This window comes from Neomonachus schauinslandi, chromosome 6 (assembly GCF_002201575.2).
Source record: "Neomonachus schauinslandi chromosome 6, ASM220157v2, whole genome shotgun sequence".
In the NCBI taxonomy this organism is placed as follows: Eukaryota; Metazoa; Chordata; class Mammalia; order Carnivora; family Phocidae; genus Neomonachus; species Neomonachus schauinslandi.
In genome coordinates, this window is record NC_058408.1 from 141979569 (window position 1) to 142051657 (window position 72089).

The 72089-nt window shown below is 39.1% G+C and overlaps 1 protein-coding gene across 2 annotated transcripts; it reads right to left on the reverse strand.

The window, feature by feature from the left end:
• Window positions 1-12213: 12213 nt before the first annotated feature.
• On the reverse strand, window positions 12214-45044 carry FAM204A (family with sequence similarity 204 member A). 2 transcript variants are annotated; one of them, XM_021699828.1, is made up of 8 exons: window positions 45004-45044; window positions 39801-40042; window positions 39188-39275; window positions 39020-39050; window positions 38764-38863; window positions 27627-27716; window positions 12914-13020; window positions 12214-12566 (listed from the first exon to the last, which is right to left on the reverse strand). In XM_021699828.1, the coding sequence occupies exons 2-8, from the start codon at window positions 40032-40034 to the stop codon at window positions 12515-12517; spliced, it is 702 nt and encodes a 233-aa protein (XP_021555503.1). In that variant the 5' UTR covers window positions 40035-40042; window positions 45004-45044; the 3' UTR covers window positions 12214-12514. The 2 variants fall into 2 exon arrangements, with proteins under 2 accessions (XP_021555503.1, XP_021555502.1); XM_021699827.1 differs by lacking the exon at window positions 45004-45044 and adding an exon at window positions 44478-44992.
• Window positions 45045-72089: the final 27045 nt, after the last annotated feature.

Here is a 72089-nt window from a genome sequence, read left to right on the forward strand (position 1 = left end):
CAAAGAAGAGACAAAAGAATAAGAATTTGTTAACTAGTTAGTAGGTCCTTTTGCTCACGAATTCAGTCAACAAATATTTATCGAGCCCTGTACCTATCAGTGTGAAAGGTCCTAGGGATACAGTCTGAAAAGGGCACAGTCCCTTAAATCATGGTGTTGAGGTCTAGGGGACTGAATAACATTAACTGAACATATTATATGCTAAGAATTTTATGAACATTAATATAATTTTCACAATCATATAAATTTCAAATTATTACATTATCATACTAAACTTCAGATTATATATGAACTGAGAGCCTTTTGACTCTAAGTTCAGTTCTTTATCCACCTCACCTATAGGAACTCAGCTTTGGGGAACTCTTTGGACAGAATCCAAAGGCTTGAGTAGTTTCAACTAAAACAGCTTCTACCTGCATTCTAGTACAGGATTGGGTCTTATTTCCCTAAAGATCCAGGGAAAGAATAGAAAATGCTCTGACCATATTCTACCCACAAAATTAATACAGTAATACCAGCTAACGGTAACTGTTTACTGCATGCCAGGTCTTCTGCTAAATTCTCTGCATGCATGATCTTAATGTTCACAACTTCACAAAGTAAGCATCATTAATACCACTTTACAAATAAGATATTGAGACTTAGACAGTTCCCGTAGCTAGTCAGAGTCCAGAGCCTAGATTCAAACCCAAGCTTCACTGTCTTTCGTGTCAACGTTACATAAATATTTAACCTCTTTGGGTCACTGGGAAACTCTCTGAAGGCTGGATCCACCGGGTATGTTTCTGTTTCTTCCAGAAAATTGGCACACCACAGGGAGTAATAACAGTGATACCAACACACACCTACATAAACACTTATATGGTATTATCATGAACTGAGAACAAGCTGAGACTTCACCCTACTTCGAGTTAGCAAGTGAGCCTGCCACTGTTCCGTGGCTGCTGGTGGAAGACATTAGATGCAGAGACAAAGGGACAGTTTCTATCTCAGGAGCAGCAAGCCATTGTCCTGGCATTGTTTGTGCCAATTCCTACAGTGTGATACGAAGAGGGCCAGATGCCACCTACTCGCTGCATGGCTCACATTAAAGGAGAGGAACTCTGAGCTTAGGGAACTGAATCTTTTATAATGGGAGTTAAGCATGGCTGCCTGAGCTCCAGAGGGAGATGTCTGCTTTATTATACTGACAGTAAACATGGCTGCTCTTTGCCCCAGAGGGAGGCACTGTCTCAATCTTCCAAGGCTGTTTATATACAAACATCCTTGCAAAGATAGTTTGGAACAAAGGGTAGTTACTGCTTGCTTGCAAGATGTGCAGAAATACAAGAGACCCCAGAGAACTGACTCCCCACAAGGACATTATTTGCTGTGTGTCAGGATCTCAGTACCCCACAGCCCTATCAGATGGGTACTATTATGATCTCTCACTTTGCAGGAGAACCCAAGATGCAGAGAGGTTAAGTAACCCACTTGAGGCTACATGATTCATAGTGGCAGAGCTGGAATTTGAATCTGGGTTTCTCCAAGAGTCCAGTGTGTAACCACTTCACTATTTGAACATTTGCAGGTCTCAGCAACACCTCCCTGGACTCTCTCTTTTTCTCCATAACTTTTCACCATTACAGAGCCCAGCAGCTCTCAAACGTGAGTGTGGAAGAGTCACCTGGAGTGTTTGTTACAACAGTTTTTGACTTGGGTCTGGCCTGGAACTTGAGAACTTGCGATTTCTACATTTCCCAGGTGTTCCTGGTCAAGCACCCCACTCTGGGGACCACTGTGATACCATGTAATTAACTTATTTTCTGTCTTCCCCACAGGAATAGGATATCCATGAAGTTCGGGATTTGTCTTTTTTTCTCCCCTAGCGCCATATCCTCCTCAGAGCTTACAATAGTGCCGGGCACATCCCAGGCCCTCAACACATATTTATTTAAAGAATCAGGAAAGAAAATGGGGGAAAACCCATTTCTTCCAGACGGTTACGTGTCCTTAACTTTGGAGAATGCTCTAGTGCCCTGAGCGGTCCTTACTGCCACGAGGCTAGAGGTAAAGCATCGAGGACATTGAATCCCAATAGAAGGCAGCTTGTTCCTGATGGAGCCGCCCAATTTACACAGCTTCTGACCTCAAGAATTGTTGGAGCCACTTCTGGTAATTTGTGGATTTCATAAAAATGCCTTCCAAGGTGCAGAGAAACATCTGAGGACTTTAATTAAGCCCTCCACCATGGGGAATGGAACTTTTATGTACAGGGACTTTGGATTTTCTTTTTCTTTATTTTTGAGCACTGTTGGCAAGGATGCAAGTACCAAGCAAGGATTCCAATTGAGTTCTTTGACACGGAGCCTTTTTTGCCAGTACGTTTTTTGTTTTTTGTTTTTTTTTAATGAAAGTGATTTACTGAGTAGAGCCGGCCAGTTGGGGGTTATGACCATTTATATTAATGGAATTTTAGACTCAGAATTTATACTACATGGTACACCTCCCTCCCTGTGGTTTGTGATAAGACGTGCAAGTTTCAATGGCTTGTTGTTCTTTCCCATTCCAGCTTCCTCCTAGAGCAAGGAGGTGCTACTCCAAGACAATGATTCTTCAATGTTAGTATGCATTAATCACAGCTTATTAAAATGCAGAACCCCAGGTCCCACCCCCTGTAATTTACATGTTTAACAAGTGATCCTTCTGCTTGCAGGTGGTGCCTGCTCACACTTTGAGAAGCACTGGAATGGGGAGAAAGAGCAAAGGCCTGGCCTGGGTCTAATCCTGATCATTTATGCTAAATGTATGGCTTTCAAGTTCTCTCTTAAAGGTCCCGGCAGCTCCGTTTCCTCATCTATAAAAATGGGTGTAATGTGCTTCCAGGAGCATTGTATGGAAAGAGTAATGAGAACATGTTAGCTTCTCAACCTGCTAGACTTTTCTGTGATATATGAAGAATTAAGGCGTTTCTTTAAGGCAGGAGCATAGACAACACTGAATTCTCAGAGTTTTAAAAAATATTCAGTAGAACATTTCCTTGGAACAAAAGTTCCAAGGTTTCTGTTCTCAATCAGTCATGAGGATTTAATAAGAACATCTAGACAGGATTTCAAATGGTTTAGCAGGAAGGATCAGGTATGCATGTATTTACCCATCCATCCATGCATCCATCCATGCATGCATCCATCCATCCATCCTTTCATCCACACAAAATGTTGGCCTGAAATTCTGTGCCCAGCTAGCTGCTGGGCATGAGGATCACCTGAGAGGTTTAAAACAAAAGTTCCAAACCACATAGTAATTCAGTAGGTCTGGGTTGGACTTGGAAACCTACATAATACAAGGGTTCCAAGGATGTGATTTCCATGCCTTGGAGGAAGAGGTCAAGGAAACCTTGGAAATATGAGAATTTAAGGTGAGCCTCAAATAAAGGATGGGTTAGGCTAGATGGGGATGGGAGGAGTTCAGCACAAACACAGAGTTGGGAACGCACACAGGCTCTTCCCAAAGTTCCCAGAGCAAGAGAGCTGTTAGTCTAAAATGTTACCATTCCATAGCTATTATACAGTTAGATCTGTATTTCCCAGGGTGTTGCAACTAAATGTGTGGATTATTAATAAATGGTTAGGTGACAAAAAAAAAAACCCACATATTTTTAAACAAAAACTAGTAAGCACTGTGCTATCAGCAGAAGTTTACTGACTTCTCAGAGCCCTTAATGTGCTGATGAAGTACACTGAGACAACAGCATGCAATATTTCCCATATTTGACCACACAAATCTGTTTTCCTTTATGGGACAAGATTCCATGGACCTTATTTCAGAAGTTACTCCTCTCTCTGTTTATATCTGTATTTATGTACCTATCTATAGATATCTATTTATCTATATATTTAAGCACATATCCTGTAGTAGTAGGTTTAATTTTTACTCCTTTTCCACTGTCTGAACAGCATCTGCTGTATGCACGGTTGTAGGTTGATCATGAGTTTTCTAAATCTTTAAACAGCTCGCTAGTTTTCATACTATCTCAGAGATGGTTATTAAAATTAAAGGGTTTAGTTCATTCTTGGAATCAACGCTCCCAACACTTAGGATTTCAAATCCAGCAGGCTTCCATGTAGCACAATCAGTCACATCAATTCACATTTACTCATGACATCAGGCGAGGTGTGGATTATTTACATCCTCCAGGCTTCCCGTCCACCACCCCACATCGCTTGGAGACCTGGACCCAAGCCACGACCGGGATTGTCTGTGCATGTACCCGGCACACGTAGTCACACTCCCATTATCTCCCCATTACTGCATCAGTGTACCCATCCCCAGCTGCTATTTAGGCTGCTAACAGGTCCCCCTTTCTGGAGGATTGCTCACCATGAGGGAGGCCACCTTGCCAGGGAAGTCATGGCCCTCCACCCCAAGGGCAGCCCACAGCCCCTGACTGACCCAGTGAGGGCAGGAGAGGCTGGCTCTTTTGCTGCAAGGGGTGGGGGGAGGGGTTTCACAGATCTAAGGCTCAACTGGCTCTTCCCCTTCCACATCAGCTTCCCTCCCTCCCTTACAGGTTCTTCCAGAAGCACACACCTTTAAAAATAACTTCCACAAGACACATGAGACATCCCTTCTAGGAAACTGGAACAAAGTCACTGTCTATTGTGATCACGCCTTGATCTTGGCCAAGATCCCCACAGCCCTCTGATGCTGTCTCGAAGGGCTGCCTCCCCCCGTTATCTTGCCTGGTGGCTCAGCAGCATCCACAGGTACCTCGACACAGTGGGATTCCACAATCTACATCACTAAAGATGACTTACTACAAAATGTTGGGCTTGGCATGACTAAATGGGACTAAATTGCTAAATATGACCTACATTACCGGCTCTCCAACTACCCTCTTCACTCCACATCACCATCCAGAGGCACCCAACCCTCCCCGCGCCCCTCCCACCCCATGCAGTCACCGCATCTTGTCAGGTCTGCTGCCTGAACACCTCCGGGGTTCCTGCTCTCAATGCCCACAGCCCTGGTTTAGGTTCTCTTCATCTCTTCCCCGGGCTACTGAAACCACCTAACCGGCCAGTTTTGTTTTGCCTTCCAACCCACCATTCTTCTACGTGAGTTTGCACATTTCTTGCTTAATATGGGTCAATGTCCCCTCACTCCCTACACTCAGTCCAACCTTCCTAGCCTGTCTCACAAACTGTGCAAGTGGGTTCCAGCCACCCTCTCCAGCGTCGTCGCTCAGCTGCTCGACCTCCAAACTCCATCCTACCCTGCTGCTGCTGAACCCCACGCTCTGTCCCCACCGTGCCATGCTGCTCCTCCTGCCTGGGATCCTCATGCTTCAACTGTGTGTCCCGGCTGAAGTCCCAATTACCCGTTTTGACTTCTACTAAACATCGCCTCTGCCATGAAGCCTCGATTGACTTTCCATGGGTGGCAACTACATTCTCATTTGAGCCCTCACTGAGCATATAATTCTATTTCAGCACCTATACATCACACTAGATCCTTGGGACCTCTACCATGCACATTACCTGGTAACTGAGTGGCTATCTTGGTCAGCTCTGTCAACACAGCCAAGTAAGAATGCCTACATCTGGGCACCTGGGTGGCTCAGTTGGTTAAGCGACTGCCTTCGGCTCAGGTCATGATCCTGGAGTCCCAGGATCGAGTCCCGCATTGGGCTCCCTGCTCGGCAGGGAGTCTGCTTCTCCCTCTGCCCCTCCCCCCTCTCATGTGCTCTCTCTCATTCTCTCTCTGAAATAAATAAAATCTTTAAAAAAAAAATGCCTACATCAAATCACAAATAGCGGTCAGCGCTATTCAACATCATGCCTCAGCAGAACTTAGCTATGCCTCCAAGTCAAGGTCTGATGTGACTGAGGCAAGGTGGCAAACACTGCTAGGTATTTGCTAAAATCTCTCTCCTCTTCTTCTTGGGAAACAGCCAGTCTACACTTCATAGCCTCCGTTGTGGTTAAGTGTGGTGAACTAATGAAGTTCCTGCCAGTGCAAAATGACAAGTAATGGGTTCCACTTCCAGGCCAGGCCCCAAACTTCCCATGAGTGCCCTCCCATGCTCTTTTCCCTTCCAGTTCACTGAGATGGTGACACCAGGGTTACTAGGGAAAGAAGGTGAGAGAGTTGCCGTCGGCTTGGGTCTCTGAGTGGCCACACTGACAGAACTTCCTTTGTCCCATGACCAAGAAGTAAACTTCTATAGTGTTGAGGCATCATATTTTGGGGGCCTATTTGTTGCAGTAGTTAACGTCACCCTTACATGGACAGACACTATGATACAGCCATTCTAACACAGAGGACATGTTGATATAGTCTAAGAAATTACCAAGTGTTGTGCAAAAACAGCTGCATTCATTCCTGAATCCGACCCCATCAACGACCCTCACCTCTGTAGCAAGTCTGGGAAATAAAGTCAGGGTGTCAACCCCACACTGTGAGGTGCGCACGCGTGGATCAGTCACTAAGCTAGTGAGAGACTGTAGCTAGTTGCCCAGCTAGGAAACTCCAGCCTGGGGGAACAAAGGCCTACCCACCCATGTGACTCATTTTTGTAAGTTACTTTATTACATGTAAATGATTCCTTCGTATTTGGCAAAGAAAAAGTCACTTATTTTCTAATATCCCACCTAAAAATCAAGTTGTCCAAAACATGGGTTACCTACATTTCCCATCAGACAGTGCTGACTCATCTGTGGAACCACAAGAGTTAGTGTGCTATCTGACATATAGTAGGTGCTCAGTAAATGTTTCTCAGATGTTATGCAGGGAGGAATTCACAGCAATCCAAGGCTTCATTGTTTGACTATTCCTTGTGACATTCTTAATTACTTCTTCTAGTATCACCACATTACAAATGAAAACTTTTTATTCTGGGCAGTCATAATTATACACTATCCATCAAACAATAAAATGTTTATAGAAGAGGCACATTCAGCCTGAAGATGAAGTGATATATTAACTTCTTGATCAAATGCCAGAACTTAGAGATGAATATGAAACAGACATCAATAATTACAGCTTGTACTATAGCTGTTGGTTTCTAAACCTTTAAGTTCAATGAACAAGTAATAACTGGACAGACACACCCTTCAGAAATTAGAGGTGGGAAAAGATGACCTCATTCCATACCTGTCACATGGCAGGCCCCCAGCAGCAATTCAGCAAGAGACGTTCCATGGGCCCCAGAGGAGGTAAGGGCCGGGGCTTCTAGAACAATGCCAGGGAATAGGCACAATCGGAAACCTGGCAGAGGAGCACCCAGGAGCTAAGGCTTCTCTTGGGCACTACCCTCTTCTCTCCTTCCATTCCCTTTTATTCTGTGCCTCCTTAAGAAACTTGTTCTGGACATAAAAAGCAGGTACCCAAATTCAATGTTTTAAAAATGCCATCTCACAGGGCACCTGGGTGGTTCAGTCGGTTCGGCTCAGGTCATATTCCCGGGGTCCTGGGATCGAGCCCCGCATCGGGCTCCTTGCTCAGCGGGGGACGGGGGGGGCGCTGCTTCTCCCTCTCCCTCTGCTGCTCCCCCTGCTTGTTCCCTTTCTCTCTAATAAATAAATAAATAATTTTTTAAAAATGCCATCTCACTAGGAATATCTTTATACCTTCTCTACTTAAATCTAAACTTTGTTACTAATACTAATAAAAAAAGAAGTATCCCTTAGCTAATTCTTGATTTCACAAGCCCATCTAAAAACACAGCATACTGCACGGCATTTAATGGAGAGGGCCCTGCCCGCCGGCCCTGCCACCTCAGAAAAGCTTGTACTTGTGTTCTGGGGATCGAGATCACAAAAGCCAGTGCTACAGGAAGCTATTCTGATGGCACCCCTGTATCTGAAGAAATCTAGCAAAGTGAATCTGGAATGCTCACGAGTAGAAGGAGATACTGCTGAAGAAACAACACACTTCATTTTAACATTAGAGCACAATGGTTTGGAGGCTCCTTTCTCAGTCTCTTCATGGCCATCTTGATCGGCTACATACCACCATGTTCTTGACTGCAGTCACAAATCACTTCCCCACTAAGTCTCGGGGCTGATGACAGCTCCAACATTGAGAGAGAGTGTGTGTGTATGTTTCAAGGTGAGCAGTGTGGAAGAGGGATAAAATTATGAAGACTAAAGAAGGCAGTTCTGCTCATTTTATCAAAATCTATAGAGAGCATCCCAACCTCAAAATGGAAAATGGGTCTTATTGTCTCAGTAGGCTACAGAGGTCATGCACAGATACACGCTGATAAAATAATCTTTTGATAGTTCACTGAAATTTACTCTAACATATATTCCACTTCCTAGCAGAAAGTCTCTCACTAATTTAAATCTGAAAACCTAGAAAGATGCTGATTACTTCATAATAAAAATTAATTCCTTGAAATGCATTGCCTTGGGTTTCTAAATGCCTTAGACTTTCAAAGTACTTTTAGATCCATTACCATGTTAAAAGGCACTGATGCCACGAATACCAATCTACATTTGGTTTTGGAAAAAGATTTCCGTGTACATATTTTGTCCAAATATTACTATTTGTTTCATGAAAGTCAGGACTAAGACTTTAGTAGAGTGTAAATTTAAAGCCAATGAATAAACAGTTGGCTCGAAAAAATACTAAATTGACATGCAAAGCATTTGTTGCTCTGCCAGACACTAAAAATAAAAGCGACTTCTGCCAACATGGAAAAACTTGAATTGTTTCAGTTGGTTCTGAATTTGACTACTGGGTTTCACACTAAGTTAATTTTCCAAAATGCGGTCTGACATAACATTACCTTGCTTCCCCAAAACCTTATCTCATAAAAAAAACACACGCAATTGGCATCTTATTTAAATATCGACCTCATACAATATTTTTTTTATAGTGTAGCAGGACAAAACATTTCTAAAAAAGAGGTATCTTTACCTAGCAAATAGAAATTTGGACATTTTGGAAATTAAACTTGATAGTTTAACAATTAAATTCAAGGTGCCTGGGTGGCTCAGTCGGTTAAGCGGCTGCCTTCGGCTCAGGTCATGGTCCCAGGGTCCTGGGATCGAGCCCCACGTCGGGCTCCCTGCTCAGCAGAAAGCCTGCTTCTCCCTCTCCCTCTGCCTGCCTCTCTGCCTATTTGTGCTCTCTCTCTCTGTCAAATAAATAAAATCTTAAAAAAAAAAAAGAATTAAATTCAAACTTGGCTTAAACAATAAGCGAGGCTATTAAAATACTGAAAAGAGAACATTTTAGACCAAAGGTAGCAAGGAAATCAGTAGATTTTAAATGTGAGGTTCCAGGCTGTTACTCAAAGTTCAGATAACATTTTATTCCCATCCTTGGCCTGCCCCTCCCTTAGCTGTCTCTCTAAAAAAATAAATGTGCTTAAAATATGGAGTTTGAGATTTATGATCAGTTGCAGAAACCTGTTTAACTACTGATTTATATAGTTTTGGCCAAGGTATTTAACTCTGTCATCAGAACTAATTATAGCAAACCTGAGATTATACATTCAAACTCTCCTTTTGGTGAAAGAAATAGAATGTTCTGCTGAAAATCAGAAACATCCTGAGGGCTCCCAACAAGAACGCACTACCAACCTTCCTTCTCAGAACCAGTGCTATAAAGCTCAAAATTACTGTTCCTTAGTAAGTTGTTTTAGCCTGAAGTACTGAAACAGTAACTCACAGTTACATTAATGTCACAATGATGGCCTGAAACGTATTAATCTCAGTTAACAATAACTGACATTTACATCCCTCGTCTAATTCAGGCATTTGAGCAGTAGTAAATGCACATGCCGAAGCTTCAGGAACTGAAGTTATTACTGATCCAAAAAGAATCCTCATTTTGCTGTGAGCAGATGGAGAAGACAAATGACTACACTTTTTGGGCAACATGGGTGCTCTAAGAATAATGTTCCCATTTTATTGCTTTACTGAGCAAAATGTCTACTTCAAATTAAAGCTGGTAAAATAAATCCGGTCGCAACGACATGCCAGCCGGGTTCATCGCAGACAACCAGTCTCTTCCTCTCCCCCAGTCCCCTCCCTCGCCGCCCTCTTCCTGCTGTACCATATTTTGGAGCTTTTCGCAACCCAGGCCCCCCAGAAATGAAGACTTAGGAGATGCAGCCCCCCTCATCCAATGAGTCCGCTGCTACACTCAATCCCACCGTAATGCCCACCACAGGCTTAAAATGCTCCCATCTGTATCAGAGCCCCGAGGAGGGCAGCATGACCACCAGCACTGGACAGGCTGAAGAAGGGCTTCTACGGCTGCACTTCGGGTCACGGGCTCCCAAATCAGCCCCTCAAGAGGCCACTCTGGCAAGGCCTCAGCATGAGCAGAGAGGCGAAGCATTGCCTGCAGGGGTCACTAAGTGCTCGAAGGAAGTAGATACGGGAAAAGAAAAAAAACGAGACGTAGCTTGCAGGGAGATGTCCGTCTGCGGGCCCTGTGCGTGAGAATACCTACACTACCCACCTGCGCCACGACAACATGTTTAATGCTTCAGACAAAACCACCGGACTGTGCAGTGGATACTTCTCCCATGGTGGATTTTCTAGGGAAAAGGTTTCTATTCGGTAAGTTTGTATTCCCCTACTAGGAGTCTGAAATGAAATGTTGTAGGGAAACACAACAGGGGATATTAAATCATAAAATATAAGATTTTCCAATATTTGGTCTGGACACCTTTTTATGATGAATTCTCTAAGTAGATACCCAATCTCCTAAAATCTTGCTTTTTCTATACTGGCTCTTCTCACCTAAGTGGAAGCAAGATATTATTTTTGTTCTCTTAAATAGCAACTAGTTATTTACTTATTCCAGAACAGAGGAAAAACATTAAATATGCTACCATAAATTAGTAAAATTTTGTTAAAATTTTAAGTCTAAAAATAACAAAATAATAATAAAACAATAATCAAATAATAATCATGGCTCATTTTCTAATGTTCCTGAATTTATATTATCAACCCAGAGAAAGTTTATACCAGCAAGCTAGCAAACCTCTGACGAAGGCTGAGGAAGGGAGGTGAACTGATGAAAGCAGCGATAAGCAGCTCTTCACCTCTGCTAAGCACTGTGCAGGCAGATGTCAAACCACCAAACATCCAGTCTTATTTGCCAGCTTCTTATATGATTTCTCAAAGCCACTTCTAGTTAGGTCTATGAAACACACATCTAATGAAAACTACTTCCTGTGGCACCAATCCACCTTATCCTCATTAATTCATTCAATCTTTTAAGAAGTAATGGGGAGGGGCACCTAGGTGGCTCAGTCAGTTAAGCATCTGACTCTTGATTTAGGCTCAGGTCATGATCTCAGGGTCCTAGGATCAAGCCCCGCATGAGGCTCTGTGCTCAGCGGGGAGTCTGCTTGTGATCTCGCTCCCTCTCCCTCTGTTCTTCCTCCAGGTCACGTTGTCTCTCTCTCTAATAAATAAAATCTTTAAAAAAAAGAAAAAGAAAGAAAGAAAAAGGAAGTAATGGGGAAGAGGAGTAAAAACAATCAAACTATGTCCTTGGAAGGTTCCAAGTTATATCATCCGGAGTTGTAACTGTCTAGTACAATTATGCCATCTTCTCTTCTAAGAACCATTTCATAATTTAAAGAGTGATAAGGTTGAGAGACATATTTAGGAAGACATTTCCAGGCAGAACTGAATTTAAATCATCGTCCAAATACTACATTCTGACCTTTTTAAAATTATAATATTTTAGCTGAAGGTATACAAAAATTAATCAATTGCTTTCATTATTTGACTATGAAATATCAATTCTACTGCCTCCAATAAAGAACCAATAATTACTTTTATAACATTAAGATAATTAAAGTCGGGCGTCTGGGTGGCTCAGTTGGTTAAGCGACTGCCTTCGGCTCAGGTCATGATCCTGGAGTCCTAGGATCGAGTCCCGCATCGGGCTCCCTGCTCGGCAGGGAGTCTGCTTCTCCCTCTGACCCTCCTCCCTCTCATGCTCTCTGTCTCTCATTCTCTCTCTCTCTCAAATAAATAAATAAAATCTTAAAAAAAAAAAAAAAAAGATAATTAAAGTCACTTGTAAAGACAGTATCGAGACTTTCTTGCAGTTAAGACTAATCCATTATAAACAAATGCCAATCTTAAAAACACGATTCCAGAATAAGTGCAGTTACACTGGGTACAGATAAGAAAGAACAAGGAACTCACTGGCTATGCTACACCAAATGGATGAAAAGTAAAATTGATTTTATACTGGAGGATTCAATAAATAAGTAAATAAACAAATAAAGTCCTATCTTTTTTCCTATGTATGCCTAGAGTTCTTGTACAAATAACAGAATGCTCCATCTCATTCACTTCAATAGACTGAACTCTTTAGAAAAAGACTGAAAAGATTTAATAATCAACTCCCAAATTTTATGCTTATTTTTCCGATCTATCAGTTTCCTGACATAGTTAACATAAGCAGGTAAATCTTCTCAGTAAATTGAGCAGTTGAAGACTCAAGCAAAAACCCAAGTCAAGACTCAAGTGTCTTGAGGAACTCTGGCAAGTTACATATATCCCATGTTGCTCTTGGTTTCCCATCTCTTCTTTGCTTCAAACCTAAAATAAAGAACATAGAAATCTCAATTTATTTTGAAATACTTTCCTAAACATGCTTACTAAAAGTGCCACAGTAAAATAAACTTAAAACATTTTCACATACTCCATCGATGACAAAATAAATATCAAAAAGGATGAAGAAATGCCTCCAATATTTATAATATGACAAACATGCAGCAAAGACACAAAGAATAAAATGAGTAACAATCACACACAAACTGGATTCATATGATGTATTCCAGGAGTTCTGTAATCCCTATGAAGTTCCTAAAATTACCCCCATGCAAGTTTCTTCTTTTTACGGGCAACCTGTGAATTTTCAGTGTCCTTTTCGTCTCCAAACTTACCCCCATGCAAGTTTCTTCTTTTTTCGGGCAACCTGTGAATTTTCAGCGTCCTTTTTGGCTTTTACAAAGTTGTGGCAGGCAACCGCCTTGGCAATTTTTACACCAAGCTATGAATTACAAAGGAGAAAAACAAACAAACAAAAAGTGAAAAGAAATATTCCAGCTAATACAAGAATTACAGTCATACAAATACTTGAGAACTTGTGGGTATGAAAGCCGTAGCTACAAATTAGAAATTCTTATGCTCAGGCCCCCTTGAAGAAGCAAAGTAAACAAATGCACAGATGCGGCCCATATTTCCCTTACCTCCCACAGACCCTATACCCTGGTTGTACCAGCCTCCTGGATGGAAATCCTTCCCAAACCAAGGGCCCTTGAGGGTCCACAAGGATATGATGAAGATCTTCCAGCTATTCCAGCATTTCAGTAGGCCAAACAGGAATTTACCCCTGATAAGGCTGCGCAGACTGACAGAGACATCAAGTTTCTTTGCTCTGGGCTAGAATTATAGCAACTCAGTATGGTCACATCAGTTATCTCATGCTGATCAGAAGCTCTGATTGGCAGTCATAGATGTGATTAATAAAACATGGGAAAGCTAATTACTGCTTCATAAACGCACTTCGTATGATGGGCAACAGCTTTTAATTCACTGATAGAAAACAGAATATAGGGGGTGCTAAGAAGCGAGAAGGCTGGGCACGAGGACCACAGTACCTGTGTTCCCTCTGTGGGCCCCTCTGTTCCTGCTCAGCCTGACACCCATCTGCCCCAGTCTTGTAAGGTCCGATCAAAACAAAGCCTCCTACCCACCCCCCCACCCCCGCCCGAAGTCTTCTCTAAGTTAACCTAAAACAGTCCTTGTTTCTGTACTTCTCCAGCCCTTCAGCCTCTCTGCCATAACCTACAGTTTGCACACTCTGCTCTACACAGCTCTCTGGCAGCCAAACTTCCTCAGCAAGTGTCTCCAGGACAAGCAGGGGGATCTTCTAGTTTTAGAGGCTCTGATTTTCAAAATACCTGCCCATATGGATAGCTCAAAAATATCTGTTATGAACCCAGGTTGGACAACAAAGGCTAAAAATCTCCTTCTGGTGTTCCTTTCCCTTTCTATCCCTGGACTCACCCTAATGCACATGAGTGGACAACAGACATGGAAGAGAAGAAAGAAGCTGGAAGTCACTGTCAGATCAATGTGGTAAAGCCCGAGTTTTAGGGACCTGCTGGCCAACAGTGAGGCATCGTGGGCAGGTTAAGAGCACATGTATGAGAAGCCTATTTAGGAAAGTGAGGTCTGACATGCTTGACATTTCTTTCAGCTTATTCTGGAGAACAGTTTCCTTTAGGATGAAACAAACAAGTAGGAATCAAGCACTGCTTGGGGTTTATGAAGGACAGCACACACCGATTTCATTTTCCAGTCCAGATAAGAATATACATAAAGAATGGAAGCAACCCAACAATCAAACCGGAATGCTGAACGGGTCAACACCAATAGGAAAGCCACTGACGAAAGAGGGCTCCATTGTAACTGAGGAGTGCCCTTGAGAACGCAGACTGACCTCAGAGTCCCAAAATTCACACCAATAGGACCAGCACTCTCATCATCTCTTTTCACAGGACAACATTCACTCAGCAAATACCATGAGGGCACAAAGGCACTGTCTGGCCAGGCACTGTTCGGGGCGCTAGAAGTACAGCACTGAACAAAACCAAGCTGATTTTCACATCGGGGGCTAGGCAGAAGGGGCTGCTAGTGACATTAACTGTTTGACTGTTTCAATCCTGGCCTCCTTCCTTTGGTTGGCTGTCTTTTTGTTTCCAGTTCTTCATCATAGAAAAGTTCAGATAAGTCAACTAAGAAAAGGTTAAGAATCAAAGGGCTGGAGCGTCACCACCTAAGGATAAAATGCAACCAGAAAGACACTGTGGCTAATCTATCATTAAGATGGATTCCACGGAAAAACTATCCATTTGTCATAAACAAAATCAGGTCAGCACCTGTCAGGTTAGGCTAGCCAAAACCGCACCTCCCAAACAAATTCCCAAATCCCACTGGCTGAACTTTTATTTCTTGTTTCACTTCTACTCCGCCGTGGCCTGGCTGGGCTCGCCTCCATCTTGTGGCACCGGCATCTCAACATGTGACTTTCAAGTCTGCTGCAGCAGAGGAAGCGAAGGCTGGAGGGTCTCACAACGGCTCTTCAACGCTTTAGTCCAGAAGTGACACACATCATTTCTGCCCGCAGTCCTCTGGTCACGGCTATTTATACAGTTCCGCCTAGAGCAAGGCGGCTGGGAACATGGGGTGCTGTGGGCTCCCGAGAGGAGTGGCAGATGCACCTAATAAACTGTCCACTGTCATAAAACCCACCTTGCTACCTGTGTTAAGATGTATGCCATGTCTCTCCACATTCCTGTAGAGTATTTAGCATCTTCCCTGGCCCTTACCCTCCAAAAGGTAAAGTGTAGAACTCTGTGTTTTTCTATTTAGCTATATTCCCATGTATTATGTATCAAATGCGAATTTGATATATGATATAGTTTTGCCAAGTCTACCTCCCAACAAAAGTCCCATTTGGCGAGTTTATCTTATATTTAAATTGAGCCTATACTCGGAGGATAAAAGAAAAATGGTCTGAACCGTATCTGCCATGTACCATTAAGCATGTGAAAAAATTATTTTCTAAAACTGTTGTAAATTAAGAGGTAGCTTACATTTTTAACTTATTGAAATTTCCCAACATGGGTTTTCTGAATTGGGGATCGATAAGCCAAAGAGTACCTCAATGTGTTTGATTTAAATGGGACTCATCATCTCAACATGGTCACATACCCTAAGAAAGTAAAAGCTTTTATTTTCTGGCAACGTTAAGGCCAGGCCAGCAAAATCAGCATTAGAGTAAGGATTTAGAGCATACGTTCCATAAGACATAGTATAAATTTATTAAAAATAATTCATTAAAACATATAAAACACATATTTACACAAGAGGGCTTCATCATTTCTGGGGACTAAGTAAATATAATAAATGGCTGGGTACATACAGGTAATACTTTCAAACAGACCTGTTCGTATAAAAGGTATATTTTCCAACCGTATTTTGCCTTGGGTTAGGTTAAATGGAATGTTCTTCAACTGATAAACATTCAACAAGCCTGGTCTATGTATTTTACAGAAAGAATCTTTTAGCTTGTAATGATGATGAAAAGTCATTATCAATTTTGGGTCCTTCACATGCTTAAAATGTGTTTCACTTATTCCTGTGGAGAAAGAACAAAGAACAGAAATATTTGGAAATATGAAAGGATAATAAGATCTATGGAAGAGACAGTTGAGAAGAAACTCATTTTCCCAGGCAAGATGACTAACCCGAGTTCCCAAAGATAAAAGAATTATCGTGCTATGTCTCAGTATTACAAATAATACAGGCCAACAAGAATCTCCCTTTCACTTCTGTAAAATGAAAAATGCATCTTCATGCCCAAAGTAAACATCACAAAAGCTTGGTCAATGGTTTTCATATTTAAAAAAAAAAAAAAAATGTTTCGGGTCATCAGATAACTACAGCAACACAATGTGGAAAGAAAATGTTTAAAATGAATAAAAATATATACAGAATTTCTTGTATGTGTAGCCAAAGTACCAGCATTTTCCATATAGAACATCCAATATTTTGCTGCATTTTAATTAAGGTGTCTAAACATTATCACAAAGAACTGCAAATTGGTCAGAGCAAGCGGTAAGGAAAATTAAGCTCTAAAGGCTTTTTATCACCATATTTCAGGAACCAAGGGTGTAAAATGTTCTAATTTGGGATATATTAAAAGCCATAAAAGGTCTTTCAAAAAGATTAATGGTACTTTGCTTGGATTTAAGATAAGGGCTTTAGCTGGTTGGAAAAGCAGGGCCCTGGCTGGACCCTTGGGGCATTCATCTTTACAGCCACTTGGAAGATTTGTAAAAGCGTCTGCATAACCTCAAGCAAATGCACGGCGACATTTTTTTAATTCCTTTCAATTTTACAGGTTTAGCATGTGTAAATCATATTGGGTTGTAAAACAGATATAATGGCGCATCTTGTAACATAGTACAGATTTCTAAAAGACAAACTTTCACAATAAAGTTGGTTTTTCTTGCTAAACCTGCGCCATTCTAAAGTTTGCCGATAATCATTTGAAGCATCTGATGCAAACAGCTTAATCTAGCGTAACTGTACACTTCTTATCCATGTCATAAAATATTTTACTCATCTCAAAATTACTAGCTTGTAACAGATTTATGAAGTTTTCTTCCCTTCTGAACACTTTCAAGGCACTTATTTAAAAATACCAATTATCATACTTTAACTTTTTACGGAATAATAGGTCTCTATGAAAAATATTTATGCCATTCTCTTTTGTTCTTTAATTAAATGAAAACAGATGTTTTCTGAAGTAAAGCGGAACCATTACTGGAGTACTTAAAGTGTTAAGGTCTTTAATTTTTATATCAGTTTGGTCGACAATTCCTGATTGTCTTTACTCAAGCTCAACATTAATGTCAAGCAAGTTACCTAGGAGACGAAAGAGATCAAAGAGACAAAAACCCCTCCAATGTCTGATTAATCAAGCCTGCAAACAGCTTATTTCTTTTAGCCTGCATGCAAGTATGAAAATGAGATTCTGGGAGCCGAACATTGTGCAGATTTGTTCATTCTTATCAGAACAAAGCCAGCGGCAGCTTATTTCATGGATCATTGGCACTGTCATCAGTGCTACACAGAACGGGTGACAGCTCCTCATTTTGAGGCTTGAACAAAATTAGCAAAAAGTCGGCACAAATTAGCCTCTCATCTTTTTGGTAATATGACATTATTCATTTACTTTTTATCCAATTTTTAATTTTTTCCTTGTCAGCTATCCCTTTCTAGTGTCTCTTGCATGGCATCATAAAACGCCTTCGTAAAAACAAGCACAGAAACAGCCAAAGTTGAAATAACATGGAAAGTTCAAAAAGCAAATAAGAAAAAGCTCTTCCAATGACTGATGATGCTTTGTGTTTAGAACTTTCAAAACTCTGCACTAATATTGATAAATAGCTCAGAACACATGCAGCTAGGGAGTTTTATGAAGTTAGTAGTATATTTCAATAAAGAATATGACGTGGCTAATGTTTCACTCAAACCCCAATGTAATGTGGTGACGTGCTGTAGTAAATTTGGGGTGTCTGCATTGGGACTGGGTCCTGTCCATGGTCACACCTGAGATGCCAAAGCTGTGATGACGGCAAACAGGCCATGCTCTCTCCGGTCAACTTCTACATCAAGTCATTTTCTGTTATAGAAACAGACTAATTTCCCTGTCACCTTAAAATGTGCATTCACAGTTTACACATTTGTGTGCTACATCTATCTGTGTGTGTACAACTGTACAAACACCTATTACTTATTTTTATACCTCAACTGTCTAGGAGTTAAAGCCAAGTAGTTTTTATACTTCAAAGCATACCCCAACAAATCCTGTTTTTCAAACACATCACAGAGATATTTATATATATCCATATCATACATATATTGTGTGCGTGTGTACACATATATACACTCATATATGATACACCCTCCAATTTATAAAAATAATATGTGTTTGGTCCATGAGGTGTAAGAAGATATACTTTGATTCCTATACTCAACTTTGATTTCACAGTGAAATAGCTTATATAACACCTGTTTTAATGAGGACTATTAAGGCTTCAAATCATATGTAGATTACAGTAATCCAAAGGAGGGCGAAAAGATGTTATACTGTTGAAATTACTCCTGGATATAGACATTTATATTCAAGCAACTTATCCCATTCATAAGGGGAAAAAAGCATTAAAAAATTAACCATAAGCTGTTAGATGCTTTACACAGTCCCCATAAGAAAGACAGTTTTTTTTTAAAGAACTGTAGTACTGTTTTCAGCAATTTCTTTATCTCTGTTCTTCTAAGTAAGAAAGCTTATTAACAAGCTTTGAACTTAAAATCACATTTACAATAATGTGCCATCAACAGTTTTATAAGCTAATTAGAAAAAGATTAATTAATGACTGGCTGCTAATAAAATGGCAATCATGAAGAAAGAAACCAAGGGTGCTAAGCTTCAACTACCACCAATTAAGAGCTAATTACAAACAAATTATATATGTGTTTTGCTGTGGGCTTTAATTTACTAAAATGGTTTTAATTAAAAGAGAAAACATGCTGATTAATTGAACTGTAGAAAAAATCTACAGTATAAACTGTGCTTTGTCTGTCTCTTTAATTAGACTTGTAACATCTGAAATCTTTTCTTAAGGTTTGTTAAAAGCACAGATAAACATAATTAAAAGAGAGCATAAGGAACACCATTCTAGGTGATCACCCAATCATACTGAAAAGGTTAAAAGAAGACATCCTCAATGCAAGGAGATCTAAGTAGGCACACCTAAAACCTGAGAGGAAAACCCATCACTCGGCCCCATTTTTATTTTTCTCATGTTAACATGCTCCAACTTCAAGGCTATACACAGTTTTTTATGGGAATGAATATATCTTTAAACTCAATGTAAAGGAATTCAAATAGCTAGACCTTCCCTTAACTGGATAGGCACAGCTTATTACCCATACACTCTGCTAACGGTTCATCTATATGAAATTACTGAAATTACTTCTAAGAACTAAGAAGAACAAGGCTTCAAAGAATTAAAACCACCGTTTAAAAGCCCCCTGGACTACCCTCAGAGTACACAATGATACACAGAAGAACATTTAAATTAAAAAACCACTGAGAAATGACCGAAGTTAATGAAAGTCCATCAGTTCTAGATGATCCTTAACAAACAGTCCCCCACAGCAGAGAAGGCCCAACTTGCCCAGGTGGCCGAGCACACTGCTGCTGCAGAAGGCTGCTCAGGGAGGGAGGGCTTTGCTCTCCTCAGTGTCCTAGAGTCCTTTCCGCTGCAAATCAGTGAAATACACCACAAAGAAACTGGTCCTAAACTCTCCTGTCTAACTGGAAAGAGAAAACCAACCAACCAACCAACCCAAAAGAAAAAGTAAGGGACAGAAGGCAGAGCAGTAACATTTCAAAGACATAAAAAATATTTTGCAGGCATTAGATGACTTTGTATGAAATAATGTATTCTTCACCTACACCTCCTGGTACTAGCAACAAAAATAATATCCTTCCTATAAAAATGAAATGCTGAAATGGACATTTTAGAGTCTATATATATATATATATATGTAATTTAACGCATTTTATTGTGTATACCCAGTCTTCAGTGGCAAGAGATTGCAATAATTAAGAAAACAATGTACCTGCCATCCTTCTTAGAGTCACACGTTCCAATGATAAATTCTTATAATAGCTAATTGGAATATACATTCAGTTTCACATCTGAATGAACTGTTTTACCTTTGGAAACATGGTTGTTAAGATATTTCTACCCCAAAAAAAGTATTCATGAAAATGAAAAGAAAATAATTTTGCTCTCTGGATTACAGAATAAAAGAGCTCAGAATGACAAGATTTGCTTCATTGTAATATGTCTTTCAATTCATCTTTTTTTTTTTTTTGGTATGTAATGCAAACATATTAGAGCTTTCAAAATAGCACTGACGAAACTAACTTTAAACTTATCAAGTTTGACAGAATCTCTATTTCAAAAATTTAAACGAATATATCAATTCTGAACCCTACACATGATAATGTTCCAGGTACTCTGACGGTAAATCTGCCAAAATTGTATTATCTGGGGGGGGGGGGTGACTCAAGCTCTTATTCCATTAAGACAGCACCACATGTATATCAACATAAAACTAAAACCCAAAATGAAAAGAGTGAATTGTAGCCAGAGTCCTCTCAGAGAAACCAAAGCCGAACAATGCAGTGCACTGGAAAAATTCTGAATGCGAGAGCAAGTGCGGGAGCACTCACGGCATTTCTGAGAAAGGACCACTTCTTAGATGTGAACCTAAAATGCAGCAACTATCTCTTCCAATGTATATTTGCCCCTCTTCAATGAGAACGCCTTCAGATTTTTTAGGAAACTTCTCTAGAAACAGAGCTTAGGCTACAAATTAATAATCTCTCCAAATTAGACAGCATTTCATTTATTTACCTAGGGAAGAACACAACTCAATCAATTCAAACATTAGTTTTTTTAAAAAGGCCATTCCCACCTTTGCTATTTAAATATTAACAAACTATCCACATTTCACCATTATTAACTTTACCTATGTTTCAGAATCCGAAAATTTAAGTCGTCTTATTTAATTTAACAAAATTAAAATTTATTTCTCAGTTTAATTCATACTGCCAATGTAATGAATGCTCTTTCTAGGTTACACAAAATAATTATCATGTTACAACATGAAGTACTGATGTTTTCAAAGAATTAAGTTTAGTTGGTGCTGCCAAAGACCACCCTACTAGAGTCATTTACAGAAAAAATAATCTTTAAGGGCTTTTAGCTACACAAAGTTCAAACAAAATTCACAGGCAACCTCTCTTTCCCATTCATTTCTACTCTGACACTGTACAGTTAGAACTGAAATCAACCTGAGCAATATATCTAGTTAATGTAGATGTGATTCATTCCATGTTGTAGAAACTCACTGCTGCCAAACCAAGGGGGTTTCATTTATCTACAGCGGACTAACGTGAAGATGCCTAGAGAAAAATTCTCTTTCCAAAATGTGACATTCAACCTAAGTGTTGCCTACTTAATTAAATTTAGGCTTTTAGCACTTAATTTTAAAACATGCTTCTGCTGACTTCTATTAATTGGTATAATCTGGATTATAAAAATGATAATGTGTCAGAAAAGACCAGTACCAAAGGATGGAATTTTTAAGGATCACTATCAATGAATGGAATGTACTTCCAATTCAGGCCTTAGGTTAACAAGCCACAAATATGCTCAGATACTTTGTGTGTATGTAAAACTGATATATTTTTTCAAAAACAACTTTTTTTTTTTAAATTAGAACAGTTTCATCAATATGACACAAACCCAAGTATATTTTTCCGCTCTCTCTCCTCCAAGATTGTTAACGACAAAGAAGTATTTAATCAACAGGAGGGACAGTCCCAAGGCGACTACGTTACTACATGGCAAAAACCAAAGATGTTAGCAGAATCTAGGCTTCAAACATATGAATTTGATCTGTTCCCTCAAACCAGAAAATATATATCCTAGATGTGATCATTAACTTAAGGGAATGTGGCTCTGGAAAAATGTGTATTTGCTATGTCACGACGATAGTGCACGGACAAACAGCATACCACTGTTTTTGTTTTTTGAGGAACTATTTTCAAGACTCATTCGCAGGCATGGTTCTACTTTTGGCTTCATTTTTTTCAATACTGATGCTGCCCTATTGGTTTCACAGGCTTATAAATGTTAAACATCAAAAATTAGTTTCACTTATTATGGTTGGAAAAGGCTTTAAGAACTCTGGGATCTGTGCCTCTGAGCAAAGGCTTTATCAGCAGGTCCCAGTCACTGCTTCTTGAAAAAAGAAAACAGAACTGATTAAAAACCAATATACCTGATTTCCAAAAGGACACCTACCATGCACGTATACAGTTAATTCATAAAGGGTTTCTGCCCCAAACTCACAATTACTTACTTCTCAAAATCTCATCTCTCATATCCATGGTGATTGGCACCAAGGGGATAAATACGAAAAATTAAATCTCAAACTAAACTATTTATTCAAGAATCCCATCTTGATTACTTTAGCTATTCTTCACGGGTGTTTAATGAACACGGCATCAGTATCTTTCCAAAGTCTGTGTCTGAACAGCAAACACTTTCCGGATGTTTTGCCATTTATACAAGGAAAAGGATAGAATACATTTTATTTTTTCTTTTAATCAGAATTCTTTAACCCCACACTAAATAAGTTTAATTTATTTTACTACAATCAGGCATTATATTCGTACGGAAGTAAAAAAAAAAAAAAAAAACTTGAGAAAAATGTTTACTATCCTTGCAAGTGATAAAAAAACCCTTTATTTCTGAAGCAATCTCATTCATCATAAAGGTAATAGGAAATAACACTCTTTAAAATGGAAAATACCTAATCAGTGCCATGCAATTCACATTTCTACAACAGCAGTGTAACAAAACATAAAAAAAGAAACCTAATATCCTCAAAGAAAACACACATCTCTGAGGCTGGTAAGGAGCTACTTCTGTACATTCTGACACGCAGCTTCCAATGGCAGAGGAAGGAAAGCTCACGAGTGATTCCTGATGAAGCAGGTAAGGACGGAGTTACATGCAACTGCTGGTGAGCACAAGGCCACGGTGACCCCATCCCCTCCCAGTGCATCATTTAAAAAAACTATATCCAATTCTCAACTGTCCAGGTTTTACTGCAAGATTTAACATATACATAAAAGATTATATAATCCAATATCTCATTTAAGACAAATTTTAGGTCTGGTTTGCCAGGTAAAGATGAAAAGTACAATTAAATAATATTTTACAAATCTAGTTTGGCAACCACCACAATAAGAACTGTCCCAAACAGTAAAAGAATCAGCAGTGGATGCTAAAACTAGTGGGTAAAGTATAATGACAGAGAGAATATTTACATAGTCTCAAATTATCTCCCATCTCTCCATGAGATACTTATTAATTACATACGGGAAAACAGTAACATTATAATAGTGTGGAGAAACCTGGGGACACTGCCTTAAACCAAAAACTCAAAAGTAACATCATTAATAAATGGGAAGAACAGAAATCATGTGCCTCCTGATATCTTGCATTGAGAAGGACACAGCATCATTTTTGTGATATTCCTGCCAAAAATACATGACGAAATAGCAGACAAACCAAAATTGAAGGACATCCTACAAAATAACTAGCCTTTACTCCTCAAAAACGCTAACGTGCTGAGAAATAAAGACAAACTGAGGAACTTTCCAGATTAAAGAAGAATAAAGAGACTTGACAACAAAATGCAATGTTCTAGACCTGGAAAAAGAAACTCTTCTTTCTGCTTTAAAGGAAATCAGTGAGACATCTGGCAACTCCAAATGAGGTATATAAATTAGAATGAATGGCAAAGTAAATGTTAAATGTTAACATCGTGGGCACCTAGGTGAAGGTAAACAGAAAACCTTTGCAACTTTCTGAAAGTCTAAAATTATTTCAAAATAAAACTTTTTTTTTAAATCAAATGTATGCAACTCTTAAAATTTCAGCATTACTAACTTTACCTAGAAAACACACAGAGTCTGCAGTAAAGTAAATGCTTCTCTCCGAATTCCCCTTGCCTCAGATGGGGGTGCTAATCAACAGAAAAAGACAAAAGGAAAAACAGCCAGCCATGGATGGGTCATGTGGAGCCCACATTTTAATGCTGCAGACTAAGCCTTGCGTTATTCTTTCTTGTTACTAAACCAACGTCTGAAAAAACTTACTGACCTGGAGCCTCTGGCTGAATCACAGTCACCTTGTTATTTGGTAGAGATTACAAAATACACAACTCTTAGGTCTTCCAAAAGGAAGAATGGACAAACAATGACATGGGGACATCAGTTTGTGGAGTCCCATGATCCTTGAGGGAGAAGTAAAGACAAAGAAGTCTACAGTGTTACTGAAAACAATCAGGAAGCCAAACCCTAAGGCCCTGCTGGTTTTATTATGCTTCTATCCTTAGCTTTCCTGGACTATACAGTCATCTCAGAGATCAGCCACATGCTAATGATACAGCATTTACTGAGAGCAAACAGTCACAAATACCCACAATTTTTAAAGGGATTCAAGAGACACCTGCTCAAATATGTGGCACAACAGGGACCTAAGTGGTACATTTAAGGACCGGTTCTCCAGAAAGTTTTGCTTCTGATCCAAATGAGGTGGATATTCAGAGAAAGCTGCCAAAAGCTTCCACACCTGCCTATTTAGATGTGACCAAAACTAATGACTGGTGTTGCTGCCCTATGCACCTTTCAGATTCTGAAAGCCCACTTATCCCTTCAGCCGCTACCTCCATCATATGTCCTATGTGCCCACCCCTCCCCATCCTTGCAGCCGTATCTACTTTACTCAATGGACTCTCTTCCAGCGCCAAAGCATGTCCCTCCCCACCCTTCTCTGACATTTCAGGGTCAACTCCCCAAAATTTGAAGATGAGATATACTGATATAATTTGCTATACTGTGTATACTTGGAGGTTACCCAAGAAACTTAACCACTACCTCTAACAACAGTTCTATGGAAAAGTAAGTTCCAGGTACCAAAATAGTACCAATAAACATTAAGTGCTCTACTGTTGAAGAGAAATTTTTTTTTTTTTAAGATTTTATTTATTTATTTGAGAGAGAGAGAATGAGAGACAGAGAGCACGAGAGGGAAGAGGGCAGAGGGAGAAGCAGACCCCCTGCTGAGCAGGGAGCCCAATGTGGGACTCGATCCTGGGACTCCAGGATCATGACCTGAGCCGAAGGCAGTCACTTAACCAACTGAGCCACCCAGGCGCCCTGTTGAAGAGAATTTTAAAGATGGTCTTTAACACAAAGCTGATTTGTAGAGATAAGTGCCAGGTAAATACCAAGCCAAAGAAGCCACTATAATAACTGCCAACCGATACTTAAATCCTATTGAGGTTGTGGTACCATTCAACATACTATCAAATTCATTTTATTAAAATGTAATAGGGGTGCCTGGGTGGCGCAGTCATTAAGTGTCCAACTTGGTTTTGACTCAGGTCATGATCTTAAGGTCATGAGATCAAGCCCCACGTGGGACTCTGCAGAATCTCCTTAAGATTCTCTCTCCCACTCCCTCTCCCGCGGCTCCCCCGTGCCGCGCTTGCACACCTATGCGCACGTGTGCTCTCTTTCTCACCAAATAAATCTTTAAAAAAATGTAACACCTAAATCATTCTATTTGAAAACAGAGTCATAAAATGCTATTATATCCAATGAATGTTGTAATCAATAAAATCAAAATATGGCTACTTTAAAGATGAAAGAGAACAAATGTCAAACTTAAAGCACAAGGAATATCATAAGCTGGGAAGGGAAGAATGAATCTTACAAGAAAAAAGTAAACATTAATTGTTTTTTAATGTCACTTTTTGAAACTGCCGTTTGTGCTACTTCTTGCCTAAGGCCTAAACTTAAGCTCCAAGCTTCATAATTTCCTGTAGATTAGCCATTTAATAAATAAGTACACATACACAGACATGTTACAAACAGAAGTATTTACTGTGACAACTGACCTTAAAGGCTTGTGGGAAAAAAGATAACTTCTGAATCCCGAAGCCTCACTTCTGGACTTGTTGATTTCCCTACATAAAAACATACACCTCCCAAGATACTTATGGACAGCACCCAAAAATAGGAAACAAACCAACAAACAGCAATCAATAGTGGATTTTTTTGTCATCAGTAGATGAAGAGCAAAATGGTGTTTCCACAGAAGAATATACTGAAATAGTTAAGTTCGTCACTAGTCTCAGTTTAAAACAAAAGCTCACCTGCAGGTGAGTAAGAAAGAACACGGCACGTGGCCAGCTGTTTGCACAGACGACTGACAGTGTCTCCATGTAATTAAACCCCAGGGAGTCTAGTTTAAGAGTAAAGTGAAGAACATAGGGATACACTAAGAAAGCTATGGTAGAACTTGTTCCCTAAAACGGACAAAAAGGAATCACAAAACACAAGAACAACAACAACACAACAATGCCAATATGAGCTCTTTATTCTACGTGTGACTTTGCCTAGTGACACCCAGCAGCAATGGGAGAAATATCCACCCCCCCCCCCAAAAGGTGCAAGTCAGAATCTTCTGAAAGCCTTGTGTACTTGGAAAAAGAATATTCAATGTATCTATTAGTTTCATATTGTAGACTATAAGTTTTAAAAAGCTGAACATTATTTAGGGCTGAGGGAAAAGTTTAGAATATGCAGTAAGAAAGCATTTGGGGAAGGGAGGGCAAGGAAAACCTTAAGATGTGACATTAGAACACACAGCTGCCTTCAGGGAGAGTTAAACCGAATTAGAGATGCAAATAGAAAAAGAAAGCTGGTCTTTTAATCATAACTGGCAAAAAAACTCTCTGAACTAGGTGAAATCTAGGGTTGAATATCAATCATGGATTATTTCCACCGTAAGTTTTAGACCAGAATAATTTAAAAACATTAAAGACAAAAATAAGGGGCGCCTGGGTGGCTCAGTTGGTTAAGCGACTGCCTTCGGCTCAGGTCGTGATCCTGGAGTCCCGGGATCGAGTCCCGCATCGGGCTCCCTGCTCAGCAGGGAGCCTGCTTCTCCCTCTGACCCTCCTCCCTGTCATGCTCTCTATCATTCTCTCTCTCTCAATAAATAAGTAAAAATCCTTTAAGAAAAAAAAAAAAAGACAAAAATAAAACCCAGCACTTCAAAATAAATGGCAGCATGAGAGGGAAGAAAATGGGCAGAAAGGAAAATCTAAGAGCTAATATTTGAGGGGCGCCTGGGTGGCTCAGTCGGTTAAGCATCCGACTCTTGATCTCAGCTCAGGTCTTGATCTCAGGGTGGTGAGGTTCAAGCCCCACACTGGGCTCCACACTGGGCATGGAGCCTACTTAAAAAACAAACAAATAAAGCTAAGATCGAATATTTGAATACCAAACTTAACTCATGGTCACAAAAAGAATGTACATTCATTTTAGAAAACTTGGAAATACTACAGTTGACTCACCTCTCGAGTAGCTAGCTGGTTGCTGAGTTCCTCAGCCTTCTCAATGTTCCACTCTTCCACAGCCTGGTCTATGCTCTTTTCAAGGCCTGACTAGAAAGCAAAGAAACCTAAAGCTTAAAAGCAGGAAAAAAAGGCAAACATTTGCTGGCAAAGACTATGTCACAGGTCTACACCGAACACGTTATATACGTAAATCATTTATTTTTCACGATGACCCCTGTGGTAGTTGGTACCACTCCAATTTACTGATGAGAAGGCCACACAGAGATACCAAATGGCTTATTCAAGGTCAGATAACTTCTTGAACTAAGATAAAGGAGATGCCAATACAGACTTTTAGGACTTCAAGGACTAGGCTTTCCCTTAATAACAATATAATATTAATGATAACAACAGTTAAAATGATGGCATGCTTATTATGTAGTAGACCCTAGCTTACTACTATAAGAAAGCTCATTTATCCTAACAACTTCACAAAATACTGTTATCCTGTTTTTGAACATGAGGAAACCAAGGCCTCAGACTCACTAACGTGGCCAAGGTCAGAGTCTGGAAGGGGTAATGCCATTACAGGACTCTGGGTTTGCCCAGAGCCCGTGCTCTCAACCACTGTTTTCCTCTGCCTCCTTTCTCTACTGCCCCTTCCTGTAGCTTGAGGCCCTCCTTCAACAGCCCCTCTAGTCTTTGACGACGGGTATTAAGTTGGATATCAAATAGGGGAAGAATGTTACATAAGAGAACAAATTTTATTTTCCTATGGAAATGTTTTTATTTACTAGGTGAAGATGCTTCAGGAAATCATAATTAAAATTTTCATGCGATTACCAAACAGATGAGGTAGGATTCATCATACATTTATGGAAAGATGCTTAGACTTAAATAATTGAGGTTAGCTTGTGGAAATAGTTACCACAGAAAATAAAAAAAATATTTAAATGGTCTAATGTATGCTGCTCACAAGAAAGTTTTGCCCTAACAATGGCTTAGCCAGTGTGTCCTCCGTGTTTTCAGTTCCCAATTTCTCCCTCATCTAGTAAAAGGGACCCTAAGAATGCCTCTGCCTGTCAGTGCACTGCTTGATTATACCCATTAACCAAGAGAAATTTTGTTCTTGAGCAGCCTCTGTGGAAACAAGGCTTAAAAATGCCTATTTACACACACACACACACACACGGAATACTAGTCAGCCATTAAAAAGAATGAAATCTTGCCATTTGCAATGATGTGGATGGAGCCACAGTGTATTATAAGTCAAAGTAAGACAAATACCATATGATTTCATTCATATGTGGAATTTAAGAAAACACATGAGGAGCACCTGGGTGATACAGTGAGTTGAGCATCCAACTCTGGATTTTGGCTCAAGTCATGATCTTGAGGTCTTAAGATCGAGCCCCATGTCAGGCTCCTCGCTGGGCGGGGAATCTGCTTGGGATTCTCTCCCAACACCCCCTGCTCACTCACACCCTCTCTCTCAAGTAAATAAAACTTAGAAACAACAACAACAAAACAGATGAACATATGGGATTGGGCGGGGGGGCTGTGAAACAAAGAGGGAAACAAACCATAAAAGACTCTTAATGATAGAGAACAAGCTGAGGGTTGATGGAGGGAGGTGGGTAGGGGATGGGCTAAATGGGTGATGGGTCTTAAGGAGGAGGGCACTTGTTATGATGAGCACTGGATGTTATATGTAAGTGATGAATCACTAAATTCTACTCCTGAAATCAGTATTATACTACATGTTAACTAAAGAATTTAAATAAAAATTTGAAAAGAAAAAAAAATGCCCACACATAATCTGCTCAAAAAGATTACAGAACACAGACCAGTAAGGTTATCACTAGTGTCCCTGTTGAGTGAAGATCATCCCTTCTCACAATCCCTCACCCCACCTAAGGACTTGATAGGATGACACACTTATCATCCTTGCTCCCAACTGTAGCTTGAGACCATCATTCAGTAGGCCTTAGTCTCTGATCCTAGGCCATGTGGCTCTCCTGTCCTCTTCCCATTCTGGTCCTGTGATCACCAATCAGTGTCCAGAAATTCTTTTTTGGGGGCACCCGGGTGGCTCAGTCAGTTAAGCATCTGCCTTTGGTTCAGGTCATGATCCCGGGGTCCTGGGATCGAGCCCCACGTCAGGCTCCCCACTCAGCAGGGAATCTGCTTCTCCCTTTCCCACTGCCTCTCCCCCAGTTTGTGCTTTCTCTCTTGCTCACTCTCTCTCAAATAAATAAATAAAATCTTAAAAAAAAAAAAATTATTTTTTGTATTTCTGAAGAACTCTTCTCACCGTCCAAAAAATATCCTGGACTCACTTTCCCAACATCCTTCATCCTCAGGGACCTCTAACTAATACCCCACCCAAGAGTCCATACTCTAGGCCGGTGACACTCCAAGTGTGGTCTGTGCACCTGTTCAGGTCTGTGAACGGAGCCAGTCTATGAACTGAGCTTGTGCCAGAATGCAAATCAACTATGTGACTATACCCAGCTACATGACTATACACAACTTTGACCTTTTTTTTTTTTTTAGGGGAGAAGGACAACAAGACTTTCTCAAATCAGGAAGTAGTACACTGAGCTATATTCAGATACAAGCTCTGTATCTCTTGGAAGACCAATACTTTGAAAAGGCTTTGCATGGGCCATGCAATAGACATTACCTGAAAGCTCCAGTTCCAAAGCTTTTTAAAATCTGGAATTCTCTCTGAACTCAAGATTCTGTCCTTTGACTTATCCCAAGTTTCATAGCCAGTGAACCTGCGCTGTCTTCATTTGTAACCCTGCCCTGGCACCACTGTATTTATTCTCAGAGTCCTTCAGTCCCTTCCTGGATTCTCCTAGCCTCCCTCTCTGGCCTGCCGCCCATGATTAACCTTTTCAAACTCTAAGCCAGGAGTTCTCAAAGTTTAAGTCTGGACCAGCAGCATGAGCACTACCTGAAAACTTGTGAGAAATACACATGCTCTGAATCAGAAACTGGGGTCGAAAGCCAGCAATCCGCTGATGCTAAGCAGGCCGGAAGTTTGAGAACCACTGACCTAAGCGATACCTTCAACTTCCTCCCACATCTTACCTTGTTTTGGCTATTCCCAAGCACTTGTTTCTACCAATTTCACATCTCACTCTTCCTTCTTCTCAGTAATGTACTCAGTCCTAGGGCTTCAATTACCTCTTATAAGCTGCTTTATAGATCTCTATCTAATTCGAAACATCTGACCTCTCAACTATACCAAGATCTCTATCTCCAGCTACTTGCTAGTTATCTTCATACTGAAGCCTTGCAAAAAGGTAGGGTCTCCAACTTCTTGTTGTGCCTAAAAATAAGCTCATCACTTCCTGCCCTGCTTCCCCTTCAGAGCTGACCACCCACTTAGTCACCCCAGACAGAATCCTGAGTGGTCTTCAATGCCTCCAATCCTTTGTTCTTATTTTAACTCTTTTTGTAGGGTGTCTCATGTCTCCTTTCTGGGCTTCTTCAAGGCCTCATCATCTCCTGTTTGGAAGATGATAACCTTCTCCAAACTAGTTTTCTGTCTTTCTGAAGTAGAGATACCATGTCATTAGCCAGCTTGAAAACATGATCATTTCTTTATTCCTTTTGAATCGCACCCAAATTCCTTCACAATAGGTTCCCACAATGCTTTCTCAGCCCCATCTTGAGCAGTGCTGTACTTCCCAATCTCTGGTCACATTTACCATTCTCTTATTGTCCCCTGTGCATCTGATGTGTTTCTACTGGAAAAAATCTTAACCATCCTTGTACGTCCCATGTCAAATGTTACCTTCCCTACCTCTGCAGGTTCACTCACCAGTATACACCCACTGACCCTGCTTCATTCTGTCCCATGCCCAGTACCGAAGTGCATTCTACACTGCTCTCCCCATGCTGTGCTGTCACTGCACTCCATGACTCTCTTCAGCACCTGTTGGTCTGTCTCACCTCCTGGGTTCCAGGCTCACCAAGGGCAGACCTGTATGTCACTGGCCTGGTGTGTCCCAGCACCTAGCCCAGTCTTCTCACACAGGAGGCACTCAGTCAGCCTCTGTTATTGAGTTAACGGTCACAGTGCAGTAATCCATGGTTGCATTAATACTGAAAGGGTCCCACCCAAATGAGGAACATTCATTACCTAACCACTACTTTCACAAGTTCCCAAGAGAATTCCACAACAGTAATATTGGGGTAATAGTACCCCTATGATTAAACAAGAGCCACATTTTCTTGTACTTCTTGATGTATAAATCTTTCCCACTACTGGAATATGCATTTCTTTGAGGGCATGGAGAGTATCTTCTCCATCTTGGACTCCCAGAGCTTAGCACAGTCCTTGTCTCTAGAACTTTATTATTTGTTTTTACAATAGAAATAAAGCATTTTAGTTAAGAAATGATAATAAATGGGCTCTCCTTCGGCACAGAATATTAGGTATCTCCTCAAACATATATGAAAATAAAATACTAACAGCAAACTTCAATTTTCCCTGAACTGCCAATTTTGGGGGAGCCAGTTACATCAACCCAGACTTAATCTGTCCCAACCTTTCATTTCAGCAACCTGGTCACTAATGGCATCCATTCTCGGGCCTGCCAGCTGATTCCACATTAACAGCTCTATATGTTTCCCTCCAATTATGTAGGTTTCCTAAGATTAGTTAGACCTGGGTGCTGTACTACTTCACTCCAGGACCTAGAGTAATCACAGATGAGTAAAAAGGAATCCACTCTATTTTTACCACCAATACCCTAAATAAACCAGTGGTCTGCTTATCAGGTCATTTTGCTGCATCAACTTGCGAACTTACCTTTGGTTATCATGGAGCCACCGTTTATAGTTAATGTCCCAAAGGTAGAAAACAAAAATATTCCCCTCTTCTAGAAACTTATATGAACTGCTGAGCTTATAAGTGTAATTTTCACTTAAAAAGAAGTCAGCTAGGGGCGCCTGGGTGGCTCAGTCAGTTAAGTGGCTGCCCTTGGCTCAGGTCATGATCCCAAGGTCCTGGGATCGAGCCCTACATTGGGCTCCTTCCTCAGCGGGGAGCTGCTTCTCCCTCTCCGTCTGCCTGACACTCCACCTGCTTGTGCTCTCCCTCTCTATCTTTGTCAAATAAATAAATAAAATCTTAAAAAAAAAAAAGTCAGCTAAAACTACAAATCTATCTCTTCACCATCAACCCAACTCCCATTCCCCCAGCCATTCAGAGCACTGGCACAATAGAGTAGAAAGAGCACTGGAACAGAAGTCAGGAGAGGTGGTCACGGCTCCCAGCAAATGAGATTTCCTTAAAGGAAGAGCAAAGCCTCAGTTTCCTTCAAGGAAATGAGACGACAGGCCTGATAACCAAAATTCTCTCCTAGATATAAAATTCCACTTACATATTCAACTTTGTTTTCAGCTCTTCTAAAAGTTTTTTTTTTTTAATTCAACAAAATTTCATCAGATAGAATTGTTTCTTTTTTCTCTCCCTTTTCCCCTTTTTCTTTCTTTCTTTCTTTCTTTTTTTTTTTTTTGGACATTTAAGTAAAATATAACAGTTCCTTTTGGCTCTGAAAAATTTCTGGTTCCATATGCACACCCAAACTTTCTGCTTCTATAAGAAGATATTAACATTGCAAATACACTCAAAATGCTAACATTAGTAAAAAAGAAAAAAAAAATCTTAAGGTAAAACATTTCCATCATCTTAAGACCATAAGTTAATAATGGTTTACAAAGAACATGGCTGGTGAGGTCAGACCCAGGGGTTCAAATTCTAGCTCCTCTACTTACTGGCCAAGAAACTTGGTGATTCCTAAACCTCTACAGGTTATAGTTACCTCACCTGCAAAAAGAGAGTAATACCACATCCTCTGCAAGTTTATGGTAGGGGTCAAAGAAAATATATGTAAAATACTGAGCAAAACTTTAGAATATAGCATCATTTGATAAATAAGCTGTTCATATTATTTTATCTAAATATCAGGATACCATTAAAACCAAAAGAAGGCCTAGCTCCATATGGCTACAGACCTCATCATAACTCATCAAGGCCTCAGCCCCAAGCATAAATAAGATGCAAGAATTCAACTTTGAGTCAGTAAGTAGTCTCATGAAGTAAGGTCTGATTCCTTAAGTCTTCTAAAAAATCTTAAGTTGAACCCAAGAGTACCTTTACTGGAATTATCTCTGATGTCTCTCATAGCACAGAAGTGGGACTGATGATACTCTGCAGGGCCTCGGTGTGCTTTTTGTCAGGAATCAGAATTTAGCTTAAGATATATACACCTCAATACAGTCAAACAAATTAGAGATGGCACTTTGGCCATAGGTGGAAAAACATCCAAGGCCAGTATCTAACGGGTTCCCACGAGGCCATAAATAATCTCTAATTAACAGTTTCGCTGCAGACGGGTCAAGGAGACAAATATCAAAGAAATGTATGGGTATGAGGTTTAACATGAAGGACCAATCATCCACATGTGCATATGCAAAATCTCTTTCAACATGTGATTAAAGCTCCTTCAGTCAAACTGAACAATATATTTCTATAGAAATTTTGCTACTAAATATTTGGATAATATATTCTATTTTTAAAGCTTAATACAAATGAACTATCCATTGAAGTCTGCTGTGACTAATTAAACCTAATATTTAAGGGAAAAAGAATTAGGCAATCTCTCCATAAAGAAGGGGGTAAAATAAAGAACTAAGAATTAGTGGTGTTGCCTTTATGTATAAATCATACCTACTTAAATTATTTGGGGTTTTTTTGTTGTTTTTTTAAAAGATTTTATTTATTTATTTGACAGAGAGAGAGACAGCAAGAGAGGGAACACAAGCAGGGGGAGTGGGAGAGGGAGAAGCAGGCTTCCCGCTGAGCAGAGAGCTCGAGTGGGGCTCGATCCCAGGAGCCTGGGATCATGACCTGAGCCGAAGGCAGACGCTTAATGACTGAGCCACCCAGGCGCCCCTACTTAAATTATTTGAATCACCACCTGGGGATCAAAAGATAATGCTTTGTAATTATGTAACTGATACCAGGGGAAGTCATGGTACCACTCCAACCCTCCCCTCCACCACCACCACTTCTGCCCCCTCCAGACCACTACCCTACATCCCTCCCCCACCATCCCCTACCCCCTACCCAGGCAGTCTTTTATCTCATCTGTGTATTGGAGTTCCAAGTAAGATTTTGGTTGGAAAAAGCATTTTACTAAAAAAAATAAATTTGAAAAAAGCTACACTATACAATTAAAGTTTCTTCTCATAAACAACTAAAAAAATTATCAAAGACATTGTGCAATTACTCTTAAAACTCTTAAAACTTAACTCTAGTTTTTCAGGCCAAAAAGTATACATTAAGTATATATAAAACTACTTCAATAATGACTGCTGACTAATCAAGCTGATTCAACTAAAGAATACTTGAGATATTTGTAATGAAATTAATGAGTAAAATTTGTTCTAAAGAAATTCCTACAAAGATTCAAAATAATTATGTTGTGATTACAGAATTATTAATAAATCCCAGAACTACAGAAACACTATTATAGCTGTAATTAACACAAAGAACACTTTAAAACAGCTTTGGATATTAAGAAAATTTTATTTAAAAAAAAAAAAATCCTCTCTGCATTGTCAGGAAAGCAGGTGACAGCAGTGTTGTAAATACACATCCTTGGTTGAGCAAGTTTTAGCTTGGCAGTGTTCCAAAAAAAGAAGGAAGGAAGGAAGCAAGCAAAGAAAAAAGGAAAGAAAACATGGGGGTGGGGGGTACTACACAATAGACACAGATTAAGAAGTTTTGTTTTACCATTCTTGAGGACTGAGAGAATACAGAATAAAAGGGCTCTCTCAGCTACGGTAACAGATGAGCCTCTGCTCCAGAGAAATAAAATAATGGACTAGAAATCCATGTGAATTTTGTCCAAACCGCATCACAGATTTTCATGATCCTCTCTGGATTTCTTGAGCAGTAGCTACTATCGGCTGGACTTACATTTATTCTTAGCTTTTATCTTGGTGCCTCCAATGCAGACATTCTTTAATGTCTATTTACTCTGTTGGATTCACAGTAGATTTTAGCATGACAGCAAGAGGGGCGCATGTAAAACAGGGAGACAGTGATCCCAAACCAAAGGAGAAGCGCAAATCTGTGGGCGTGCACTCATGCTGAACTACCAAGAGAATATGACACAATCTGGCCTCACTAAACACTTCTTTTCCTTTTATGCTTGCATTTATTTATAGAATAGTAAGTGCTGGCAAAATCCTGGGCAGAGGCAAGCCTGGCCAGCACCAGTTTCCTTGTTTAGAAAAATGCCATAACTTTCTTAGTCAGCTGTCATTCGTACAGAGCAATGTCTACTGTTAAGAAAATCCAAACTCATAAAATAGATTGCGTGATCACAAAAGGATTTAGAGAGGACTTCCCTTAAACAGAAATCTTGTTTTTAAAATGTTTGACTTAAATTTCTTTTCCTAGAGTCCATCTAATGTATTATGTGAAACAGAACACTAGTTCATAAAACTGAGTTGTTTAAAAGATTTCACATGTCATTCTAATCTTTATTAAGCTTACTCCATACAAATCTCAAATTTTAGGGCGCCTGGGTGGCTCAGTTGGTTAAGCGACTGCCTTCGGCTCAGGTCATGATCCTGGAGTCCCAGGATCGAGTCCCGCATCGGGCTCCCTGCTCGGCAGGGAGTCTGCTTCTCCCTCTGACCCTCCTCCCTCTCATGCTCTCTGTCTCTCATTCTCTCTCTCTCAAATAAATAAAATCTTTAAAAAAAAAAAAAAAAAAAAAAAAATCTCAAATTTTAGACAATGAATAAGAATTAGCCATATCTGGCCAGTATCAAGAAGGTACAATTTCATATATGTAGGGTAAAAATAAAATTCTAATTCAGAGATTGTAAAAAATCGTTCAAATTTTTTTACTTTTTGGAATGGTTAACAACTTCACCAAGAAACAGTTTAGACATTCTGAAGTCAACAGTTCTGAGAAAACATAACAAATACTATAAATAATGGAAGATCAAAGACCACCTAATTCATAGTAAAACTTAAAAAAAAATTTCCTATAAGAACTGATATTTAGCCATTCCTTCCCTCAAAACAACAATGTAATCAGCAGTGGGGACTCTACAGCAGGTTGGCCAGAGACCAGCCCACTCCCCTTCATGCGTTAGAACAGGTTTTTGCAGTCCAGAGCACCCTTCTCACAAGATCCCTCCTGCCAGCCCACCAGAATCACAGGGGTCAAGAGCATAGCAACTGCATTTTAAAGTGCTGACCGGCCCTTATGCAATGAAGCTAGAGAACAGAGCGTGGTGTCATAAAGCCTGGGTTTTAGTTTCAACTCTACCAGTGATCTTTTTTTGTTAAGAATGTAAGCATTTCTGCACCTGTTGAACATTTGTAAAACAGAGATTGCTTAGTAGCAGCAATTAGCATGGAGAAAGTGATCCTAGTTGGGGCACCTGGGTGGTTCAGTCGGTTAAGGGTCCAACTCTTGATTTTGGCTCAGGTCATGATTTCAGGGTCCTGGGATCGAGCCCCATATCAGGCTCCTCACTCAGTGGGGAGTCTGCTTGAGATTCTCTCTCTCCCTCTGCCCCTCCCCCCAGGCACATACGTGCTCTCTCTCAAATAAATGTTTTAAAAAAAAAAAAGAAAAGAAAAGAAAGTGGTGCTGGTTCCAATTCCCCAGTGCTCTAGGAACTAAATGACAACAATTCTTAGCAAAACTGGAATCAAAAGGTTCACATGCAAAATTCTACTCTGTCAGTTCCTTAATGCACATGCCCTCGAAGACACAATAACACCCGATGATGGGTTTAATATCTGAGGTTTGTTTCACAAGAAATATTGATTAATCAGAATGGTCTCTATGTACACACAGCAGTCTACAGAAATGATCCCTGAAGGAGGAATCTGTCTACACAGGCAGGATACAATATACTTGGGCTTCAACCAGGCAGGCTCCTGAGCCTCTAGCCCTACCACTCAGTGCTCAATTTTCATGCTCCTGGAGTCTACACTCCCTGATGTTAATATGTAAGTTACTCATTCATTCAAGACTCTACTAAATATTCACATCATCTATAGACTGATGACATCTCCAGCTCAGATTCTCCTCTGGGTTCCTGCCTCATTTTACCAACTATCTCTCTACTCCTGCCCACTGATATCACGCATGCCCCAAATGAACTCTGGACAGACCCACTCTAAATCTTCTCCCCCACCACCCCCCCAGCCTTCCCATCTTCGTACCTAGCATCACTATTCACACCACTGCTGAAGGTAAAACCCAGAATGGTTCTCTTCCCCTCCTCATTCCCCAAATCCTCTCCATCACTTCACAAAGCATCAGAGGCAAATACTGTCCATTCTCCTCCTACAATAGACCCCAGATCCATCCACTTTTCTCCATCTTCAGCAGCATCATTCTTGTTCAAGTCACCACCTCTTGAGCCTAGAAGAGTCTCTTAACTGTTCTCTTCTTGTCTACTTTTGCTGCTGTTTTTTCGCCCATTCTCCACACAAGAGCAATCTTTATAAACCTAACTTCAATCATATCATTCCCTTAACTTAAAACCCTTGAATGACTCTCAACTACACTATAACTAAAACCCAATTCCTTATTCTGCCACTTCAGGTCCTTCATAGTTTGGTCCCTGGCTGCCTGCCTCTCTGATCCTATCCTGGCCCACTCTCCTCCTTGTTGACTCCATTCCAGCCAGGCTGACATTCTTACAGTTACTCAAATGTCCCATGATAACTCATTTTCCCCAGGACCTTTACCCAGGTTAGTACCTCTACACGAGCATTCTGTATATAGATGGTTCCTTCCCATCCTTCAGGTCTCATTGAAGTGGCATCTTCCAAGAAAGGCCCTCCCTGACCACCTAAACTAAAGTGAGGCCTCCATTTTAATTTCTTCACAACATCCTGTTCATTTCCTTAATGCCATTTTTTTAATGATTTGTAACTATGTATTTACTTGTTTACCTAGCATCTTGTTTCACATACAGTAGACATTTTAACTTTTTCACTGAATTAATTAATGAGGAGAATACCTTAGGTAAGGCTAATTACAAACATTTTCTACTGGCTAATATAAGATGCGATAAAAAAAGATCTTACCTTGTCAATTTTTTTCTTTTTAACAGGGGGGTCAAACCTATCATTGATTCCAAAATACTGAGTAAGCTCCTTCCACTGGGTTTCACTTGAGGTCTGTTCACTGCAAGACAGACGATAAGTTATTTTTAGTGTTTTTAATTGGTTATTACAATTACAAATCACAAAAATTAGTTCTTATGTTTCAGAGATAAGTAGTTCAACTATTGGTACAAGTTTTACAATATTGTCTGGAACAAATATTTTAAATTCCACCTACCTATGAGAATCTTCTTCATTCTTCAATTTACCTGAAAAGAATTCACAAAGTGTCAATACCTGAGTATTCATTTGTTATTTCAAAATTAATGCTTATTAAAAACTGTCGAGCTCAATTAGTCACAATTTAACATCAGCACTATTGACAACTTGAATTAAAACAAAACACCTTTCCTGGAGCGTTTTCTTTTTTTCCCTCTGAATCCTGAAGTTGAGGTTTTCTGTTCAGAATGTTTTTTATGCAATTCTTGAAATTTCTATATAAAAGTAAAAAAAAAAAAGAGAGAGAGAAAAAGTAGTAAATATATTTTGAAGCAAAGCATACATTCAAAAAATAACATGTTAAGTAATAAAAATATATTCTAGCATTTATAAAAATACAAATTTAACAAAAGTAGTTCAGTTCTTCTTGAGATACTTTATTTTCTAAGACTCTTTCACAACCTGAGTTTTTACCTTCATTTATTTCGACATAAGTCAATCTGATTATCTGAGAGTAAAATTCAGTGACTCATACAGACGACAAAGAGATCAAATTAATGTATTATGTTAAGCAAAGTAGCTAATCCTATCAAATGTTTTTCTTCCTCTCTTTATAAAAAACAACACAAAGATGAAAGCAAGCATCTGAGTGCCCAATGGGTTGACCACAGACCCAGAGTACTGAGTCAATCTTCCCTATTACTTCCCAAGAACAGGCATTCTGACCATGGCAGACACAGGAGCATGCACAAACACACACGCACACAGGCTTTAATAAGAACACATCAGAGAAAACCTACATGCCACATAGTTAAGGGAATTCCAGAGGGGCATTCTTCATATGCATTTACATTTGCCTCTACTCCAGGCTTTGGTCCATCAGTTGGGAAATCTGAGACCTCTGTTTCTGTAATGGCCCCATCTTCTTTATCTTCCTGTAAGTTAAATCCAGAGTTCTCTAATGGGGCTTCATCTTCAGAATTCAACTCAATATCGCTTTCATTTAGGCCAGGAGGTAGCAGCCCACTCCACATCTTTTCTTCTAAAGGGAAAAAAAGATGAATTCAGACATATAAAGTGGACATGGAAAGAAATTTAAAACCCCAAGAGTCTAGTAATTATCCCAATGGTTTGGGAACAGTCCATCTAGACTTTTTTCTTTTAATCTAAAATGGGATGTACCTTCCATATTAAAAGAATTAAAATCTTTGTATAAAATTTTTCAAAAAGTACAAAGTAGTTTAAGCAAGTCTGTTATAAGACATACCTACAGGTGAATGACTTAAAGAAAGATAGGACCTAGATTCTCTAATATACAGATAATTTTGTCTAAAAAAAATAATAAATTCAGTAAAAGCATTCATTGCTCAAGAATGTTAAGAGCCTAACAATATATATTTCACACAATTTAAGATTTATAATATTGTATTTCAAGCTATCACAATTAAAAAAGAGAGTCAGATATTTCACTGGTATTGAATTGAACTTTCAAGGGACTTATTGTCCAAGGAGTAGGAAAACAATTATTCAAAGGAAAATTTTTAGGCTGTGCAAGTAGTTTGAGGAAAGCGTGGCAGTAAAAAGAATGTCCTAGTTTTAAATTTTACACTGTTTGCTAAAATAATAAGAAATGGAGTATTAAATGTTAATCCTAACAATTGAACAAAAACATACAGCTTTTTTGAATACCAATATTGTGTTTAGGAAACTAAGGTTAAAGTTCAGAATAATATCTATCATTAGCTATATGGCCCCTTGGTAGAAAGAATATTAACTACTGTTAAGTTTATCAAAAATTATTTTTAAAAACTGGAGTTATAATCATTTGCTAAAATTATGATAATTGAGTACATTTTCACTATTAATCACATGGCATACATATTGAGTCAAAACCACTTCATTCAAAAGATGCCTAAAAAGGGGCGCCTGGGTGGCTCAGTCGGTTAAGCAGCTGCCTTTGGCTCAAGTCATGATCCCAGGGGTCCTGGGATCGAGCCCCGCGTCGGGCTCCCTGCTCAGCGGGAAGCCTGCTTCTCCCTCTCCCACTCTCCCTGCTTGTGTTCCCTCTCTCTCTGTCTCTCTCTGTCAAATAAATAAATAAAATCTTTAAAACAAAAAGATGCCTAAAAAAGAGAAGTTGATTATACTGCTCATGATTTACCATCAACCCTGAAGGAATAAAATGCAAGGATGGAAACTGTTTTTGTGGAGTTTTCTGGCCCCTATTGTGATTAACCTAATGAGAAAACCACCACCATTGTCTCTGAGACAAAGATGCCACGGGATTTTGCATTAATCTGAATAACGGATTCCAGATAACCTTTAGGAACCTCCTCCCAGGTCCAAAGAATCAGATCTGATTTTTGGCAGTTTGGGTCCAGCTTCCACAGTTGTTAGCCCTCCGAAACAACCTCACCAAAATACTCTTTTGGCTTGTTAAGAAGAAGGGCTCTGACATCTCACTGCTCCAGTTGTAATCCTGACCCCACCATATACTAGCAGTGGGAGGAAATCATTTTTACCACCTCTGACCCTCAGCTTTTTCTGCTGTAATACAAGGATAGTCATATTGTGTACAGGGTTATTATGAGAATTAAATGAGATAAGCTATGAAAACACTCACCACAATGTTTAGGAGGTTCTAGGGGCTTGATCGATGCTGAGCTCTTTTTGCTATTAGTATTTCTACAGCCACATATTATGTTTTTATAATTTCTATTATGGGTAGCAGCATTCACAGGGTAGTTTTGAAGTTTCTAAGGTTGAGGTGCATTCACTTAGCAATTGATGCAACTCATTTACCTCCCTGATTTCCACAGTCTAACATTAAGTTTCTGGTGTCTGGTTTTCTGAATGGAGGAATAAAACCAAAGGCAGGAAGATAATGGAGCCTAAGTGTCAAGGCTCCTCTTGCACAAGTCTTTCCAAAGCATTATACCTAATTCTCTATTTAGAATCTGCATTCCTTTTCTTAAAGAGGAGACCCAAAATTATATAAGCTCCAAGCCCCATAAAACCTGGATCCACCCCTAAACCTGGTCTGAGGATTTTAACAGTTGGAATGGGTAACCTTTAGATACTTTGTTAGCACAAAAGACATCATGTGAAATATGCCAATACTGAAAAACAGATGTTAAGCCATCAGTAAAAATATTTTAACTGTTCTGAGGAGTAGATGGAGGGGGAATGATAATAAGCTCCAACATGACTTTGCCACTGACACATTATATACCTTTAGGCTCGTTATCTATTTCAGAACTTAAGGACAGGAACAAATTTCAGATTCAGCATTCTTAGCAAAACTGGGGTTCTATGTTTGAAACCACTGTTTCTTTTCCCTGTCCATAGCATCTTGTGCAAGGCCACTGTGTGCCAGGCACTCTTTAAGACATGAGGACAGGCAAAAATATCTAACCTCATGGAGCCGACACTCTACACTCATGGCAAGCATCTGTCCATCAACAGCCAAGTAAGTACCACTCGGCCCAGACTTCAGTTGTGGCTGCTAATGAAAGGCATGTGCCTCTCTGACAAGCACAGTTCTCCCACGGGAGCACACTGCTTCAGCATCCCTACAGGGTGTGTCTCTGCTTTGGGCACCCAAACGTGCTTCACTCTGGGGAGCACTTTCGGGTGCCCTGAAGTTGCCTTTCCCCATCAGCTCTCAAGCATTTTTTGATCACATTTTGGACCTGTCTTCAGTATGACATTGGCTGGTACGATAATTTCTTGTGCGTGCCCACAGAAAAAAGAAGAACTAAAATAAATTTTAGAAATTAGATTCTACATCCAAATCCATAAAATAAGGCAAAACTCAAATAACACGTTTCTGAACTCAGTTCCTGAACATCTTTAAAGTGGTGTGCCATTCTCCTGTGACTGCAAAAATACATAATATATACAAGGGCAACTCCATGGCCACTGATAAACAGATAACTCACCGAGAAGACTGCAAATGGAGCTGCCCACGTGAGCAGCAGCTCAACTGTAAACCAGCCAATATGGAGTGGCTGCTCTGTGACTTGCTTTGGGCTCATGTCTGAAAACACTGTCTTTGAATTCATAGTATATACATGTCACTCATACATTTCCAATTGTACTATGGTACCAACTGGTACTAGGTTAGGCCTGGTGCTTACTCCTGTTTTGGCTGCTCTTAAAGATGATTCTCTAATTCTTTGAAATGTCTCTCACCCCATGCCTTTATTCTAAAGCAAATCATTCCAAATTACCCTTTAAATGTGAAAATTATTCAGCCATTCTCAAGAGATGTGATATACCAGTCAAATGCAATACTGATTAAACCCTGATACCCCAGTGGATAAGGCTTCTCTCCTCAACCCCGCCACCACGGCCAAGATTTCCAGTTTTCAGTAAGACTGCATGTCAGACAAAACACCTGAAAGGTGCTCTAGAGAAAGCAAAGGAGACCCCAGTTACAGAGAAGAAACAGAACCAGAAAGAAAAACAAAGCAACTCAATGATGTGTATGGCATACAAACAATGTCACATACAAACAATGTGACAGAAATTCTTTTACCATTAATCCCTACAACAACCCTTCCACTAGAAATTACTATCTAAACCCCTTTTACAGGTGAGGTAACTGACTTGCCTAAGGCATTGTGATATGCTTATTTTACAAAAGCAGAACTCTAGGGCTTCAACTTAGAAACTTTTAGAGGATGCAATTTAAGTAGTAATATATTCGTGGAGACAAAGATTTGAGAGTGGGTCTAAAGAATGACTCTAGCCTGTAATTTTGTTAAAATTTGCTTAAGAAAAAAATCTGTCTTACTCTTTCAAAGCAGAAACTTATGTAAGATGCTATACTAAAATGTGTACATAAAAATCACATTCAGAGGTTTGGGTAATAAGGTCACATTTTCTGGAAGATCAGGCGACTGCTTATAACCAAAACCCAATCTGAGCAGTTTAATGGGTAAATGTCTCCCGTCTCTAATATTCCAGAATTTCAATTCTATTTTCACCATACAAAGCTGTCTTATTTCCCATATTTTGTATTCAATTAGAATAATCACAGAAACCTGAATTTTGTCCGATCTGAATTTAATCTTAACTTGTGTAATAATCATAAACCACCACCCACCATCATGTTAAATAATTTACACAATAATCCGTTTCCATGACTCGGAACTACTTTACTAAAATGCTTTTAAGCATGTCTCATGAACGTTAATGTAAAGGTCCCATTCATGAAATATGTTGTCTTTTCTCAAAAAGATAAAGTACAACTGAATCAGAGGCCTGACTTCGAATTTAAGTTCCCTGTCTGATTACCCAAACCATTTATTTGGCAGGATGTTGTATGTATGCATATGTTCCAATAAAAAGACGGTATTTGTTTCGTCAAGGCCTGGAGAACACGTCCCAAGACCCTGCATGGAAAGATTTACAGTTAACCAATAACATTTCGAGGCTCATTTTAAGTCGGATGCCGCTGTGAGAATACTTACAAGGTTCAAGACTGCAAAAGGGTGGCTCTAGAAAGGTACACCTCTTCCTGCTGGGCTGCAGGACCCGGAACTCGGCAGGCTCGCCGGCGGCAGTGCCACACTCCGATCCCCAAACGGGAAGAATCCCGTCCCGGGCACAGAACTAAGCGCCGCAGATTCGGGTGCAGGACGTCTAGCCCGCTGACACTCCCATTAACTGCAGCTCTTCCCCGGGCTACAGCAGTTGTAAACAGGAGCCTCTTTCCCCCGATAGAAAGCCTCTTCACCTTCTCACTTTGGCCGGGGTGAGACGGAGAACCCCTCTCCCACCAATAGGCTCGGGAAGGCGCTACGTCCCTTCCAAGCAAAGCGGAGGCCAGCCCCACGAACACTCCCGTGGGCCCGGCCGGGGGCTTTGCTGGCGCGGCCGTGAGGTTGTGAGGCCGCCCCACACCTGCTCGCTGGCTCCCCGCACCCCGCCCTCCCGGACCCGTCAAATCGGAGCTCGGGGCGGCCGGAAAGCAGCCCCGCAATCCGCGGTACTCACACGTCAGGAGCCGGCCGCCCGGCAGCCATCTTAAGACCCCGCCAACACCGCGCCTTCCCATTGGCTCCGGCATCTCAGCCAATGGACTGGAGCCGTTCTGGCCTCGGGTCGTCATGGCAACCGGCCGGGCTTAGCTCGTTTTCAGATCTGTTTACAGCGCCGGATTCGTTTCTTTCTGCTTCTTTTCTCTCACCGTTTCTCCCTTTCTTCTGGACGTTTTTAAAGGCTTTGTTCTTTTCCCCATTCCCTGCTGCTCGCTGGTTTTGGGAATGAGGAAACTGCTGGCTTAGACCTTGAACTGAGTTCATTCCTCCTCGGAGGGAGGTTTGCGGTAGATGCTCTCTAGGCTCTTAAGGGAACATTTCCATTCATTCAGCCTTTTCCCCCTCGCTCCCTCTTTCCTCCCTTCCTCCTTCCTTTCTTTTTTTCCTTCTGTATTGAGCAGGCACCCTGCCAGCCTCTGCTTAGCGGAAAACAGTCCCAAACCCTGCTCTCCTGGTGCTTACCATCTGCTACACTGACCAGATGTGTGGCCTTGACTAAAAGCTTATTGAGCCCCTTTTCCGTGACAGCCACTGGTTCAGGCCCCGAGGAGGGGGTTGGGGGAGCATAGAAAATAAGTAAGGAAAAAAAGAAAAAAGAAGGTGCTATGAAGAATAGAAAGCAGAATAATGTGATAGTGATGAGAGTGCGGGCTATTTTAGAAATGCTTCCACTTTCCGAAATAGTGCTCTGTAATGATGATAAGACGACTCCTGTTTTCATGAGGATGATGAAAGAAAATACACATAAAGTCCTTAACACATTATCTAGCCCACAGTAATTTTAAGTCTTAGCTATTTGTTACTGTTGTTAACATTATCTATAACGCCTTTCTTTGAAGCACTCTAAAAATATATAAGAATTTTGCATTGCACTCCAATATATCATGATTTCGTGCAAACAGATGTTTAAGCTTTCTAGGTAACTATCTGTTACCTCACTCCCAGTGTCTTCCAGAAGGATATGCCAGGTGTATGGCATAGTTTCCTGTAACCCCAGAATCATAATAAAACCTGAATTGACAAGCTTGGGTCGCTCAAGCCCTTCTCCTGCTGACCTTCTCTGATTCTAGAATAGAAGCAGGTCTGAGTGATTTCAGGATCTGTGTGAAACTCTCCTGGCCAATTGTGTCCAGGTCTCAATAACGTTTTCCCCCAATCCAAATCTTTAACAAGTCAGGCAGTTAAAGAAAGGATGTGTATAAAAGTGCTACTATGCGGGCGCCTGGGTGGCTCAGTTGGTTAAGCGGCTGCCTTCGGCTCAGGTCATGATCCTGGAGTCCCAGGATCGAGTCCCTCATCGGGCTCCCTGCTCAGCAGGGAGTCTGCTTCTCCCTCTCCCACTCCCCCCTCTTGTGCTCTGTCTCTAAAATAAATAAATAAAATCTTAAAAAAAAAAAAAAGTGCTACTATGCTGTTGCATTTGGGCCTCTTAATTACTGTCTTAGTCTGCTCACGCTACCATAACAAAATACCACGGGCGGGGTGGCTTAAACAACAGAAATTAATTTCACACAGTTCTAAAGATTGGAAAGTCTAAGATCAAGGTGCTGGCAGGTAGGTTTCATTCGGGAGCCTCTTCTCTTGGCTTGTAGGCCGGAGTCATCTTGCTGTGTGCTCACAGGATCTCTTCCTGTTGTGTTTGTAGAGAAAGGACGTGTGTGCACAGGAGAAAGCTATGTGGTGCCTCTTCTCATAAGGACACTAATCCTAGAGGATCAGGGCCCCACCCTTATGACCCCATATAACCTTAATTAATTCCTTAGAGGCTCCATGTCCGAATGTAGCCACACTGTGGGTTAGAGTTTCAACACAGCAATTTGGGGGTACATAAACATTAAGTTCATAACAAATGCTGTTGGTGGAAGTGTGACCAGAGTGGAAAAGAGAGCACAGAGGGGGAAGCACTGAGACACAGGGTAGGAGCTGAGTGATGTTGACCTGTTTAAGAACTGTTTCTGCACATATTCCATCAGAGTACTCATTATTCAGTGCATATAAAGGTACAAAGGACAGAGGAGGAATATAATTATAACTAATCCAAAGAGCTACAAAGACCAGACTTCATATTAAAGGTTTTGGAATGTCCTTCTCCAAAAATATGTATTTTAAAATTTGAGAATTCTCAAATGTCTGATTGTTTGCTCTATCATATTATAGGATTCCTATAATAAATGTAAATAAATGTAAATAGCTCAAAATTTTCTTCTGGTTCTGGTTGTAAGACTTCCAGTCTCCGAATATCATTGTTTTGCCAGTTTTCTGGGGGAAATGTCAGTCATTTGATTTATTTTAATCAATAAATTTACCTCTCCTCCAGCAAATTCCTGCCCTGGAAACCTGCCAAACCATGCCCTTTATGAATGAAATACTTGTATTTGTGAGATTTCTATGAAACATAGAATTATTGAATTATTGAATACCTTTTACTAAATCACAGTAAATGTGATGCAGCTAGTGAATTGGACTTGAATTGTGTTGCATCTGGCCCTAATTTCAAACATGTACGTTTCATTTAAATCCTCAAACATATCTTAAAAATCATAAAGCAGTTTTTCTTTGCCAAGAAATATTATAGTTTATGAAGAGTTTTCCCCTATACTTAGTAATTTTTTTTCTTAGTGTGGAGATTACAAGTCACACTCATGTTATAAAAGATTAATTGTGGAGGTCTTTCTTGGTAGCTGTTAAATCTCTGACGATGAAAATTTCCCCAAATATAATGAAATCCCTTAAATATTTCTCAGTTTGGAAAGCTGAATATGACTTTGTAGAACATACAATAAATGTCCTTCTGGCTGAAACTGAGAAAGAGAATAGTTAATTTCGGTCTGTACAAAATGCTTCATGCTCTGCCTTAAAGAAAAAGTAGTCTAGTGACTTAATGCAAAAGAATAGAAACAAAGGAGTTCTGAATTTTAGAAAACGTGTGACAATTTCTCCACCTGGATTTGCTTTCTAAATTTGCAAACTGAATCATCTATAAACAGTGCTAGCCTTCCAAGAGTATGTTGAACAGCTAACACTATGACATCAGCACGAGTTGACATTTGAGGAAACAAAATTTCTGTAATAAAGGATGTTGCCAAAGAAAAGCACTTTTTACTTATTGGTCATATCTGGTACTTTCAACTTCTTCAGTTTTAATCGGTTGTACGTAGGAAGAGGGGGAGGGCCAGAGAGGAAGGTTTTTAGAGCATTTCTGTATGCTAGGTATTTTGCAACTGATAACATAATTTTATGAGGTAGTTACTATTGTATCTGTTTTACAGACAAGGAAATTAAGGCTTCAAGGGTTTAAGAAACTTGCCTAATGTGACACAGCTAGTAACATGGAAAACCGGGGTGGGGAGTTTCACTGGACTCTGAAGCTCATGCTCTTCTCATTGTCACACACTGCTCCTTTTAAGGTGAAGTTTCTAATGAATCCCAGCTTAGCACAGTCAGCAAAGTATAGATAGACATCATTGCTACCGAGTGGGATATGTACTTGGTGGGAGCTTATGAAAGAGAGGCTTCAGGTGCAAAATACGTCTTCTCTTTCCATCCCCTTAGTACATAGCAAGTGATCGAATCCCATTAGAGGGATCCTCTTCCATCATTTCTGGTTTGCTACATTGAGGTCTATGTTTGTCTCCTTTTCCCCAATAACTTCATCTTCCAAAACAGCCCACTGCCTGATTAATCTCTCTAAATGAGGGAACATGTGTAAAGCTTTTAACACAGAACCTAGCATGTAGTCAACAGTTTACTACAATAAATACTAGTTTCCTTCCCTTACACATAAAAACTAAGGAGTGAGTTTGTGTGTGTGTGTGTGTGTGTGTGTGTGTTGGAGGGAGGAGGACTGAACAGGCAGAACACAGAGGATTTTTAGGGCACTGAAAATGTGCTGTATGATGCCATAATAATAGATACACATCTCACTATACATTTGTCTAAACTCTTGGAATATACAACACCAAGAGTGAACTGTAATGTAAAGTATGGACTTTGGGTGATGATGTATCAATGTAGGTTTATCAATTGTAACTAATGTACCACTCAATATGGATTATAGGGGAGGCTGTGCATGTGTGGGGACAAAGTATATGTGGAAGAATCTCTGTACCTTCCCTCAATTTTGCTCTGAACCTAAAGCTGCTCTAAAAAAATTAAGTCTTTTAAAAATCAAAAGAACAATAGTTCATTATTGATGAAAATTATATGAAATCCAAATTTTAGTGTCCTAATAAAGTTTTGTTGGAACCCCTGCACAAAAAAATAAGGAATCCATAAATGTTGATAGATTACCAGGTTAACCTGTCAACATCTTTGTGGTCCTTACTATGTACCCAGTGATAGCACATAGCTAAGGTTACAAATGAAGAATACAAATGAAGAGAATACAAATGAAGTATATGAACTGGCTGGTCAAGAAGTTTGTAGTCTGAGACATCTAATGTGATTATAAATTATACATTTTACACCATAAGTACTAAAATTGTGAGGCGCATGATGTAAGTAGAAACTATAGAAGCCCAATAGAATGGAAATGTAAGCTAGGTGGGATTCAGCACATGCTATTTCCTCTGACTGGGATAGCTTTCTCTTTTAAAAATTTATTTATTTATTTGAGAGAGAGAGAGAGAGACCCTGGCGGGGAGGGGGAGAGAAAGAGAGAGTCTTAGGCAGACCCTGCTTTGAGCATAGAACCTGACATGGGGCTTGATCTCTCAACCCTTAGATCATGACCTGAGCCCAACCAAGAGTTGGACACTTAACTGACTGCATCACCCAGGTGCCACCCTTTCTCTTTTATACCTGTGGAACATCTTTTCATCCTTCAAAACCAAGATCAAATATTACCTCCTAAGTTAAACCTTCCTTGACTCATGAAGTTCATGCTTTTCTTCTCTATGTCTTCATAATACTTGATACATAGCACAACTAGGGCTTTATTCCATTGAGATACAATTAGTTGTCATAGGTCAGTCTACCCGGATAGATTGTGAGCTCCTTTGAAGGCACAGTCCTTGTCAAGTAGTGAGTGCTCAGTAAATGTTTGTGGAGAGGATGAATGAATGACAGAAGCGAAAATGTCACTACATGGAATGAAGAGAAATGGCGAAAGTAACATAGGAGAATTACATGAACCAATGCAGAGAGGCAAGAACGCTGTGGTTTAGGTAAAACAAAACCAGGTTGGGTCAGACTATGGGAGTCTTCTGTCAGGCAAACAGACAAGTTCTGTCTTAATACAGTGAGGGAATTAGAGAATTCTGACCAAGGATATGATGATGCAGATTCTTCAGGGAAATTAAAATTCACAGTCTTGTGAAAAGGAAAGATGAATTTGGAGGTAGTTGAGCCAACATGAAAGGCACGCAGCTGAAAGACCATGATGGAATAAGTGATCAGCATCTGGACAAAGGCAATGGTCATGGAGGATGGGGGCATATCGAGCATCAAGTCTAATATTTTCATCATTCACTCATTCATTCATTCATCCATTCATTTCCTTTCATTCTTGCTTGCACGCCTTTGACCTTATTTTTGCTCCCTGCTCTCCAAAATTCATATTCTGCAGTTTTATAAATTCAACCCAACCTTCAGGGATACCTCCTTTACTATGAACTATGAACTCCCATAAAACAATTTTAGTTAAATCAGTCTTTCAAATACCCCCCGCAAACAAGCTTTTGTATGCCACTTCGCTTCCTTTCCACCGTCAGCACCACATCCTCAATTTACTCTTAAGGATAACTTTAAAAATAAATAATAAAATCTTAAAAAAATAAAATAAAAAGAATAACAAAGCTGTTCCAGGAGAGTACTGGTCATGTAGGTGGCCTCCTAGTGGTCTGCTTTCAGAGCAACCCAACACATTTTCCTCCTGGTGCAGAGAAAATGTAAAAAGTGATCTCTGCTTCTCCTTTGATCCTTACAGTCCAGAGTCTGGAAATTCCATGTCAACTAATCTCTTCCTCACAGATACAGGTACACCACCTAGAAACCTCTTTCCAGTTGTAGCCTAGTAACTTTGGTGTCTTGCTCTCCATCATCTTTTTTGTGACCTATTAAACACCACTACCCACCACACTAATCCCAACTGCCAAGCACAAGATGATGATGTGCTTGCAAAGAAAAAGAAAGCTGTAAGTTTAAAGTGAAATAACTAAATAAAGAAGTAGAATCTCACCTGAATGTGTCCAAAAGAACTTTTTAGAATGTCTTCCAGGGGTGTCTGGGTGGCTCAGTTGGTTTGAGCGTCTTCCTTCGGCTCAGGTCATGATCCTAGGCCCCACGTCAGGTTCCCTCCTCTCCCTCTACCTGCCTCTCTGCCTATCTCTCTCTCAAATAAATAAATAAAATCTTAAAAAAAAAAAAAAAGACTGTCTTCCAAAGCTTCCACTAATCAGAGTAAGAAAGAGTCATTTCTTATTCAGCATTATTATTTATTTTGTTTGATTTTATTGCAATGTGACATTATCTTTTAAGGCCTGGGAATCTAATCAGCATTTAGGCTACTGTCTCCAATGAAATAATGATTCTGAGTTTCCTATAATTCTTTGGAAATAAATACTTGAAACTATGTATTTGCTAAATTGAAGACATCCTAAATGATCTGCCTCATAAAATCTTACCCTTATAAAGTTCTATCTTGGAAATTGTTTTGAAGTGCATTCTATTTTTAAACTTTGGCTGAGTTTACCTGTCTTATTCCAGTTAAAAAGCACATTCCACTCTATGGTCTTGCATAATAGACATGTTCTCAGTCCTTTCTAGAATTTCACTTTCATTTATATATTGGCTTTTTACGTTTACCTCTTTGTCTTATATTTTAGTAGTCACTATAAGAATTACAGTATCCATCCTTAACATTTCACAGATTATTTAAGACTAATATTTTAACAGTTCATGTAAAATGGAGAAACCTTGAAACTGGACAGTATCATTTATTGTTCTTGACACATCTTTAATGTCACATGCATTAAATCCACATATATTGTAAATACCACAATACAGTGTTTTGTTTTGCTTTAAATGATATATATATTTTAAAAGTTAAAGAGCAGGGGTGCCTGGGTGGCTCAGTTGGTTAGGCGTCTGCCTTCGGCTCAGGTCATGATCCCAGGGTCCTGGGATCGAGCCCTGATCAGGCTCTCTGCTCAGCAGGGAGCCTGCTTCTCCCTCTCCCTCTGCCTGCCACTCCCCCGCTTGTGCTCTCTCTCTGTCAAATAAAAACTTTTTTAAAATTTTAAAAAATAAAAGAATAAAAAGCAAAAAAATAGTCGTTTATATTTTCCCACATATTTACTATTTCCAGTGTTCCTCATCTCATCCTGTGGTTCTGAGTTTAATCTGCTTTCCTTTACCTTTATTCTAAAGAATTTCCTTTAGTATGTCTTATAGTGTAGTTTTGCTGGCACTGGATTTTCTTAGTTTTCTTTTATCTGAAAATACCTTTATTTCACCTCCATTTTTTTAAAGATTTATTTATTTTAGAGAAAGAGAGAGAGAGTGCACGCAGTGGGGAGGGGCAGGGTGGAGAGGGGGAGAGAAGATCTCAAGCAGATTCCCCGCTGAGCATGGAGCTCTACTCAGGGCTCTATCTCATGACTCTGAGATCAAAGTCGAGCCAAAACCAAGAGTTGGATGCTTAATTGACTGCGGCACCCAGGTGACCTCCCGTTCTTTTTTTTTTTTTTTTAAGTCAGGTTCATTGAGGTAGAATTTACATGCAATGATATTCACCCCTTATAGTGTACAATCTGTGAGATTACATATAATCATGTAACCACTGCCACAATCAATATACAGAATATTGCCATCACTCCAAGTTCCCTTATGCCCCTTTGCAGGAAACCACCCTCTCACCCTCGGTCCTGGAAACCACTGAGGTGTTTTCTGTCCTCATAGTTTTGCCTTTTTCAGAATGAAGTCATGTAAGTGAAATCAAATAGTATGTAGTCTTTTCTCTGGCCTATTTCACATGCCATTATGAATTTGAGGATCATTCATTTTGAATGCATCAGCACTTTGTTCCTTTGTATTGCTGAGTAGTGTTCCCTTGTGTAGCTATAACGTAGTTTTTTTATTCATTCACCAGATGAAGGATGTTTGTTTTCCATCTTTAGCAATTATAAGCTATAAACAAAGATGCTAAAACACTCGCATATAGGTTCTTGTATGAACAAAGGTTTTCCTTTTTCCTAAGTCAATACCTAGGAGTGGGATTGCTGGGTTGTATGGTAAGATTAAGTTTAACTATATAAGAAACTGCCAGTTGTTTTCCAAAGTGATTGTGCCATTATTCCTTCGCATCAGCAATGTATAGAAGTTCCACTTGTTCTACATTCTTGTCAGGGACAGTAAAAAGAATTTAGCCACTCAAATAGGTGTATAGTGGTATCTCATTGTGGTATTAATTTTAATTTTCCTAATGATAGTGATGTCTGTCACTCGTGTTTTGATTTTCCTAACAGTGTCTTTTAAAGAGCAAAAGTTTTCAATTTTAATACAGTTCACTTTGTTGATATTTTCTTTCATGGCTTGTGCTTTTTGTGTTATGTCTAAGAAATATTTGCCTTACCCAAGGTCACAAAGATATTTTTCCTCTGTTTTATTCTAGAGACCTGTACAGTTTTAGATTTTAGACCTGTGATCCATTTTAAGTTAATTATTTACATGGTCCAAAAAATCAATCAAGGTTGATTTTTGGGCAATTTGTTGAAACTACTTCATCCACTGAATTGCATTTGCACCTTTTTTGAAAATCAAATTGACCACATTTATGTACATCTCTGTTCTGGACCCTCAGTTCTGTCCCAACTGGTCTATGTGTATAGACTTTTTCTATAACACACTCTCTTAATAACAGTGGTTTTACAGTGAGTTTTGAAATTGGGTAATGTGAGTCTTTCAACCATATTCTTTTTTCCCCAAAAATTATTTTGGCTATTCTAGTTGTTTGCTTTTTCATACAAGTTTTAGAATTAGTTTTTCAACTCGTATTAAAAATATATATACTGCTGAGGTTTTGATCAGAAATATATTGAATCTATTGATCAATTTCGAGAGAACTGACATCCTAACATTACTGAGTCTTCAAACCCATGAGCAGTTTATCTCCTGATTTACTTATGTTTGCTTTAATTTCTCTCACGAATATTTTGTGATTTTCAGCCTATAAGTCATGTACATATTTCTGATTTTGCTCAAGTATTTCACGGTTTTTGTGCTATATTGTACATGGTATTGTTTCTAATTTCAATTTCCAACTGTTCATTTCTACTAAATAGAAATGCAATTTTAAAATTTTGATCATGCACTTGAAAAGAATGTGGATTTTGCTGTTGTGTGGATTGTTCCATAAATGTCAATTAGATCAAGTTAGTGGATAGTGATATTTAGGTTTTCTACTTCTTTACTGATTTTCTGTCTACTTGTTCAATTGATTATTGAAGAGGAATGTTGACATCTCCAACTATTAATTTGGATATGTTTATTTCTCCTTTCATTTATATCAATTTGCTTCTAGTATTTGAAGCTAGTTTTAGGTGCACATATGAGTTTTTATGACTTCTTTGTCATTTGACCTCTTTGTCGTTATGTAACAGCTACCTTTATTCTTGGCAAAATTCTCCATTATGAAGTCTACTTTGTTTGATATTTATATAGCCACTCTGGTTTTTTTTTTTTTTTTTTTTTACTAGTATTTTCATGGCATCTTTTACCATTATTTTATTCTTAAAACACTGATGCATTTACATTTAAAGTGTTTCTTGTAGACAATATATACTAGTTCTTTCTTCTTTATCCTATCAATCTCTTTCTTTTAATTGTAATTGGAGTATTTATATTTAATGTAATTATCTACATGGTCAGATTTAAATCTACTATCTTTTTAGTTATGTTTTATTTCTTCCACACTTTGTCCCTTACTTCTGTGCTTTTCTCTGTTCCTTATTCAAGTGAGCCAGTGCTCATCTCTCCCTAATGGCTTCTGTCATTCCTTAGATCTCCAGCTACTTATTTCCCCTGAAAACTTAGTCTCCTGAGCACTTTCTTATTTTATGGTATAAATGATGCTCTTTCCAGCTTTCCACATCAAGGTGTAAGTAGAATTCATTTTCAGTTTTAAAGGATTTTTTTTTTGCTAGATTTTTTTCTTTCATTATTTTAAAAAATGTTGTTCCACTGCTTTTAGCTTCTGTTGTTTCTGATGAGAGGTTAGAGGTCCATCAAGCTACCCAGTATGAAATGTGTCACTTTTCTCAGCTGCTTGCAAGATTGTCTCTTTATCTTTGGTTTTCAACAGTTTGACTGTAATATTTCTAGACATGCAGTTTATATTTTGCATATTTTGCTTGGAGCTGGCTGGACCTTCTTGAACTAGAAAATTTATATCCTTAACCAAATTTGGAGAGCTTTCAGCCATTATTTCTTCAAATAGTCTTTTCTCATCCATTCTCTCATTCCACTCCTCATTTTGTTATTGGTCTACAGGACCCTGAGGCTCTGATCATTTATTACAAATTTTTTCTTCTGTTCTTCAGATTATATCATTTATAATGGTGTATCTTCAGGTCATCTGATTCTCTTTTAAGTTATATCCATGCTGTTCTTAAACCATACAGCACATTTTTTATTTTATGTATTTTATTTTTCAGTTCCAAAATTTTTATTTATCTCTTGAATGATGCTTCCCATGTTTTCATTCACTATATTTTCCTTTTAGTCCTTCAACATAACTATTTTAAAATTCTTATTTCTTTATTCAAACATGGGTCATCCCAGGATTAAGTTCCACTCTTGAAATGGCTGGTTTCCCATTTCTTTTTAATATAATAAGGAATTTGGGATCTCATCCTGGAAATTGTGAATGATATGTTGTAGAAATTCTAGATTATATTATGTGCCTCCAAAGAATGCCATTTTTTTTTTTAACAGGCAGTTTAATGGCTTAGCCCAGTGTACAAGCTCTGTCTCCCCATGGTAGGTGGAAGCCCAAATACAAGCTCACTTATTTTAGGTTAGCTGGGCTGCTTGGAGTCTGCCCTTCACTTGCATAGTTCAAGGGTCATCCAGAGATTTCGGCATAAGTTATATGTAGAATTTAGGCTCACCTTCTCTATCTCTTTTCAAGATTCCCTTTTACTTTCTAGTAGCTGTGATTGACCCAAACCCTTTCCCCGGTAAGACCAGATTTCTGTCCAATATCTAAACTTCCTACACAGTGCTGACTACAGCCTCCCCTCAGAATAAGAGCTGTAAAACAAACTTAAACTTCTCCTGAAATCTTTTTCTTCCAAGTAACCATCCTCTCCAGTATGACTGCTTTTGTTCACTCTCTAGTGTCTTCAAGAAGTCATCTTGCTTCTTCCAGAGTCTCAGTGGAAAGATTGGTCTGACAGAGCTTACTTGGCCATGACTGGAAGTGGAAGCATATCTAATTCAGACAGGTGCATATGTTCTTTTTTTTTTAAGATCTTATTTATTTATTTGACAGAGAGAGATACAGCGAGAGAGGGAACACAAGCAGGTGGAGTGGAAGAAGGAGAAGCAGACTCCCCACTGAGCAGGGAGCCTGATGCGGGGCTGGATCCCAGGACCCTAGGATCACAACCTGAGCCGAAGGCAGATGCTTAACGACTGAGACACCCAGGCACCCCCAGACAGGTGCGTATGTTCTTAAACAGCCTTGTGTTTTTCATGGAATCTTATTATAGTTGTTAGAGTTTATTCATCTTAGGTTATTGTCTTTCAGATCAAGGACTGATACTTTTTACTTGGCACCACCTTAACTGCTGCATGCCCTACAGTGCTATATATTGGGTCCTTGGTAAATATTTAAATGAGGAATAATGAGTAAACATAGCATAAATTTTTCCTTACTTATACAGAATACATTCAGAATGTATACAAAATATAGTCTTGTTGAGAAAAATTCTATACAGGAACATTTAGTTAATAATTGCTATTTTTTCATAAAAATTGCCATTGGAACTGAAAGAAAACACTGAAATTTCTTTCAAAAACACAGAATCCAACTTTCTTATATTTTAAAATGGAGTTTTAATTTAATTTATCCAACACTGATTTAATATCTATTAGATGCAAAGCACTGTGGGAAATACTGACTGTTTTAGGATAAAAGGGAGGGATAATTACATAAGACAGATAAGACATGGTCTTTGCCATCCAAGAATCCAAAAGCGAGTAGGGAGACAGACAGATGTAAATAACCTTAATATAAAGCAGACAATGGTAAGTGCTATTTTGAGATTAGAACAAAGTGTTGTATTGCAATAAGTAGGAGACAATGATAACAGATAGGTATGGCAGGTGAGTTTCTTGGTAAAGGAAGGCTACCAGCTGGTCTTAGGAGGGTGTAAAGAACTTAATAGGTGTATCTGATAGGAAAATTCACTTTAGGGAAATTTGGGTCATGCTCAGGGAAGAGTAACATGGTTTAAGAATAAGACTTTGGACTTTGTAGTCACAAAGATACCTGTGACTAGGTTCAACGTCTTAAAGTTCTTAAACCTGAACCTGTTTCATCATCATTGGAAAAAAACGGGAAAGTTGAGTAAAGATCAAACCATGAAGACGGGCTGATGGAAGTGTGCAGGCTGTCGCGGGGAAGCTGGTGACCAGGTTGTACAATGACCTAGGTGACAAGTACTGGCAATAGCCAGAAACAAAAACCATGTTTTCTATTTCAAGAAAAATATGAAAAAGAGGTTACAAACATACAGGATTTGGCAACATATTTTATGCAAGAAAGAAGTGAAACACAGGGAGTTTAATGGAAACAGCCAGAACCAGATTGTAGATGACAGTTATTACGTCAGTATGGTATATGCTTTGGGTTCTTTGTTGCTGATATAAAGGCAATTATCTGACATATTATATTTTAATATAATCATAAATGGTAATGGAACTTTAAAGATGCCGAGACAAAAAATAATATTTGAAGTGTTCTAATTTTTCCCCAACAGGATTTTTAAAATTAATTAATTTATATATTTATTTATTGTCCCAATATTATTCATATGTATGTGGGAATTGGTCGAGTGGGAAGACTTGGGGTTTTTTAGGTTTTTATATGAAAGCATGCAGTTATAAACTGGTCAATTTCATCCCGGAACCTTTTCCTCTTTTCACTTACGCTAGATGCCCTCTCTCTGTTCCTTTTAATTGTTTTATTCTGATCTTGTCGCTATTTTTATATTCTTATCCTTGTACTGCAATTATATGTAGCATTGTGAAAATTTGTCATATAAAATTAAAACTGATTTTCCTTTGAATATAGCAGTTTCGGTATCCCTTTGATTGTTTGAAGAATGCGTCCTGAGAGGCAGAGAAAAACTTGCATAATAAGTTACAAAAGGCAGGAATTCCCTCAGAGAAAAAGGAGCTGGCCTTTCTTTAGGGAGTTTCAGCAAGTGGTGTCAACTGCTTAGAAGCGACCATTGGACTCAAAGTTTTCTGATTTTTTTAGTTAAAAAGAAACTCAAGGAACTTTCACCAAAATTTTGTTTCAAACAGAAATCCTATATTTTCTTTCCTCTACTTTTTTGTCCGTTGAAGTCTTATTAACACATACTTCATACTTTCCCATATACGAAAGCTTTCTTTATGATAGCCACCTACTCACTTAGCACCTCCTTAGTACTTCATCGGAATGTTTTCCTCAAATAATACTAGTGTGGTTTTTTGCTGTTGTTTGTTTTGGTTAGTGGGAAAATATTCACATAAAGGAGATGGTATTTATGGTTCATAAGCCTGGAAACTCTTACTATTTAAGTGCAAACGAGCTGCCACCTTATTTAGTTAAGAGACTGTGAGAGGCAATTTAATACTTAGAAAACTGTGCTGTTGACTTCAAATGTATGTATGTCTTCTGCCTTTATTAGCATCAACAGCAATAATTCATTAATGCGTGTCTGCAAAACACCTTGTTAATCACCACATATGCATTCCCTCGCTTCATATAACAAGATGAGATACTTGTATAATCCCTATTTTATATGAAAGGAAATTAAAGTTCAGAAAGGTTATGTGCCCACTATCACATAGCAGAATCTAGATCTGAGCCCAGGATCACCTCGTTTCCAACCTCTTCTCTGTGTTTTCTTCTCTGCCATGTTGCCTCCCCCAGGAAGACGAGGAGGAGGAAGAAAAAGGGGAGAGGAGCATCTAAAAAATGAACAGAGTACTTCCTAAATGCCAGCACCATTCCAACAACTTTTACACATAGTAACTAACTAAACCATCACAGCAATCATATGAGAGAGATTTGTTACCCTCATTTTGTATATGAGTAGGCTATTCCCCAAAAAGAGAGTAAGTTGTCACATGGGCCAGGGAAGGAAGCAGATCTTCCACATGGCATTCAACAAGTCTACAAGTAAAATATCCCTAATCACCAAGAACTTTGATCTAAGTCACATTATTTGATGGTCCCTGGGAATGTTTACCTGGTCTCTCAATATTTTTGCCAGGATTTGTCCCACTCAAGACGATGATAATCTTGGGAATGAAAATACAGGAGGCTTTATTAGTTAACTGCACTGCTTTGTGACTGAAGGACCAGCTGGTATCAGGACAGGTGGCTTTCGCAGGGGAAGGAGGACTCACAGGGCCACAGGAGGAAAGGGCAGGGCCAGGGGGGTGAGGATGGGAGAAGACACTCCTGGGGGATGGTGGAGGCAGAGAACACCAGCCTGGCCTACTTCAGGTTTTCCTGGGCTTGGTCTTGCTAAAGCCAAACCCACATTTGTGATTCATAAATGAGATGAGGCAATCAGGTGAATACACTCTGTTCCAAAGAAGATGCTGAATTAGGGCGCCCGGGTGGCTCAGTCGGTTAAGCGACTGCCTTCGGCTCAGGTCATGATCCCGGAGTCCCGGGATCGAGTCCCGCATCGGGCTCCCTGCTCGGCAGGGGGTGTGCTTCCCCCTCTCATGTGCTCTCTCTCTCTCATTCTCTCTCTCTCAGATAAATAAATAAAATCTTTAAAAAAAAAAAGATGCTGAATTAAAGTGCATTTGGTTTTTATTAACTAAAGAACATATGACACTCAGTGTGAGATTAGATGTGAGGAGCTAACCATCTGGCTTTGCCACATACTAACTCAGGTTAATGGCAGGCTGCCCAATCTAGCATTCATGTGACGGTTTCACGGTTTTAAGTGACGCATCAAATTGTTCCTCTAGGTGGATGCTCCTCCCATACTGAATGTCACATGTGATATGCCATCCTAACTGCTTGGGTGTGTAATGCTGTGAGCGACCCCGTGGCAAAAAGAGAAGAGCAAACAGAGTGAGGAAGGTTCAGACCTAGTCATGCTACACCCAGGTGTGATACTGAATTAAGTTAATCTGTGAGTATTTTCTTAACCGTGGACTAAAAAATCTCATTCTCAAGGAGTTGTTTTGACTTTTAAGCAGAGGATACTCTAAAAGGGAGACTCTTATAAACTCTCCTGAAGCAAAACACTATATTTGCTTTATGTAAATAGTCTTCTCAAGGTAATCAATAATTAAGAAGCCTCAAAATAAAATAATGAATGAAGCTCTGAATTTCTAGCCAAAAAAGACTTCCGAGATTTACCTTTGGAAACAATCTGTCTTTAGGGAGAAATATTGAAAACACACCAGGCACCCTAAGTCCCAATGCCACTGGGGACAATTAAGGGCAAGAATGGAAAGGAAGCGCGCTTTGTTCTGGAGTCACATAGACCTGGGCACTCATTATTTTCTCACAGGCAGGTTGCTTAACGTCTTGGACCTTAGATATTCTCATCTGTGACCCAGGCATCACAGCACCTGCTCTGCCCACTTCCTCAACCGTCGTGAGGCTCAAGTGCAGAGGCAGCAGCGAATGAGGGACAGCACCCATATCAATAGGACACTCAGGCATACAAAATATGGTGCCGTCTGGTACAAGAACCCGCCTTCAGACTGTGCCTGACACTCCTGTGCCTTGCTGTACCGTTTGAGGAAGGCTATTCTGGAAGGTGGTAATCATCAAGAGCACCTTAGAGCTAAAGCCAGGTGAGAACTTGCTTGAATGTTCTGTTGAGGAGAAAGGGGGGAAAGAGGCAAAGAGCTGAGCACCTGAAGCTCTAGGAACCCCTCAATTTTACAGGAAGACAGCACATAACATTCTTAAAATGGGTTAAGTCAGAGACAAGGGCAAATGTCCTAGAAACTCTGATTGGAATGGGTTGAAGAGAAACGCGAGACTAGTTATTTTTTTGCCATCTTGAGGGTACATAAGTACTAAACTTGACTGTAAAAATAGACATGGACACTTAGCTGTGGTTGTCACTGGGTGGTGGGACTATGGGTGGGAACGTGTGTGATTTTTATTCTTCTGTTTTACCCTTTCTAATTCTTCCGTAATGAAAATGTGTTACTTCTGCAACAAAAATGTTATTTATATAAAAAGGAAATATAGACTTTAAATTTCATATTATAGGTTTTAAAAAAATAGATTATTTTCCCAATTACCAGACACATTATCTTATAGGCACCCTCTATGAAGACAGAAAATGTGCTTCTTGACCATCAGCAACTGTCGATGGTAGGTAACCAGTTCCTCGACTCTCTTTTGGTCGTTACACTGCCTACTTCACTTGGGGCGTGTTCTGCTAAGAAGGAATCGGTTGTGTGAAGGGGTGTGGCGCAAAGAACCTTCAGGAATATAGACCACAGAGCTAATGAAGTGCCCCGAGGAAAGAAAGTCTTACCTATCAGCTATGGATTCTCTCCCCCCCCCACGCCAGAGACCTGAGGGCACGTGACCTAGGAATGTGCATCCCAAGATAATACTACCTTCAGAGAACTCTACTTATAGGTAAGTAACTCTCCTTTATAGGAGGTATCTTTGTGTGGCAGACTGTTTATGGGAGCAATTTGAATTGAACTTTAAATGAAAAAGGCATATCTCTGTAAGTGGTAATAATTTTAGTCATCTCGCTGTGGCTAGGGGTTGTGGAATTCATTAGCACAGATTAACATATAAAGTGGGTGAGATATCTAATAGCAAACGGAGAGGTTTAGGGGCCTTAATTCATCACTGAATGAACAGCGTGTACAGTATTAGGGACTATGAAATTTTTAATTTACACAAAGTGTCCAAGAATATAGGGAATAAATTTAAACCCAAAACAGATAATGGAGCTATGCCCTGCCTGGCTGGCAAGTTGAATTGTTTTTACACTGAGTGAAGAAAGCTAATTATCCCAAGCACAAGGAGACTGCTAAAAATAATAAGATTATAAGGAATAATTTGCTGATATAATTACAACAAAATTGGGTACACACAATCGTCAGATACATGTATTGCTTGACCTGGGTGAGAAAGTGAAATAAATCCTTCTTCTATAGCCTTCGTAAATTTGTTTTTATCATCTCCAAGTGCTGTTTGCACAGGCAGACCAATTTGCATGTGTAATGTGGCTGTACAAATTGACAACAAGTAAATTATTCAAGGAAATAGGCTGGTCGCGGGTCTGAACTATCTCGCAAAGCCTATTCATTTTGAAGAATCACTGAGACGTGAAGCTCATACATCAACCGTTTTCTGACAATCCTTAGACTTATTGTCTCCTAAAATGTCATTATGGCTATTATTTATGAAGCTAATTCATTTATTAATATATATTTAACTCTGACTTGTCATGCACCTTAGCAGACATTCTGTGCACTGCATATTTTTGAATAGATGAAAGACTTTGGCATGCTTTAATGATTACTGTAAGCTGCTATAGATTTATAGAATGCAGCTTTATTATCTACTTGCATTAATACCTTCTTATAACTTTTTTTTTTGCTGAAGGCCATCAAATATAAATGGCAAATGACATATTCAAAAGATTGTATGGAATAAGATTTTCCAAGAGTTTGTTGAATTTTAGAACAAAATGGGTTATCTGTCTGCTAAGGCCTAATTCACCTAAAAAGATGGGTATACACCAATTATGTTGAATTTTTCTGAAAAATATAGGCAGCAGTTTTTCAAGAAGAAAGGAAAAGATGCATGATTCTTTGAGCTCTTTCCTTCTGAGAAGACAGCCCACCCTTTTATGTGCTGAGGTTGGGCAACACTTCCCAAGAAAGCTGAATTTTAGGTGTCCCTTATTACCTGGGGCCTTGCACTGTGCGCTTTATATTGTCTTTAATCAATAAATAGGTGTTGCAAGAACAAGTGAGTAGAATGAGCTCCAGGTTTTCTGATAATGCCATGAATAAAATCAGTAGAAACAAGCATCGATCTAGAATATTATTTTATACATTTCTGCTTTCTGCGTTAGCACTTCCAACCTCCAAAGAATGCTCTGTGACTCCCACTATGATTTGGAAATAAACCATATGTATATGCAATCAAAATACACATGTTATTTTTATAGCATGCATAAGAATATATCAATACCGGACGTGTATTACTACTTCGGGTTGTCACTGAATAAAGCATCTTCCACCATATATGACCATGGCTACTCATGTGTGTGTGTGTGTGTGTGTGTGTGTGTGTTGGGGAGGAACTGGAGAATGAAAAAGAAGAAAAATACAGTAATTTGAGATATTCTTCTCTGAATGTGCCTCATGCTGACTATTTAAGTATTTGCCTTTTTTTTTAACTTAGCATTTCTACATTGGTGCAGGTTAGAGATATAGAACTCTTACAGTACCAACCGAGAGGAAGGGCAGCACTGGTAAACTTAATACTACCAACAGATCTGAAATTACCGCAAACCAGACAGAGGCTTTGTTTTAAAGATAAAGATGAAAAGAAGATAAAGAAAAAATGCCATTAGCTGAGGATTGTGTTGACTGTATGAACTTTAATAATGTCTCAAAATCACCAAAACTTTTAGATAATTACGGGTTGTTCTAAAAAAAATACTACATAATCTATGGAGACAGAAAATAGATTAGTGGTTGCCCAAGGCTCAGGTGAGGTGGAGAAAAGAAGGAGTGACTGCCAGTGAACACAGGATTTCTTTTTTGGGGTGAGGAAAATGTTTTAAAATTGCACAAGTCTATGAATTGACTAAAAACCACTGGGTTGTGCACTTTATATGGGCAAACTGTGTGGCACGTAAATCAAATCTCACTAAAAGTGTTTAAAAACTACTGTTTGACATATGCCCAAATTAAATATTTTACTGTATATAACCAACATCATGAACTATAAGTAAGAGGAAGTACCTACTTAGGAGAGTGGCTCATGAAATGAAACTAAACGGAGACGTAAAATCAGTTATCTATCCACAAAAGTGTGGGAAAGAGGTCTGCCTTTCAGAACTGCAACCTTCAACGAGAATGGTATTCACGTCAAGTCATCTGACCAGAGGGAAAGATTCTCTGCATCTCACACACTGACGTAAGCTGCCAAATGTAGTCAAGAAAAATCTTTAATAAATGCGTAGGGAGATGCTATATTCCATTTAGAATTATTGTATAAAACCAACAAAGCATCAAGGTCCTACTTTTAAAAGTAATTTTCTTATCTTAAGTGTTCTCTTAAAATATCCTATTAGATATGGAAACCAAACAACACGCACATATACAAAATGTCTTTCTAACTGCGTGACCCTGGCAGTGAAGGTTGATGACATTTTTATTAGTCATATTAATCACATGCTTAAAAGAAAAAAGTCTCACTTTTCCAGGAACCATAATATTTACCTATTTATACCTTTTAAAATTTCAGTATAACTCCAACTTAGAACCCGTAACCCCCATAACCTTTGAAAAACATGGAAAATGAAAATTAATAAATGTTCCCTAGTGTGCTATGAACCATTAATTGTACAGACTGAAAAGCTTTAGCCTAATAAGAAACATGCCTTCAGCAGAAATGTGAAAGTCATCTGTGATGCTCATGATTTAATGATAAAAATGTGCAGTCAATTTTCAATGAAGTTAAGACCTGTAACCCAAGAATATTTTCACTCACAAATTCTCACAGATACCTGAGGAACTTTGAAAGGTGAACAACCTGAAGTACTGAAATGTTCTCAGCATGAATTAAATAATTCATCTCGAAAGTGGTCTGAAGATAGAGGCAATAGAATTTCTAGCAAAAACAGATGATCAGAGATGGATTTGGCCCATGTTCCAAGAAAGCACAGACATTTCACTAATCTAGCAACAAAATGATTTTATTAGCAGATTTTTGAAGAAGCATTATAATATTAGGAATAAAGACATGTTAATAACATCATTGACCATAAATCTCACCTAAGTTTTGAAAATCAGCTCTTGATTTAGCTATAAAAGTGCTAAGCATAGGAGTAATCATTCAAGTAAATATTTACTTTGTTTTTACTATGAATCAAGCCTGGAGTAGGCATTCTGAAGGATTCTAGGGGGATGTAGAGATGACTAAAACACAGTCCTTGTCCCTAAGGAACTTAAAATCATAAGAGGATTGTAACATGTTTATAAAAATTTTGCCATTATTGTTTGAGTTATTTACATTGAGCAATGTCTTATTTTTGTAATCAGAACTGAGAGCATTAAGATGGGGTTTTTAAAGGCATTTAAATGCTACTGAATGAGGTACCAAGTTTCACTGGTGTTCATAAGAGAGATCCTTTCCAAGGAAAATTTTCAAGGAAGGGTTAACACACAAGCTAGGTCTGGAAGGATGGCCAGCATTCTGATAGACTCAGGTGGAAAAGGCAATCCAGGTGGAAAAGATTATGCAAGGTAAGGCTGGAAATAAAAGCAATATAAGGTAATGTGTTATAGCTTCAGATAAGAGGAGAAAAAAATAGAACCTTATGTTGGGGCTGCATCATGGGAAGTCTCCACCATCACACTTGAGAATTCAGATTCAGTGTAAGGTCATGTGTGTAAGGTACTTAGCACACAGTACCAGGTACATTGTGGGTGCTCAGTATATATGAGCTGTTATTATTATTGTCCAAGGTCTCCAAAGGAGCTGGGGTCGAGCAAGGGTTGACAGTCTCTTGGGTAACCAGTTTAGTGTTCTTCTTTCCATCCTATGGGTAGACTCTAGATGAGTGCTCTTCAAGGGGTAGCTCTATATTGGGGTGCAACCCGCTTTCAGATGGCCCCTGACTCATCTCCACCCCACACTCCTCACATCCTTGAGAGGCATGCAGTGATCAGTCAAAAAGTTCATTTAGGCAAAGCCCATGTCCTCTTTCCTATCTCTGTTCCTGAGGCCTTAGCCCATGCTGGGTATTCAAGAAATGATTGTTGAGCCAATTTTCCTCTCCCATTGGGTGTGAATACTCCCAGGTAAGTGAATAAATTGACACCTCAGCCTATGTGTCAGAGCAAATGGCCTATTCATTTAGTAGCTGACTTTTTCATCACTGGACATACTAATGATATCTTGTTTCTAGGCTTGCCAGGTTCCCAGGCAAGGTATTGTCCTGACAGACCCTTGCCTGTAACCATCTGGGTATTGACAACCAATAGTTCTTCTCCTCCACCCCAGAATACCACACTTACCCACATAAAGGTACTATGAATGAAATAAGCCTTGCCAAATGCCTAGCATTGCGCCTGATACATACTAACATGTAGAATTCCCCAAACGTCAGAACTTCTGACTTCTCCACCCTCTGGCTCTGGGTGGCTCTAGCCACTCCTTGTAGCTGAGCTCAATTCTTGGAAACTCAGAATTCTAGATTTCAGAGCCACAACATCAGCCAGATTTTTCTATTCCTGCAAAGAACTAAGGGATTGAGACCCAGAGTAGTCAAACAACGTGCCTTTGATGAATACTGTTGTAAGCAGGAGAGCGGAAGAACTTCTAGTTTTCATCTGAATCTTTGCCATCACAAAGCAGTGGAGCCTGGTGGTTAAGAGTAGGGACAGGTCAACTATGGCCTGTAGGCCAAATCCTACTTTTATAAAGTTTTATCAGAAGAGAGCCATACCCATAATGTTTATTTTTATTTTTTTTTATTTCCCCCCTTCATTCTTCCCCTCCTGCTATCTTCTTCTTTTTTTTTTTTTTAAACATATAATGTCTTATTTGTTTCAGAGGTACAGGTCTGTGATTCAACAGTCTTACACAATTCACAGCGCTCACCATAGCACATACCCTCCCCAGTGTCTATCACCCAGCCACCCCATCCCTCCCACCCCCCACTCCAGCAACCCTCAGTTTGTTTCCTGAGATTCAGAATTCCTCATATCAGTGAGGTCATATGATACATGTCTTTCTCTGATTGACTTATTTCGCTCAGCATAACACTCTCCAGTTCCATCCACGTCATTGCAAATGGCAAGATTTCATTCCTTTCGATGGCTGCATAATATTCCATTGTATATATATACCACATCTTCTTTATCCATTCATCTGTCGATGGACATCTTTACCCATATGTTTATATCTTGTCTCTAACTGCGTTCACACTGCAATAGCAGAACTGAGCAGGGGCAACACAGGCTGTATGGCCCACAAAGCCTAAAATATTTACCATGTGGCCCTTTTCAGAAAAAGGGTCCAAACCTTCATAGGGTTATTGTATTACATACCCCAAAGCACTAACACAGGACCTGTAACATGGTAAGCTTATTAAATGTGAGCAGTGATGATGGTGATGGTGAATATATGGGTAAAACCACCATTCATGGAGCACCATAACCTCAAAGAGATTTTAAAAGCAGCTTATTGAAAGCCTATGACATAATATAATGTAATATATATAATATACTATATATAATATATCATTATATATTATATATATTATATATTATATAACAGATGATATATGTATAAAATGTACACACACAATAAATATGTAAAAGATATATATATTTATAGGTACTAATGCAAGTAGAACATACATGCACATATGCACATATATATTACATGTAATATATGTAAAAATGAAAAGATACGTACTAATGAAAATAAAATACATATACATAAACACACACACACACATAAAATCCGGTGCCAAAAAAAACCCCACTCTTTCTCAGTTTCTAGGCACCAGACAACCACCCTTTGATGAAATTGCTCCACCTGATTGTGTGACCTTGGCCCTAAAGGTAAAAGAGAGATCTCGAGCAGAGTGAGATTAGGTGGAATTTAGCAATCATTGAACACCAGTTCTTCCTTTGCCTTCTGTCCCTTTGCTATCACTCTCTGGCTCCTTTCATTTATTTCCCACCTGGCGGTGAAGGGGAATCCCTGCAGCAGTTGGCACCAGGTGCTGTTCCTTCAGGGCTCACTGCCTAATTCTTAGTTCCAGCCAAACAACTCAAACAGGTCCGTAAAGTTAAGGGAAATGAAGATGTTGAAATGATTGTGATTCCCAAGAGCCAAAACTGCTTGGGGGCGAGAAGTAGGGTGGCCACTTACCCCTGCTAACATACTATCCTGCTCATTTATTACATCTATTGCTTATTGTCTGTGTGCCTGTTCATGATGTTACTCCCCCAAGGGTAAGGCTATTTGACTGTTTTGTTTATCAATGTATCCAAAAGTCCAAAAACAGAGCCTTGCACCTTATAGACACTCAGTAAATATTTGCCGAGTTGAATAAACAGCTCCAGGTCCACAGACTATGCTGCTCTGAAGAAAATACTAAAGTGTGGTCTAAGACAAGGTCATTGATCGCTTATCCTCATCCCCTGTCTGGCTCCTTGAATTGGATTTGAGCCTCTGGAACTCAAAAGATGAGGTCTGTTGGAACTGTTTCAGGAAAGACTGTGAGACTTTGGACACCAGAAGAGCTGCCCTGGGGCCCAGGGGGAAAAGTGATAAATAATAAAGAGGAAGAAGAAGAAACAACCCATGAGATACAAGCAAACTCAAAGAAATGGAATGGGCTCTGGCTTCTGGTAATCCTCCTGCACATAACAGCTATAAATCTGGACAAAATATAAAATGCAGCTGTCTAAAGGCACTAGAGAGCAACCAACCAGGCAAATACAGGAGTAGAGTCTGCATTTGGAAGAAGACAATGACAATGAGCAAGTTTCCCATTGTTACTGGTTTTTTGTTTTGTTTAGTTTTGTTTCTTTTGTTTTTGTTTTGTTTTGTTTTGTTTTTTACCAGAAAGCAAGACTCAATCTGTGCCAAATAGGAGTAACTAAAATTTGGATAGAAACCCTGTTGTCTTACTGTCATGAAGAGCCAGGAGATAGAGTTCAAGGTAATTCTAGTAACTGGAAAGCAAGAGGGAATAGAGCAAAGAAGAGAACCAAAGAAGGGAGACAATTGGTTCTGTGTGTAAACTCTACACAAATCATTGCTGACACCCCAACCAGGCATGCAAGCAGCCCCGCTAAGGCTAAAGGAACTGAACAGAGATTTCTCTTGCCGCTAACTACAAGGAAGACAGTTTGGAGTTTGAGGTCAGTTAAGAAAGCTGACTCCTTTAAAAAAAAAAAAAAAATCAGTGCTCTTTGGAGGAACACAACAGAATCCACAGGCTCTGCAATATATCATTCACAATTTCTTGGATGTCATCCAAAACACTGTCATCTTAGGTCATGATCTTAGGGTTGTGAGATCAAGCCCTGCATCAGGCTCTGTGCTCAGTGGGCTGTCTGCTTAAGATTCCCTCTCCCTCTTCTTCTGCCCCTCACCCCCTATCTCTCAAATAAAGAAGTAAGTCTTTTAAAAAAAAGAAAAACTTTAAGGAAATTTGGTATATGTAGATGTAATATATATGACAAATGTCATGGGGATATGGGTATATTCTAAACTACAGTTTTAGATTTCATATATATTACATATGAATATATATATTCAATTATAGGTTACATTATATTAAATCAAGAAGACATACTCTTGGTCAACATATGTGTGTCTTATAATATAGTTTCAAAATACATCTTTTTAAAAAATTAACAAGTTAAAGGGGGAAATAGACAAATCCACAATCATAGTTGGAAATTTTAACCCTCTTTTCTCAATTATTGATTTTTAAAAACTGATTAAAAAATTAATAAAGATATAGGTGAGTGAAATAACATTATCAACCATCTTGACCTAATTGATGGTTACAGAATGCTATCCCCAATATTAGCAGAATGCACAATTTTTCAAGTGCATATAGAAAATTCAGCGAGTAAGCCATATGTGGATTATACAAGTCCAAATAAATATTTAAAAATTGAAGGCATTGTATGTGCTCTGACCACTAAGAAATTAAATTAGAAGTCAATAGCAAAAATACATATAGATCCCTTCCACCTAATATTTTAAAATTAAACAACACATTCTATGTAATTCATAGATTAAAGAAGAAAATATAAGGGGAATACAAGGAACATACAGGGAATTAGAAAATATTTTAGACTGAATGATAGTGAAAATAGAACATGTCAAAATTTGTGGGATATAACTAAAGCAGTGCTTGCAAGGAAATTTATAACTTGGAATGCTTTAATTAGAAAAAAAGAATGAAATAAGATTAATGACCTATGCTTTGGCCTATAAAAATAAGAGCAAAGTAAGCCCAAATTAATTAGAAAAAAGGGGGGGGAAGAGCAGAAATCAGTGAAATTAAAAAAAACCCCACATACAATTAGTGAAATTAAAAAAAAAACCCACATACAAACAATATAGGAAATTAATAGGGCCAAAAGTTGGTTCCTTGAAAGGATTAACATTCTTGCATACTTTACTGATACCTTGTCTTTGCTATGTTGCTTTTTTTAATTTTTTTAAAACCCTAAAGCACTTTTTTCTCCTATCCCCACATGTCTACAGGCTCAGGGCGAATGTCCAACATATTTCCCAAAATTCTGCCAACTGGAAATAACTTCTTCCTTTCAAACAAATATTTCTGTATTCACTTTAATGTCATTTTGTATGATAAGAATGAAGAACATTTGATATCTTATCATGCACCTGAAATCCCAGCCTGATTCACAGAATGAGCAGAAACTATGATCAGGAATTAAAATTTTAGCCTTTAATTTTTCTTTTTTCAGTGGAACAAAAATATCTGGATATTAATCAAAATCTAAACCAAGAAACTGATCTGTGATACCTTGTTAGGATAACTGTAAAATAAAACAAGATTCTTGTCAATAAGGAAAACTTAAAAATATAAAGAAGGAAAAACTGAGGGAGTAGCAATTAACAGAAAAATGACTTGAGGCAAATTTTCTTCAGCATAAAAAGAACAGAGTAGTTCTTAGAATCAAACATTTTTCAGTCACAGTTCACTTTAAGAAGTCTGACAAAATTATGGATTTTTCCCCAGATTAAAAAATTAAAATCATAAACATAAATTTTGTGTATGATTTCAGATATTTCATGGGTCTCAGTTAAGAATCCCTGGCTTAGAAGTAAAGTCTGCCATAGATTTTTTTTCACAGCAAAACAAAATTGAAATGGCTCAAATCTAGTTGTAAATAAGTTGAAAATTCTTATGAGATGGATGAGGCTAGAAAGTCCAACAAAGAAATAAAAGATAAACTTAAGAAATATCTGGAATGTGATAGAAAAGAAAAATTCAAGAAAAGATGACTGATATGGAAGGATATTAACATGGAGACCCAAACTGTGTGAAAAATAGACGTTTGCAGATCAAGCAATAGCAAAGGCCCAAAGGTAATCAAAGTCACATAAGAGTAAAACTATCCCCAACTAAAAAAACAATTAAATCCTAAAATAAGAAATATTCTCATACCCACTTATCATTAAGACACCAGATTTTTCAACTTCCAAAGAGAAAGATAAGGTTTGGATTCCTTTTAAAATGTAATATATTTGTTATTTCAAATTTACTTTGAAAATTTTCATATATCAAGAAAAATTTCAAACTAATATGGCAAATATTTGCATATTCTCCACTTAGTTTAAGAAATAAAGCCTTACCAAATGCTGTTAAACTCCACCATCCGCCCTTCTTTGAATGTATTTCTCTACACACGTCCCCAATAGTAATGACTATATTGAGTTTTATCAAACCTTGACTTTCTAATATAAATGCACTTACTGTTAAGCAATATATAGCTTAATTTTGTATGCTTTTGAACTCTAATAAATTGTATTACGCTATACGCTTTTTTCTACAACTTACATTCTTT

Excerpts from the sequence above, each read along its gene's own strand:
- FAM204A (XM_021699828.1), bottom strand. The coding sequence starts at position 40,034 with ATGTGGAGTGGGCTGCTACCTCCTGGCCTAAATGAAAGCGATATTGAG. Across the intron at positions 27,717-38,763 it reads AAAAGAAAAAAATTGACAAG|TCAGGCCTTGAAAAGAGCAT; the intron begins GTAAGATCTTTT and ends TTTGCTTTCTAG. Across the intron at positions 12,567-12,913 it reads AAGAAGAAACTTGCATGGGG|GTTTGAAGCAAAGAAGAGAT; the intron begins GTAAGTTTGGAG and ends TCTTTATTTTAG.